Here is a 72,089-nt window from a genome sequence, read left to right as displayed (position 1 = left end):
TATACAACTTGTTCAAACCTTTGTCTTATTATTTGAGTTATACAACGTCCAACATGCTTTACTTGTAAATTATGTGATTCAACTATTTATTTGTTAATGGACTAATTCGTGAGTATAAGTTCGACAAGGACCCACAGTTGTGGACCACGAGGGGTGGCTAACACCTTCCCCTCAAGGTCATTTCGAGCCCTTACCCTAATCTCTGGTAACACAAAACAATCCAAGAGTTAATCGATATAGGTGCCCTAATGCACCATAACCCGTGAGGTGGCGACTCTTCAAATACCCAATTCCCAAAAAGGAAAGGAGTTATTACCCCCCATGAATGTCGCCGGACTTTTCTCCCCGCGGAGGGGAAAAAGGGGGCGCGACGATATGACGACTCTACTGGGGATACCTATAGGATCTTACCATAACAAACTTATCTTTTTACAAATTAGTCCAAGCATGCTTTATCCCGTACCCTTCTCCCTTATTTGAATTTAAATGTCCATTTTTAAGCGCTTATGGTTCTTTATCTCTGAAACTAACTTGTCTCTTTGTTTTCTTTTCCCTGCAACTGTCTTTCAATTATTTAAATATTGTATTTATTTTCCTTCCTACATGCAAATACTTTACTACATGTTATTAATTGTTGCATAAATCATGCTCCGTATTATATTCCACTTAGGCGTATAAAATCCTATAGCAACGTTTTAATGAGTGGTTGCGTTCTTCCTATTTACTACCCTTAAATTCGGAAAGGCTTATTTGCGGTAAAACTAGTCTATCAGTGGTGTAGTCGATGGTTCCGTGCCTTCCCCCTCGAGTTGTCCGCTTGAGGGTACCAGTCTAAAACCCCATAGAAACCTTACTCTGGTTAAAATTGTGCATGCATCATGGTCAAACCTAGTTGGATCAGTTATGTTGTCCACATAATGACCCTTTAAGATAAGCCTTATCCAAATTCTATCGGGTTTTCCATAATCCCAATGGACACAACCACGTTCTATGCATTAATTTGGAGAAATAAATGCCGATATATTGATCATAAATGTATAAATAGTTGAGTCCGGTGAGGTTAAGGTTTAACCCTTTTATTTTGCAGAAAATGAGGCACGAGATCCCTAGATTCGGCATGGTTAGCAACATCCCACCATTGCTGCTAGATTGGTGGGAGGACCTTTCCTCAAGTGACAAGAAACATGTGAGAAAGTACCTGGGTAACCTGCCTTCCTTACTAGATATTGAGCCAAACAACAAGTTGATCGAAGTTGCCACTTTATTCTGGGATAGTGAAAGGGCTGTGTTTTGTTTCAACAACATAGAAATGACACTGCTTCTAGAGGAAATTGGAGGGCTTGCGGGATTGACTTGGGATAGTCCCGGGCTATTGGTACCAGAAAACCGTATGGGTAGGGGATTTTTGAAGATGATGGGGCTGAAGAAGAATGTCGACCAAGTGTGCTTAAAAGAATCTTATATACCTTTCGAATACCTGTACGAGAGGTATGGCCATAGCAATTCTTTTCGTACCTACCATGATGAGATCTCCCTCATTTCTCTGGGTCACATCCACCGCATAGTATTTGTATTCATTGTGTGCTTTCTAGGCCTGATAGTGTTCCCAATGAAAAAGAGAAGAATCCACACTAGGTTGGCCATGGTCGCCAAGACTCTAATGGAAGGGATTAATGGACAGACATACACTATAGTCCCCATGATCATAGCCAACATCTACATGGCTTAGGAGCGCTGTCAAAGAGAGGTCAAGCATTTTGAGGGTTGTAACTTGTTGCTGCAGTTGTGGTTGTTGCAGCATTTCCAAAAGGGTCGCTATCGCCAAGAATTTCCACGAAGGGCTTGGAACGACCATATTGCCTTCCATCACCCTAAGCAGATGACGTACATTCCAGACAGATTTGCTCAGCCGGAAAGTGCCAAAGAATGGGTAGAGTTCTTCGACAATCTGATCGAGGAACAGGTGCAGTGGATGTTTAAATGGTTCCCAACAGATGAGTTTATTATCATGTCTAGGGATGCTCCGCACTTGGTGTTGATTGGGTTGAGAGGGATATACCCATATGTCCCTATGCGAGTTATGAGGCAAGCAGGCAGAAAACAGGTTGTACCAAGGGTTGTCAACATGAGTCATTTCAGAGCAGACTTCCAAGATGATGATGTCCCTTACAAGTGCTAAGCTCACCATATGTGGCATTGCAAAATCATTATGGAGAAGAACACTATTGAGCCAAGCAGGTACCATGCAGGGTGCGAGCCTCTCTACGCAGCATGATTGGAGGACAATCTGACACCAGGGGCCAGTCGAGGGAACAAAATCATAGATGAGGAAGCTGACGCTCAAGTCAAATACAACAGGTTGCGCAAGAGGGTCCACGACTATGAGAATGAGCACCGGGAAATACATGAGAGGAATGTGAGGTTGATCGAGGAGTGGAAAGAGATGACAATCACTTTTAACAGGAAACTAAAATATCTGGAGTGAGGAATAGTCAAGCTGGAAGGCAAAGTCATAAAGAGGATTGAAAATTTCTAGAACGCTGAAGGAGGACATTTGGCCAGAGCCTACTTGCTGTTGGGGCTGCGCAAGCTGGGGGATCTATATGATGGAGTCTGGAAGATCGAATCTAGGGAAGGTCCTTCTGGGACCAAATAGGCTAGATTTATTTGCTTTTTCCTAAAAATATAATAAGGCCAAGTGCCAGTAGTGACTTATTTTATTATTATCTTAGTGTCATTTGGGGATTCGTCTATTTTTATATTATGGAATAAAGTATTTATTGGCATTTAAAGTTCTCCAAATCTATTTGGCACTAGGCCTACCTCGGGCACGATGAGGTTCCCAAATTAGGACACGAATTTACATTTCCGCAATATCTGTTTAAATACTGCAAGCATTTCCGAATCCCCACTGACTTGTTACCTTTTTTGTTTTTTGCTTATTTTTATTGTTATTCCTATCCCCTTAGGTTGGTTCACTCATACTGGCCTCATCAGCGTATCACACTAGATCTAGAGGCCCTCCACCTCCTCATCCTCCAAGAAACACAAAATGCAGAGGAAAAACAAAGATGGACGACTTAAGTGGAATTCGAAAAGAAAATGTTGAGAATGTAGAGACTTCAGATGGCCATAGTACTCCGGCCCCAAATGATCTAGTCTTGAGACTGGAATAAAAGATACTGGAATTGCAAGGAGAACTTGAGCAGGTTCGCAACTTGGCAAACTTGTCACTCACACTCAATGTCCCCGATATCCACTAAAAACACAAAGAACCCGACACCTCCTCAGAACACACAAAACCAACAGCCACAAAATCCTACCGCACCAAATCAATACGCGACTCTACCCTAAAATATCAATCCATTGCCAATACCAACTCCACCGCAACATCATCATCAACCAAGTTAGTACCCACCAACCACCACTTACCACACTCCCCAAAATACAGTACCACTCATTCCCGATCCCCAAAACTCCACCAATGACCATCACTATACCCAAGTTCCTGGCACCCATCAAAGCAACCTTATATATGTGGAAACTATACCTCATTCTACCCAACCAATCTCTTGTGCATCGGAATCCTACGAGAAGGACCTGCTCATTAAAAACATGGCAGAAGAATTCAAGAAGTTAACAAGCTGAGTTCAAGGTGTTGAGGGCGACCGAGGAATAAAAGGTTTGAACTATGAAGATCTGTGCATACAGCCGGATGTCGAACTGCCAGAGGGGTACAAACCTCCCAAGTTCGAAATGTTCGATGGTACAGGTGATTCCAGGGTTCATCTAAGGACCTATTGTGACAAGCTTCTCGGGGTCGGGAAAGATGAAAAGATCAGGATGAAGCTCTTTATAAGGAGCCTTACTGGGGACGCTTTGTCTTGGTATATCAGCCAAAATCCCAATAAATGGTCTAATTGGGTAAGCATGGCATCGAATTTTATGGACCAATTCAGGTTTAACACAGAGAATGCACCGGATGTCTTCTACATTCAGAATCTTAAGAATAAACCTACTGAGACTTTCCGTGAATATGCTACTCATTGGAGGTCGGAAGCGGCCAAGGTCAGACCCTCTTTGGATGAAGAACAGATGAATAAATTCTTCGTCAGGGCACATGATCCATAATATTATGAAAGGTTGATGGTTATCGAAAATCATAAATTCTCTGACATCATCAAACTCGGAGAAAGAATCGAAGAAGGAATCAAGAGCGTGATGGTAACAAACTTCGAGGCCCTGCAAGCCACAAATAAGGCACTACAATCAGGTAGCATATCGAAGAAGAGAGATGTTGGGGCGGTAATGGTGGCCCAGGGCCCGAAATCTCCACTTACATATCAAACACCTCCACCCACATATCAAACATCTCCACCCATATACCAAGAATCACCGCCTACATATCAACATTCATCTCCCAGATATTCCTAACCAGCCACTGTTCATCACACCTATAACTCCCAACCATCCCACTTCCAATCACCACCAGCTCACCAAAATTATCCAAGACCAAGACCCAACTTCGACCGCAAGCTGCCCAGACAATACACCGCCATTACTGAGCCCATCAACCAATTGTATGAAAGGTTGAAAGCCACAGATTACGTCACCCCTGTTCCCGCTGTGGCATTAGAAAATCCATCCCAATGGGTCAATCCGAACAAAACTTGTGAGTACTATTCCGGTATGAAAGGGCACACCATTGCTGATTGCTGAACATTAAAGGATAAGATCCAGACGCTAATTGACAACAAGGTCATACAAGCAAAGGAAGCCACACCTAATGTCCGCAATAATCCCCTCCCTGATCACAGAAGTGATGGTGTACATGTGATAGTGATGAATGAAGAATGGGACCCTTAGGGGTCAATTGGGCTTATTCGAGAAGGTGATGACTTTAAAGTTGCCATCACACTTACTCCTATTGTGGTATAGACTCAGTCATCAATCGAGGTTGAGGTAACTGCATCAGTTCCATTCGAGGTAGAGGTGGATCCGCCCACAACCACCTCCGCTCCATTTGAAGTAGAGGTGGTCACACCTTTTACTGTGATAGTATCAACCACACCCCCATTTAACTCAAAAGCAATACCCTGGGACTATGTTGCCAAGGCTCGACAGAAAGGGAAGACCAAGGTAGAGGAATCTGATGCTGCACAAGGAATGACTAGAACTGGAAGAGTCTATACACCGGAACATTTGGGAGGATCAAGTAAGGATGCCACTACTAGGCAGCCTATCATTGAGACCGGGCCAGATGATATGTGGAAGAAAGTACAGGCAAAGGAGTATTCTGTTGTTGACCATCTGAACATAGTCCCAACTCAGATATCTATCCTGTCATTATTTCAGAGTTCAGAGGCACACAAGAATGCTCTGATGAAAGTACTGAGTGAGACTTATGTACCCAAAAACATCACTGGTGGAGAAATGGCCAACATGGTTGGGCAAGTACTGGAGAGCCATAAGATTATCTTCCACAAAGATGAGCTATGCCCGAGGGTTTGAATCACAATCGAGCATTGCATATTACGGTGCAATTTGAAGACAAGTTCATTGACAGGATCCTGGTTGATGGAGGTTCAAGCCTAAATATTTGTCCATTGGACACTCTGAAGGGGTTGGACAAAGGTTTCTATGAGATACGAGTAGGAAACATGAATGTGAAGGCTTTCGATGGGTCCTAGAGGGCCACAATCGGGGAAATCAACCTTTGCTTGTAGATGGGGCCAACTTGGTTCGACGTTGAATTTTAGGTGCTTGACATACCAACCTCATATAATCTTCTGTTGGGCCGACCATGGATCCATGCTGCTGGAGCCATGCCTTACACACTATATCAAGCCATGAAATTCGAATGGAACCATCAGGAGGTGATCATCCACAGAGATGGGAGCAACCCCATCTACACTAGTCAAACTATCCCGACCATTGGACATAGAAGAAGGCTAGGAGGGGAAACCTATCATCACATCGAACGGGTCAATGTCATCAAGAAGGATAAATGGTGGAGTAACAAAATAGAAAGCATACTAGCATGGTCTGGATATGAACCAGACAAAGGATTGGGAAAGAACCTCTAAGGTATCACCAAACCAATACAGCTGAAAAATCATGGTACCACATTTGGGCTCGGATACCAGTATACATGGCAAGAGTACAATGATTGGTCGCCTCCGTAGCACGGACCGTATTACCCTCTTGAGCAACCAGTGCCATGTTTGGAACAAGCTTTTCATCAGGCTGACACAATATAGGAAACTGCAGAGGAAGAAGCACTAGTTGGGTTGAAGAATTTGTTCTTGGAGGATGAGGATATGGATTGTTTTGCCATAATTAAGGAGGAGGAAAAAGAAGGCCTCACTATTCAGACTGTGGTGAAGGGTGCAGTTCTTAGGAACTGCACCACCACACCATCTTGAACCCGCCGACTCCCTGGGTAGCTTGGCAGAATTTACTTCTATAGCCTTTCTAGGTATTTAAGATTTCCTATAGTTTCATTTTAAGCTTTACTTGTTTCAAAATAAATGCTCGATTCATCGAGTTGTGCTTTGTCTGGACAATTTTTCAAGTTTTAATCAAATGCATTTGCTCTTTATTATTCGCTACTATCTTTACACTTTTTCTTTCCAAAATGTTATTATTACTTTTTCTGATGATCCAGTGTCTGTGACATGTAATGAGGCAACGCAACATGAGAATAGTGATTTAGAGTAAGAAGATGAGATACCCGAGGAAATCGTCAAGAAGGTTAAAATTTTTGAAAACAAGCTTATGTCCATTCTAGACGAGACCGAAGCAGTAAATTTGGGAGACGTCGAGACCATCAAGGAGACTCGCATCAGCATTCATTTGTTACCGGTAGAGAAGGAAGAGTACATTCATTTCCTAAAAGAATATGAGGATATTTTCGCATGGTCATATGATGATATAACCAGTTTGAGCACTTCCAGAGTAGCTCACAAGTTGCCTACTAATCCCATGTGTCCGCCGGTCAAGCAAAAACTCTGAAAGTTCAAACCAGACATGAGTTTAAAAATCAAGGAGGAAGTTACCAAGCAGATCAAAGCCAAAGTTCTTAGGGTGGTTGAGTACCCAACCTGATTAGCTAACAATGTGCCAGTTCCGAAGAAGTATGGGAAGGTCAGAGTATGTGTTGACTACCAGGATTTAAACAGAGGAAGTCCCAAGGATAACTTCCTACCGCCGAATATACATATCCTAATCGATAACTGCGCCAAGCATGAACTCTAATCCTTTGTCGATTGCTTCGCGGGTTATCACTAGATTTGGATGGATGAAGAAGATGCAGAGAAGATGACTTTTATCATACCAAGGGGTGTATATTGTTACAAGATGATACCATTCGGTTTGAAGAACGCTGAGGCCACTTACATGAAAGCCATGACAACTATCTTCCATGACATGATCCACAAGGAAATAGAGGTGTATGTGGACGACGTCATTATCAAATCCAAGAGGGTCACCGATCACATAGCAGACCTGAGGAAGTTCTTTGACAGACTAAGGAGGTACAATTTGAAATTGAACCCGCAAAGTGCGCATTCGGGGTTCCCACAGGAAAGTTACTGGGATTCATCGTCAGTCGTCGAGGGATCGAGCTAGATCCATCTAAAGTCAAGGCTATTTAGGAGTTACCACCACCTAAGAGCAAAAAGGATGTGATGAGCTTTCTAGGACGTCTCAACTATATTAGTTGCTTCATAGCACAGTCCACAATCATATGTGAACCCATCTTCAAGATGCTATGAAAGGATGCCGAAACAAGTTGGACAGAGGATTGTCAGAAAGCTTTTGACAAAATCAAGGAATATCTATCTATACAACCAGTTCTGGTCCCGCCAGAGTCAGGGCGACCTTTGCTACTTTATCTATCGGTATTAGATGTAGCCTTCGAATGTGTTTTGGGACAACATGAAAAGACAGGAAGAAAGGAGCAAGCCATATATTACTTGAGTAAGAAGTTCACACCTTATAAAACACGGTATTCTCTGCTTGAACACACTTGCTGCGCTTTGACCTGGACAACTCAAAAATTGAGGCACTACTTCTGCGCCTACACTACATATCTCATATCTAGGATGGATCCTCTGAAGTACATATTTCAGAAACCCATGCCTACTGGGAAGTTGGCTAAATGGCAGATACTATTAGGTAAGTTCGATATCATCTATATAACTCAAAAGGCGGTTAAGGAACAAGCATTGGCAGATCACCTTGCTGAAAACCCGGTGGGAGGAACGTACGAACCTTTGAAGACATATTATCCTGATGAAGGAGTGTCGTTCATGGGGGAAGACATTACCGAAACATATGATGGTTGGAGGATGTTCTTCGATGGAGCCGCAAATTTTAAAGGAGTGAGAATCAAAGCAGTTTTGGTATCAGAAACGGGTCAACATTATCCGATAGCTGCCAAACTTAGATTTCCTTGCACCAACAACATGACAGAATATGAAGCCTGCATACTAGGGCTCAACATGGCAGTCGACATGAACATTCAGGAGTTGTCGGTGATCGGTGATTTAGATTTGCTTGTGCACCGGGTACAAGGAGAGTGGGCCACCAAGAATTCCAAGATATTGTCGTATCTGCACCATGTGCAGGAATTGAGAAAGAGGTTTACAAAGATAGAATTCCGATATGTGCCCAAAATTTAGAATGAGTTTGCCGACGCCTTGGCCACTTTGTCATCCATGATACAACATCCAGATAAGAACTACATTGATCCCATTCCGGTGAGGATCCATAATCAGCCGGCATATTGTGCTCGTGTCGAGAAAAAAGCAGATGGAAAGACTTGGTTCCATGACATCAAAGAATACTTATCAAAAGGAGAATACCTGGATCATACAAATCACACTCAGAAACGCACGTTCCGGAGATTGTCAAATCACTTCTTCCACAGCGGAGGGAACTTGTATAGAAGAACTCCTTATTTGGGTTTATTAAGATGTGTTGGCGCAAGGGAAGCTTCTAAGCTACTTGAGGATGTGCATGCAGGGACCTGTGGTCCACACATGAATGGTTTCATCTTGGCTAAGAAGATACTCATGGCAGATTACTTTTGGATGACCATGGAGACGGATTGCATTCAGTATGTCCGCAAATGCTTTCAATGTCAAGTACATGCCGACTTGATAAAAGTACCGCCAAACGAGATCAATGCAACAAGCTCACCTTAGCCATTCGCTGCTTGGGGAATGGATGTCATTGGTCCGATCGATCCTACTGCTTCAAACGGACACAGGTTTATTCTGGTAGCCATTTATTACTTCACAAAATAGGTAGAAGCTGCATCTTACAAAGTTGTGACCAAGAAAGTCATCACAGACTTTATCAAGGATCGAATTGTTTGCCGAGTCGGTGTTCCCGAATCCATTGTCACAGATAATGCCACCAATATGAACAGTGATCTGATGAAAGCTATGTGTGAAACTTTCAAAATCAAGCACAAGAATTCCACAGCCTACAAACCTCAGATGAATGGAGTCGTAGAAGTCGCCAACAAAAACATTAAGAAGATACAAAGGAAAATGGTAGAGAACCACAAACAGTGGCATGAGAAGTTACCCTTCGCTTTGTTGGGATACCATACCACAGTTCGCACATCAACAGGGACAACTCCCTACATGTTGGTTTATGGTACCGAGGCAGTCATCCCAACTGAGGTGGAGATACCATCTTTAAGAGTCATACAGGAAGCTGAACTCAATGATGCAGAGTGGATAAGGAGTCGCTATGAACAATTGGCCCTTATCGATGGAAAGAGGATGAACTTTGTGTATCACGGCTAACTTTATCAGAACAGAATATCCAAAGCTTTCAACAAAAGGGTCAAACCAAGACAGTTCGCACCAAGACAACTGGTATTGAAAAAGATCTTCCCACATCAAGATGAAGCCAAAGGGAAATTCTCTCCCAACTAGCAAGGTCCATACATGGTTCACAGGGTACTGATAGGAGGAGCACTCATACTTGCAGAAATGGACGGAGAAGTCTGACCAAAATCAATCAATTCAGACACGGTGAAGAGATACTATGCTTAGATTATTTAAATTTCCTCATCTGATGTAATTGAACTACGCTTAACCTGATTCCCGTTTAAGAGGGGATACGTAGGCAGCCTTATGGGTTCGGTCATATCATAATAAAACTTTTATTTCCCCCAAGATCAAAAACTAGGGCAGAATTTTGAGGAGGGTCCTCAAAAATTCTGGAGCAAGTCCAGCCAACGCCAACATGTGCCAGAAGGTTAGTAATCAACTAATAAACTGAGGCAGAATTTTGAGAAGGATTCTCAAAATTCCGAAGAAGGCAACAAGATCCACTATCCCCAAATGGTCACAAGATCATTTACCAAACTGGGGCAGAATTTCCAATATGAGATAGCTGCAATGCCTTTGAGATGTGTTACAGTCACTAGTTCATCCAAATTACTTGATATATCAATACGTTTCTAAAACAGCTCTATTTTTATTAATAATTGCATATTTTCGATAACTCTATTTTCATAACAGTCAGGTGTCACCCAAGGGAACTCGAAAGGCTCTTAGAACGGAGCAAAGCAAGGCCGGCAGACGAAGCACGTACCAACCTCCCCTCACAATACTTACAATTTTTCTTTGAATGCAGGCACATTTGACGTAACGATAGCATTCTCAAAACCTGTATACACAAAGATAATTCACTATCAATCGGGCCATCAGACATCGAATACATCTCCAGCTAAGACATACATTACTCTTATTTGTTGCTCGCTTTTTGCATGGGCTAATCCTTGCCTCCTTATTTGCATGAGTCTAATCCTTGACTTCATACCTGCATGAGGCTAATCCCTGCCTCCCTATTTGCACGAGGCTAATCCCTGAGTCCATACTTGCATGAGGCTAATCCTTGCCTCCCTATTTGCAAGAGTTTAATCTCTGACTCCATACTTGCATGAGGCTAATCCCTTCCTCCCTACTTGCATGAGTCTAATCCTTGTTTCCATATCTGCATGAGGCTAATCCTTGCCTCCCCATACTTACATGAGGCTAATCCATGCCTCCTTATTTGCACGAGTCTAATCCTTGACTCCATATCTCCATGAGTCTAATCCTTGACTCCATACCCGCATGAGGCTAATCCCTGCCTCCCTACTTCCATGAGTCTAATCCTTGACTCCATACTTGCATGGGGCTAATCCTTGCCTCCCCATACTTGCATGAGTCTAATCCTTGACTCTATACCTGCATAAGGCTAATCCCTGCCTCCCTACTTCCATGAGGCTAATCCTTGACTCCATACTTATATAAGCCTAATCCTTGCCTCTCCATACTTGCATGAGCCTAATCTTTGCCTCCCTACTTGCATGAGTCTAATCCCTGACTCCCAACTTGCATGAGGCTAATCCTTGCCTCCATACCTGCATGAGGCTAATCCTTGCCTCCACATTCGCATGGGACCAAACACTGTCCCCATTTTGCGCAGATATTGCTTTATTTTACTATCTATTTGTTTTCCAATCGGGCTAAGCTCTGCCCTCCATTTCACAAGACTAAGCCTTGTCTTGTTAACATCATATTATTGCATATCATGGGCTGAAATATTGTCAATCTATCCGAAGGCGTCATAGTCTAAAGGCGTCATCCTCATAGCTGGAAGACACCATGCCATGGCCTGAGGATCTCTCAAACTTGCATATCATTATTCAAAGGCATCATGGTTCGAAGGCACCATCTTCATGAACCGAGAACATCATTTCACGGCCTATGAATCCCTTACCGAACAATTCATGCCCCAGGATGTCATGGTATGAGGACGTCATCTTTAACCGTCCGAAGACAACCTTCATGGTCCAAAGGGAATTTACATCATGTTTAATTTTTTGCAAATACATGTTTGTAGCATCTTTTATATGCAGGTAACCAGCAAGCAACCGCTATGTTAGCAGGAATGATCTCGCTCCAGTTCCCCCCAACCATCCCGAGCTTTAACCGCTCGCCGTAGCCGCTTCCGTATCGTGTGTTCGTTCTTGTAGTAATTTCATCGGCATATTCCGCAAATGAATCCAGAACTATACATGGCCTGATTCCTGTAAAACCAGGGATATGTAGGTAACTCGAAGACCAAAGTGCAGTCTGTGTCCTTCAAAACATCCCGCCCGATCAAAATTGGCTATCATTTCTTTACCCGAAAACTCTTTCATCCTCATCGTGTAAAAAGGGGCAGCTGTTGATACCCAATTTTTTCCTATATTTTTATATGCATAAATACCTTCAAAATAGCATATATATGCATATATAAGCATGCACAAGGTTGTTATAATTTTCCCATAATTTTAAAGATTATAAATTGATTTATTTCCTTCCCTTTTACTCAAAAAATCTCCAATAATTATCCATCAAATTATTTTTGTGGTGATTTAGTCATTTAATTTCTATATTTATGCCAAAATATGGTTAAAATATTTTTATGCACTTTTATAATTGCATTTTGTATTTTTAAAGCTAAATTGCATATAATTACAATATTAGCCTTGTTAATGTATAATTACATTTATATGCATAAACATGATCTTCTATATTTTTAAAATATTAAATATTTATTTTAAATTATTTTAGTACACAAAATTATTTTCTAGAAAGTATTTGTTATTTATTATAAATTATATGGGATTAAATTGACTATTTAAAACATAGCCAGATTGCATTTCAATTGTAGCCCCAATTTTAACCCAACCCCAGCCCAATTTCTAATCAAATTACCCGACCCAGGCCCTAATTACCCCTACTCGACCCAAAACCTATCAAATCCTGGCTGTTGATCTAAAAGATCAACGTCCCCCATTTGTTCTTGCCTTTTTTTATTCCGAACAACCCCCAACCCTAAAACATTTTCCAAATCCGCCGCTTCTGTATTCTCTCATCTCCTCTCCTCTCTCACTAACTCAATCAAACCCTAGCCCCTTTAATCGCCGACCTCTCTTCTCCGGTCTTCCCCGGTGATCTCCCATCAACTTCTAAGCCTCCAATGGCTCCCGTAATGCCATACTTGCCTTCTCTAAGGTCTTCAAGGGCCCAGGGCCATTCCGACTTGCGTCTAGGGTTCGTCACTTGTCTATTCTTGGCTACTTCTATGTGATTTCGAACAAAATCATGTTGTATTTGTTACGATCCTTGGGATTCTAGACAGGTTCTTTCATCTCTATATGGATTTCTTCTAAAACCCTAATTTCTTCCTATATCTCTTAGATCTGTATAGATTTATAACGATTCGAGTTTGTTTCTTTAATGTTTTACACTGTCCTTGGAACTTTTTTACGAGAATTGTTGATTCCAAGTGCTTTTCGTCTTCTTCTAAAATTAGGGTTTTCGGAACTTCTTCTAAAACTTAATTAAACTAATTTTTTATGTTTAAACTTCTATTTCTTGCATATTTCGGCTGATTCTGTGAGTTTACTATCTCTTCAACTCGCCTATGTTGAAAGCCCTAATTTTTCTAGGTTTCTTCGTTTGATTTTGTGACTGGCCTGTTCTTGTTTGAGTTTCTGTGACTACCTCGCTTCAAATGTGTTTCTACTGAGTTTCTTATGCCTAACCTACATCAGCTCTATGTGTTTGTGTTTGTCTTGACTGGTCAAGACTTGCCTCTTTGCTTGCTATGTTTGGTTACTCCTATCTCACTCTATTTATATGCTGAAACATTGACTCATGACTCTCTCCTTGATTAACTCTGAGCTCCTTGTTTCTTGGCTTGATTTGAAAAACTTCCCTTAGACTTTTGATTCTCCTGTTTTAACTTGTTTATTTTCTTATTCATGGGAACCTAGGTTACTCTCCTTAAATCAGTAATTTCGAATCCTTGATTCCATGATTTACTATATGCTGATTTTCGATTATTTTCATATTCTGCAATTTTATTTTGCTTTCTTACCTTATTTGGTTAACCGAGTATTTTACTGATTCTTCATTAACTGTTTCCTTAATTGAACCCCTATGTACTTACCCCCTAATTGTCTATTTTGTACCTTATGCTCTACTTGATTTCTTTCCTTAATCATTTTTGCCTATTACCGTTGGTTGATTACCCCTTAAGTAAAGGAGTACTTGCATTGATTTGATTCTGATTAGTATTTAGTTCCATAATTACTATGATACTATAATTCTTGCCTTATTTTTATGTAATTTCGAACTACTATATATACACACTCTCTCATTAACACAAACACATGAACATCAGTTCAAAAACTCTCTCTTTCACACTAAAAAGCTTTCTGCTCTCTTTTGTTTCACTTACTACTGTCTAAAGTCAGCCGGCTGTAAGCCAAGGCTGACTACTGAGTTCTCTTTCACTTTGTATTTACTACCCCCTTTACTGGTATGTTTTAATTTTAATTCAAGTCCCAAAAACAATATACTTCTCCTATTACTTAAATTTGTCATGTTTCTAATATGCTTTTACCTATGGTTTTGTTGTTCAACCTCCAATTAGCATGTCTACTTCATTGTCTTCTTTACTGCATGCTATATACCCCTTAGGATCCTCTCCTAGTATGTCTTAATGTGTCTATGTTTCCCTGATCCCTGGCATGCCCCCTTCCTGTGTAAAGTAATTGGCTCTCCTAAGCTTATTGATTTTGTATTAACTATACAACAACAATAACAACAACAACAACAACCCAGTATAATCCCACATGTGGGGTCTGGGGAGGGTAATATGTACACAGACCTTACCCCTACCCCGAGGGGCAGGGAGGCTGTTTTCCAGAGCCCCTCGGCTCAAGACAGCAAAAAGAGACGAAAAATTAGTACAATTAATAAACTCATACTTAAATAACACAAAATAACATAAAATACATAAAATAACATAAAATAACAAAATAACAACAATGTAAGAATTATAGGAAATACGGGAAGGATGGAAGGTATGCTAATATCCAACAGATAAATCCTTGCATCAGTAGCTGATCAGTGGCATCCTAAGATTAATTCCTAACTGGCTAGTCTTACTCTAGTGCGCTGTAGGAATATCCACAACTTCCCCTTATCCTACAACTTTAATGGTCGACCTCCACAATTCCCTGTTAAGGGTCATGTCCTCAGTAATCCTAAGACGCGACATATCCTGCTTGATCACCTCTCCCCAATACTTCTTAGGTCTCCATCTGCCTCTCCTCGTGCCCACCACAGCCAGTCGCTCACACCTTCTCACCGGTGCATTAGTGCTCTTCCTCTGAATGTGCCCGAACCATCTGAGTCTTGCTTCCCGCATCTTGTCCTCCATGGGGGCCACGCCCACCTTCTCTCGAATATGTCCATTCCTAATCTTATCCATACTTGTATGCCCGCACATCCACCTCAACATCTTCATCTCTGCTACTTTCATCTTCTGGATGTGTGAGTTCTTAACCGGCCAACACTCGGTCCCATACAACATGGTAGGCCTAACCACTGCTCTATAAAACTTACCTTCTAGTAACGGTGACACTTTCTTGTCACACAGGACTCCCGTCGCTAACCTCCACTTCATCCACCCCACACTTATATGGTGTGTGACATCCTCGTCAATCTCCCCGGTCCCCTGAATAACTGACCCAAGGTACTTGAAACTACCCCACTTAACTCTGTATTAACTATACAGTTCATGATATACTTTAAAAAGCCTTGACCCCCCTTTTAAGGGCCCCTCTAGTTCTGTACCTATGTGTATCTATGTTTACTATGCGCCCTATGCTTACCCCAAATCCTTATTACCCCCTAAGAGGATGTGTGCACCTGTCTGACTTCATGTATTGAAGTGCTGATGAACTTCTTATAGTTCTGTATTTGGTTTGGTTGATTGTTGATCACTAACCCTTTTTTTAAAATTGTATTATTCAATAACTCCCTATGTGTTTTACAAAACCATTTCAAATAAACCTCCTTTTAATACTGTTTTCCTACTGAAACCTTTTAAACTGTGTCAAGAACTCTCATTCTACTCCTAAGTCATTAGGTTCTGCCCCCTCCAGTGTGTGTACTGCATTGGGATCCTCCCGAGAACCCTCTGAACTCTGGCACACTGAGGCTGGCCCTTTCACACTGCACTTACTCAATTTGGTTACCAAGTCTAGGTGTAAGCACTGCCCGGAATCCTTGAGATCCTTAGAAAACTTTGATGCACCTAGACAATGATATTATCTATGAAATTGACATTTGAGGCCATTGGAGGTTTTTGGGAAATCACTTGGGCCTGCTTCAGGCTCCCTATACTATATCTTCTTCTTTTTTCTTTTTATCTATTTATGTAATTCATTCAGATGGTCTGTAATAATTTGTAAACAAATATTGGGGTAACTAGTGAAAAGGGTAGGTAGTTACATATTTGTGGGGGAATACGGGTTGAAACCATGCCTATATGACTTTATATTTTTGCTATGTTTGCCTTACCATGTTAGAAATCATGCCTATAGGTCTCAAGTGGTTCCAATAATAGAAATCATGTTTATAGATCTTAAAATCAACTTCACAAGTAGATACCATGCCTATAGGATATGGTCCAGTTCAACTTCTGTTATAACAAGAGTTTATATGTGTCTTTTCATTCGTCATCATGCCTGCAAGTTTCTAAAATCAGTTTTAAACAACTAGATATCATGCCTATAGGGAACAACACCAGAAATTCTGCCTATAGATTTAAACCAGTTCACTTCGAAACTAGTTTAATTAATGGTTTATTTGCCTTAAAACGAGTTCTTTCAGAAACTGCCTTAATCTATCATTAGACAGCATGCCTATAAGGATTCAAGAGTCTGTTTTAAAAACCTGCCTTGTTTTACTATATAAAACGTAGTTATCAGTATTCCGCGTATAGGCAAGCCAATAAGGCGTTTTCATAATCTTGCAATTCTGAAACTATTTCTGTCACTTAATGTTATTCTGATTTAACAAGCTTAATAAATCAGTAAGCAAACTGATAGGGTCCTTACTTCTGAGTTTATAAAATAAACTGCCTATCTTCTGTGTCTTGATATTCACTTAGACATCATGTCTTAGGATACTGTTTAACAAAAGGCTCTAATTTGTGTTTGAGTTGTGCTGCTTATGTGCATTATTTGTGGAGGTAAACTTGAGCCTTTAATTGTTCTTTCTTGCCTTATGTGCTAAGGTCCTAATTGTTCTTGCATGTCGCCTTAGTATTTTCTCCTTTAAACCTTAGAGGTCTGTCTAGAACCTCCTATAGGTAGAAGTCCTAAATCCCTCCAGGACCACTAAGAAGGGACGAGTAATAGATACAATAGAGATCACTGACCAACACTCGCTTTAATGACCACTAAGGGGGTGGGAAGGGTAGATATGAGATATGATGACTATGCACTAATGTCACGTGTAGCCCCTCATTGAGAAATGTTTACCGGACATTTGTGTGGGGTGATATCGTAGGCTAACCAACCTAGGACCTCCCCCCCTTCCCAAATTCCTTGTGTTTTAAACTTTTCTTTATGTATACAACTTGTTCAAACCTTTGTCTCATTGTTTGAGTTATACAACGTCCAACGTGCTTTACTTGTAAATTATTTGATTCAACTATTTATTTGTTAACGGACTAATTCGTGAGTATAAGTTCGGTCGGGACCCACAGTTGTGGACCATGAGGGGTGCCTAACACTTTCCCCTCAAGGTCATTTCGAGCCCTTACCCTAATCTCTGGTAACACAAACCAATCCAAGAGTTAGTCGCTCTAGGTTCCTTAACGCACCATAACCCGTTAGGTGGCGACTCTTCAAATACCCAATTCCCAAAAAGGAAAGGAGTTATTACCCCCTATGAATGTCGAAACCCGGACTTCTCTCCCCGCAGAGGAAAAAAAGGAGCGCGACATTATTGACTAAGAACAAAAAGGAAAGAAGAACAACTTATAAAAAATACTGTGTCGTGGCAAGCTAATGCCTTGAAAGTGATTTCGGTCCGACTGGGTGCAAATCGTTAAGATCGATCGCTCCCCAAGGTTCCACAATACTCCCACACACGTGCACTCGTGGCTGGAAGTTTGGAGTTTGCAAAAAAGAATTGCCGAGGGAAAATAGGAAGAAGAATAGTCTTTTGAGATGATGAAAGAAATTAAAATGTTGTCGGAAAAAATGATGATTAGCAAGATGAATTATTGGTTAAGAATTGAGTGAATATGATGGTTAATGATCATTTTATTTATAGGCAATTAGGGAAGTTGCATGTATGACAAGTGTGGAGAGTCTTTTAACACTTGTCCAAATATATTAGTCTATTTGACAAGTGTAACTAGTCTTCCATGCATGAAGACACATAGTAGATTTGCATAGCGACTTCTCAAAGCCATTCAACACTTGGCTTTAAGGCTTCATGCAAGAAGCCACTTGGAAATAGATTGAAAAATAAAAAGACACATGGCTATTGATTGTAAATGGATTTTCAAAAAGAAAATTTTGACTTTGCATTATAAAAAATACCAACAATCCCCCACTAATGCAAAGACAAAAATAGAACAATTCTGGGCAAAAGAAGGAACATGCACTTAAGTGTCAATATCTTTCGATTTGAATTGACACGTAGTGAAATGAGGCAACAACTAACATCCACAAAGTGAAGTACTCTTGAACTGAATGGACATTAGTTGAGACACCCACAACACATATTATATCCTTAATTTTATGCAAACTCCGTAATAATAACAAAGTACTTTTATGGTCATGCACATACCTTGGCTCTCATGAGTGCTCTACAAAGACATCCCAAGTCTTTCATAAAAGGCGACCGCACCTTTACACTCAAGTAGGTGATTCCATCAAGTCTATCTACACATAGACTACCTTAAGGCTATGAAATCATTAAGAGCAAAATAAGCTCAACCTTATAAAGCACTACCACCACGCCATAGGGATAGAAAATATAGTGCATATTGAGGTCTCATATGGCTTCGTTTGACCACAAAAAGGTATCCACCATACTTCCTCAATCCATGAGCTTTATCCCCATCCCCCTCGATGTTTCAAGGATAACTCTCCTTGCCAAACCCTTGGTTAAAGGATCCGTTAAATTTCTTTCAGATCTTACATATTCCAAGGAAATAACACCATATTTCAACAACTATTTGATCGCGCCATGACTAACGTGGATATGTCTTCTTTTTTCATTGTACACATTATTTTTGGCAATTCCAATTGCCGCCTGTGAGTCACAATGTAGAGAAACTGGTGAAACTTGTCTTCCCCACAAAGGCACATCTGCCAATAATTTCTCAACCACTCGACTTCTTGCCTTGCCAACTCAAGAGCAATGAATTCAGACTCCATAGTAGATCGTGCTATACAAGTCTGTTTTGAAGACTTCCATGAAATAACACCTGCATCCAAAGTAAATATATAGCCACTAGTGGAGCTAACTTCATCATTGTCAGTAACCCAGTTTGCATCACAAAATCCTTCTAAAACAGTAGAAAATTTATTAAAATGCAAACACCAATCCATAGTACCTCTCAAATATCTTAACAAACGATGAAGAGCATTCCAGTGTTCACTACTAGGGTTGTGAGTATATCTACTCAATCTACTAATAACATAAGCAATATCAGGTCGTGTATAATTCATAAGAAATATTACACTACCGATTATCTTAGCATATTCAGTTTGAAAAATTACTACATTCCTTATTCCTTTTCAAGTGTATGCTAGGATCATAAGGAGTTCTCACAGGTGCTACATCAAAACAATTAAACCTTTTCAACATTTTCTCAATATAATGAGACTGAGACAATGAAAAACCATTTGAAGTTCTTTTGATTTTAACCCCTAAAATCACATATGCTTTTCCAAGATCTTTCATTTCAAATTTAGAAGACAAAAAATTCTTAGTCTCATTAACGACATTCACATTAGGGCCAAAGATTAACATGTCATCCACATACAAACATATAATAACACAATCTGATCCTATCATCTTGGAATAAACACAAGTATCAGATGCATTAACAACAAAACCATTAACCATTAATGTGTTATTAAACTTTTCGTACCATTGCTTAGGTGTCTGCTTTAGACCATACAAAGACTTTCTCAATTTGCATACTTTATTCTCCTGCCCTTGAATCACAAATCCCTCAGGTTGAGACATATTGATCTCTTCCTTTAAATTACCATTTAGGAAAGCCGTTTTAACATCCATTTGATGTATCACTAAATTATGAATAGCAGCTAAAGCAACAAGAGTTCTAATAGTCGCTATCTTAGTCATAGGAGAATAAGTGTCAAAGTAATCAATGTCTTTCTTTTGGTTAAAACCCCTAATAACAAGTCTAGCCTTATATTTCTTAATTATACCATCAGGTCTTAATTTCTTCTTAAATAACCACTTGCTACTTATGGGTTTACAACCTTTAGGTAAATCAGATAAGTCCCAAGTGTGATTAGAAACTATAGAGTCTAATTTATTTTTAATGGTCTCTTTCCAAAAACTAGCATCTATTGACCTCATCACTTCACTGTATGTCTTAGGGTGTTCTTCTATTAAATAGATTGACACTAATTTATCACTCAACACATCAAGATCAATATTTTCAGTCAAGAAAGTAGTAATAAAGTCATGACCAAAGCTAGCTTCAATTCTACGCCTCTTACTTCTTCTAAGTTCATTTTCATGCTCATTAGCAGTAACACTAGAAGAAGGCACAATATAAGAATTAACAGGCATAGATGTAGAAGCATTACTAGGCACAACACTAGGCACATTATTTTTTAATGGAAAAACATGCTAAAAAAATTCTGCATCTCTAGATTCACAAATAGAACTATCATTCAAAGACATAAATCTATATGCAGCATTGTTTTGAGCATAACCAATGAAAGTAGCATCAAAAATCTTGGGTCCAACAGTTACTTGTTTAAAATCAGGTAGACCAACCTTAGCCAAACACCCCCACACTTTCAAAATTTCAAGTTAGGGGCAGACACTTTTCGTAACTCATACGGGGTTTTATCTAACATTTTATGAGGGACTTTATTAAGAACATAACATGCAGATAAAACAGATCCCCCCTCCCCCCCCATATTATCAGATAAACCCGAACTCAAAAGTATAGAATTCATCATTTCCTTGAGGGTTCTATTTTCCGTTCGGCTACACCATTTTGTTGGTGAGTATATGGAGCACTAACCTCATGTATAATACCATTTTTCTCACAAAAGGCTTCTAGAGTATTAGTACTATATTCACCACCCATGTCAGACCTAAGCCTTTTGATTTTTCTGTCTAATTGATTCTCTACTTTTGCCTTGTATTTCAAAAACATGCTTTCAGCCTCATCTTTTGACTTAAGAAGATATACCTTAGTGAATCTAGAAAAATAATCTACAAAGGTGATGTAGTATTTCTTTCCACCCTTACTAATAATATTCTTGAAATCTGCTAAGTCTGAATGTACTAGTTCAAGCAATTCTGTTTTTTCTACTAGTTAGATTCTTAAAAGGCTTTTTGGTATGTTTTGCTTCTACACAAACAGGACACTTAAAAAAATTATCAACATTAATTGCAGGAATTAATTCCATTTTTCTAAGTCGTTTAATAGAAGCAATATTAACATGACCTAGTCTACCATGCCACAAATCAATAGACTCAGCAATATAAGCAGAATTAAAAATACTAGAATTATTAGTAATCTCTTGAGCGATGTTCAGTACAAATAAACCCCCACTAAGGTAACCCTTCCCAACAAAGTCTCCTCCACGAAAAATAACAATTTTATCAGATTCAAAAACAAGTTTAAGACCTGCTTTATTGAGAAGCGCACCAAAAACTAAGTTTCTACGAAGGGAGGGTACATACAGAACATTGTTAAAGGCTAAGGTTTTTTCAGAAGTTAATTTAAGGAGAATTTTTCCTTTACCAATAACTTCAGCTGTAGTGGAGTTACCCATGTAGACACACTCGCCATCAGCAGATTCCTCAAAGTCGTGAAACAGCTCCTTGTTGGCGCAAAGATGCCTTGAAGCGCCTGTGTCCAATATCCAGTCAGTTTTGTTAGTCACCATGTTCGCCTCAACAAACACAACAGCAATGACAACACCCCCTAGTAAGGTTTGTCATACCTTTTTTTTTTCCCCGCAACCTTATTACGTGGTTGAGTTAGAAGAGTTTTTCCAATTGAAGTGACATTTTGAAAAGGGATTATTTATTATTTAGAGTCGCCACTTGGAATTGAGTTTTGGTGTTCCAAGTCATCTTTTATTGAATCCCTTATTAAAAGGAAGATTTGACACCTAATTCATGGTCTACGAAAACAAAAGACTGAATAAGGAATTCTGTTGACAGAGGGGAAGGTGTAAGGCATCCCTCTAGTCCCGTGGTTCTAGCACGGTCGCTTTATTGACTAATGTAAGGCTTAAATCAATTTTTAACTATTCTTGTATTTTATTGATTATGACTTATTTATTTCCGCTTAATTAATTATTATATTTTATTAATTGTTTGAACCCAGATGTGATATGCACACGAGGCATTTCTTTAAAATTAGATGTTAAACCAAGGTACAGAATGTACACATGATTAAAACATAATTATTTTGAATTTAAAGACATCGAGACGCGGGAATGCGCACATGATCCTTTTTGTTACTTAAGCATATCAATCCAAGATTTGGGTATGAATATATGGGCTAATATTTAAAGTACATCTAAAAATTTTCGAGCGTATTCAGATATTTCAATTATTATTTATCTTTTTGATCCGAGACATTTAGTTATACATTTTTTTTACTTACTACAAGGAGTCTTCAATTAGTTCCTAACTCATTTTTGTTCCCTCACAATTTCTTTTACCACTCTTTTTATTTCTTATAAAAGATTTGGAGTTAACTAGAAACTCGTATCCTTTGCTTTTAATTATTTTCTATTAATAGGCCTTGAAAATAAAAGGAAATTTAAATGAACCGACATCCTATGGGAAAAGAACTGTACTCAACAAAGTTATTTCCACCCCTAAATGAATATGAACTATTAACCATTCCTACACACAATACAAAAATTTATATATGCTACTAGATTCACATAGAAGGAATATGGCAACTTGTTTTTTTAAAACGTAAAGGAATTCCTAAAACTAGAAACATGATTAATTAAACCTTCAGAACACAATTTAGTTAGTAACGGAATGCTTATCAGATTTGAACTTAATTGTGATTAATTATCATTTGCCATTTGACAGAAAAGCTTTTTATTTTTATTTTTTTTAATTTATACTAAACAAAACTAAATCTGACTCATACGAAGACTAGAACATATTACTTCCTACTTCTTTCCAATAGTGAAAATCTTCATAATTATTAACATATTCCAAAATTAGACAATTAACTAAAATAAATTACTTAATGCCTCAGTTTCATGAAAACTAAAACATCGTCCATGATTCTTAGTCAATTGGTGATTTCTTAAAGACAAAGTCACAAATGAATAGAAATATAATAAAACATGGTGATAAAAGGTGCCATCAATCTAAGTGGACTTACTGAGATAAAATAATTACATATTCAAAATACAGTATCCAAAAAGTCTCGACCAAAGACACAATATCCACGTATTAAAAAATTCAAGTATAACTTAAGACAACCAACATAAAATTAATCCATCTTTAATATATTATTCAAGCTTCATTTCAAAATATCAAAGTGGGACTTAAAGAACATAGACGAACCTTCGAATTCCTTGTGAATATATGCAGAACACGTATTATACGAACCCCGAACAACAAACGGAACTTCAAAACTCAACCAAATAGTATTTTTGAGTCTTTCCTTAGTTACTGCCCTTTTTTTTTTTTTTTTTTTTTTTTTACATTGCTTTTTTCTTCCTCTTTTAAAAGATCTCCCCCCTTTCTCTTGTTGTCTTCTCTTAAATAGCCCGATCCCCCCCTTTCTCTTGTTGAGGGGTTAGGATTTGTGGGGAAGGACGTGGTGTAATGGGGAAGTTGGGAAACGAAAACAGATACAATCTGTTTTCATTAGTTTTATTGTTTCTTTTTTAACATTTTACTTAATTAAAATAAATAAATAAAGGTTAAATACACACACACACACACACACACACACACATATATATATATATATATATATGTATAACGGAATTAACATATATTTGATTTTTTTCTTTGTTTAAATAGAAATTTGTGGTAAATTATTTTTAATTAGTTTTTTTTATGAGCAAGATGAAAGTTTTAAAATATTAAGATTAGACCTAAAACACTACAATAAAGTGGAGATATGACGACATTTAATAAATGTCGTATTAAGCTGTTTAAATGTCACAAATTTATTTACCGACATTTAATTTACATTTGCATCAAATGTCGTTAATTTCAATGTCGGTAATTTTCCGACATTTAGGTAAATATCGGTAAGAAATTATAACATTTACTTTACGACATTTAGGTAAATATCAGTAAGAAATTATGACACTTATTTTATAACATTTAGGTAAATATCGATAAGAAATTTACGACACTTACTTTGCAACATTTATGTAAATGTCAATAAGAAATTTATGACATTTAATTGATGATATTTAGGTAAATATCGGTAAGAATGTTACGACATTTAGTTTACAACATATAGGAAATATCACTTAAAATTTTCGACAATTAGATTAATGTTACTATAAAAATACGACATTTACGTATGATCTTTACAAAATGTCGTATTGAAATTTCCGACATTTTGGTAAATGCCACTAAGAAAATTCACAACATATACAAAATGTCGTTTTCACTTTATGTGAATGTCACTAAAAGTTTAGTGACATATCTTTTACAACATAGCAAAATATCGCATTAAATGTTTGATACTTAAAGTAATATCGGTATCATATTTTTTAGAATGTAAATAATAATGCTCTGTTTAGTTTCATCATAAACACATTTATATTTACAAATATCAACTTATATAACAAACATGAAATAAATTTAAAGCAAATATCTTTTAGCACAGTAACCAAAGAACAAAGTAGCAATGTAAAACGTACTTAGTACAATATAAATAATGTCAAATCAAATGATTTGTTCTCATGTAAAACTCAAATCTAACTAAATCATAAAAGACAGTAATTTCAATGTGTAAGTACTTTAAGATCACTCCTAATTTGAATTAATTTTCCTCAACTTCTAGACTAAATCCTATAAAACCAACTCTCCACAGTCAAGCTTTTCACTGCCAGTAATTAACATCACTTCCTTCAAGAATGTTGCACAAGAGGTCACAAGAAAAAAAAAGAATTATCCCTTTATAATAAAGTGAATTCTTTCCTCCTATAAAATAATTGGAATACCAAAAATAATAACATATTCATGTCCTAAAGAGAAACAAATTGATATTGAATGTAATATTAGCAACTGAAGAGAGAAAGAAACAGACAACATAAATCAAAAAATCCAAGAAAGTGAACACAACCGCCCAAACCGAACAACAACTAAAATATTGTAGTAATATCATAATGGAGTTGATGATATTTTTTTGGTTGTGGGGGGATGTGAGAGGAAGGGAGAAAATATAACTCCATCCGATGAAGGTTCTTCAAGATTTAAATAAATATAAATACGATCAGGCCTAAAAGGCTAAATACAAGTAAGCACACATAAAGCTACCTGCCCAAGAAAGATTGAAACAAAATCTAAATGAGATAGCTCACTTAGGAGAATCTATTTACCTCTACGATAATAATGAATTTTTTGCAACAAATGCTATATCAATAGTCAATAATGCACTTTCATATCAGAGTTCAGCACCGATTCTATACTAGAAAAATGGTGTTCAATACAAACCCACAATTTCACCCTTTACCAAGAAAAATAATAATGCTCATTTATTCTCAATTCATCTTACACTTAAGAAAATTATTCCCAACTCTTTTATTTTTTATTTTTCTTTGAGACTGAGGCAGAAACAGGGTGGGAGAGGGGAGGGTTAATGTCACGATCCGGATTTTCCACCCTCGGGAGTCGTGATGGCGCCTACTAATGTGAGCTAGGCAAGCCAATTCTTAACTGCTACTTCATTAACAAATTACTTTTTTGGCAATTATCAGTAATATCATGAAAACAACGAAATTAAATAAATATGCGGAAGACGTAAATTAAAGAAACTGAACAATAATGCAGAAATCAACATATGTCTCTACCCAAGAACTGGTGTCACATTACTCGCGAACTTCTAAGAGTACTAAATACAACCGTTTGAAAGAAAAATATAAACTGTTTGTCTCGGAAACATGAGATAACAGACTGAAATAAAAGATAGAGGAGATGCCGGGCCTGCGGACGCCTGCAAGGCTACCTCGGTGTCTCACTGGACTGAAGGCTGGCTCCCGTGCTACTACTGCTATCCAAGACCTGGATCTGTGCAAAAGAGCACAGAGTGTAATATCAGCACAACCGACCCCATGTGCTGGTAAATGTCCAGCCTAACCTCGGCAAAGTAGTGACGAGGCTAGGACCAGACTCCAAATAAACCTGTGCAGTTCATATATATATATATATATATAACCAGTCAATTATATAAATAGGGAAAAGATACAGGAATAACCAGTCAATGCGGGTAGGGCAAACATGCTATGGGGGTGAATATAGTTCCGAATAGAAAGACATCAAGTAAGGAAGGAAACAACATAACTAGAATATCAACAAGGAAGCAGAAATCAACAATTTGCATGGCATCACCCTTCGTGCTTTTACTCTCGTTCTCACCAAAATAATACACGGCATCACCCTTCGTGCTTTACGCTCTTCCTCACCCAAACAACAATCACAAGGCAAATAGGGTAAGGAAATCTAATACCTCGAAATAATCAAATAACAACAGGTAATGAAAGAAACAACATAACTCGGATATCAATAAGAAAATCAGAAATCAACAAATGCACGACATCACCCTTCGTGCTTTTACTCTCTTTCCTCACCATATAATCAATAAATCGACACGAAATGGTACATCGTGCGGCACAGCATCACCCCTCGTGCTTTACACTATTTCCTCACCATATAATCAATAAATACCGGTACGTAATGGTACATCGTACGGCACGACATCACCCTTCGTGCTTTACACTCTTTCCTCACAATAGCAAACAATGCACGGCATCACCCTTCGTGCTTTATCGCTCTTCCTCACCCAAACAACAACCACAAACAAGGGGAAAGGGATTAAACATAATAATAATAATAGAAATCCAGGCAAGGGAATACAATTAAACAGCTAAGTCCCGGCAAGGGAACAATATCAATAAATCTCAACATCCCGGCAAGGGAGATAATCAACAAAGCAACAAGCATCCCGGCAAGGGAACAATTTAATAACTTTTTCTTTTTCTTTCACTTCTTACTTTATAACTCACTTTACCACTTGAGACAATGCTCCAAAGGGTTTCATTTATCTCATATACTTTCAAAATTCGTATTACCACTCGAGCCAATGCTTCTCGAAGTTCAAAGATCACAATTTCTTTCACATGCTTTCTACAACATATAGAAATCATCATTTAGGCATGAAAGATACAACAAGATCAGAATATCCTCAATATAAAGACTCACAGTCATGCTAGACACCAACGTATAGATACTCGTCACCATGCCTATACGTCGTACTCGACAATTAGCCATAGCAAATAAGACTCAACTCCTAATCCCTCAAGCTAAGGTTAGACCAAACACTTACCTCGAAGCTTTGAACACCACACAAGCCTCAATTATAACTTTACCCCTCGATTCCACCACCAATCCGCTCAAATCTAGTCACAAGTTACTCAATTACATCAATAAGTGCTAAATGAATAAACCCCAATGAATGCAAATGAGTTTTCCCAAAGTTTTACCCAAAAAGTCAAAAATTACCCCCGGGACCACGTGGTCGAAACCCGAGGTTCGGACCAAAATCCGATTACCCATTTCCCCACGAATCCAAATGTACAATTTGTTTTGAAATCGGACCTCAAATTGAGGTCCAAATCCCCAATTTTGGAAAAATCTAGGTTCTACCCAAAACACCAAATTTTCCCCACGAAAATCTTTGATTTTAAGTTGAAACCATGTTAAAAGATGTTAATGATTGAAGAAAACTAGTTAAAATGACTTACAATTGATTTGGAGAAAAGGTTGTTTGAAAAATCGCCTCTTATATTTTTAGGGTTTTGAAAAGTGAAAAATAACTAAAAATCCCGTCTATTTATACCCCTCTCAGACCCTCACCGCGGACCGCATAAAAAGGACAGCGGCCGCGGAGCTCCACCGCGGATTGCATTAAACGAACTGTGGCCGCACATGCCTCCCTGAAGACCTGCAGTTCAGCACCCTGTGCGGACCGCACAAAGGCGACTGCGGCCGCACAGCCTCAACCGCGCCCCGCACAAAGGCGACCGCAGCCGCGCTGGCCCCTCCGCGGTCGCACGTGATTTCTTGCGGACCACACTAAAGGGTTCAGGGACCTGCAACTTCCTGAACCTGCAACTTTTACAAGGCTAAAACCATTCCGAAACACTCCCGAGCCCTCGAGGCTCCTAACCAAGAACATGCACTAACTCAACAACATCATACGAACTTATCCGTGCGATCAAATCGCCAAACTAACCTCAAAAACAATGAATCAAACCTCAAAATCAAGAGTTTTTCCAAAAACTTCATCAAGTTCAAATTTAAGATTTCAAGTCCGAAACACGTCAAACAACGTACAATTTTAACCAAATTTTACAGAAACCTCTTAAATCACATATAAGACCTGTACCGGGCACCAGAACCAACATACGGGACCGATACCAACACGTTCTAATCAATTTTCATTTCAATTTTCCTTGACAATTTCAGAAAAAACAATTTTACTCGAAAATTCATTTCTCGGGCTTGGGACCTCGGAATTCGATTCCGGGCATACGCCCAAGTCCCATATTTTCCTATGGACCCTCCGGGACTGTCAAATCACGGGTCCGGGTCCGTTTACCCAAAATGTTGACTGAAGTCAAATTTATTCATTTAACATCAAAACTTAGTATTTTTCACAAAATTTCATATTTAAGCTTTCCGGCTACGCGCCCGGACTGTGCACGCAAATAGAAGTGACTCTAAATGAGGTTTTCAAGACCTCGAAAGCACATAATAGGTAAGAAAATAGGTGATGACCCTTTGGGTCGTCACATTCTCCACCTCTAAAACAACCGTTTGTCCTCGAACGGACAGAAGAAGGAAGTACCTGAGTCGGGGAATAAATGAGGATAACGGCTCCGCATATCGGACTCAGACTCCTAGGTCGATGCCTCAGGAGGCTGACCTCTCCACTGAACACGAACAGAAGGAAAACTCTTGGATCTCAACTACCGAACTTGCCGGTCTAGAATAGCTACCGGCTCCTCCTCATAGGACAAGTCCTTGTCCAACTGGACAGTGCTGAAATCTAACATGTGGGATGGATCGCCGTGATACCTCCGAAGCATGGACACATGAAAAACTGGATGCACGGCTGATAAGCTCAGCGACAACGCAAGTCTCTAAGCCACCTCTCCCACTCGATCAAGAATCTCAAACGGACCAATGAACCTAGGGCTAAGCTTGCCCTTCTTCCCAAATCCCATCACGCCCTTCATAGGCGACACTCGGAGAAATGCCCGCTCACCAACCATAAAAGTCACATCTCGAACATAGCGATCTGCATAGCTCTTTTGCCTGGACTGGTCTATACGCAGTCTATCCTGAATGATCTTGACCTTGTCCAAGGCCTCCTGAACCAGATCCGTACCCAACAACCGAGCCTCTCTCGGTTCAAACCATCCAACCGGAGATCGACACTGCCTACCATATAAAGCCTCATAAGGAGCCATCTGGATACTCAACTAGTAACTGTTGTTATAGGCAAACTCCGCTAAAGGCAAAAACTGATCCCACAAACCTCCAAAGTCAATGACACAAGCTCAGAGCATATCTTCTAATATCTAAATAGTCCGCTCGGACTGCCCGTACGTTTGAGGATGAAATGTTGTACTCAACTCAACCTGGGTGCCTAACTCTCGCTGAACTACTCTCTAGAAATGAGAGGTAAACTGCATATCTCGGTCCAAAATGATAGATACTGGCACACCATGAAGGCGAACAATCTCCCGGATATAGATTGAGGCTAACCTCTCGGATGAATAGGAGACTGCCACAGGAATAAAATGCGCTGATTTGGTCAGCCTATCAGTAATGACCCAAACTGTGTTGAACTTCTTCCGAGTCAACGGAAGTCCAGTAACGAAGTCCATAGTGATCCGCTCCCACTTCCACTCGGGAAGCTCAATCCTCTGAAATAAACCATCAGGCCTCTGATGCTCATACTTAACCTGCTGACAATTCAAACACCGAGCCACATAGGCAACGTTATCCTTCTTCATTATACGCCACCAATAGTGCTGCCTCAGATCCTGATACATCTTCGCGGTGCCCGGGTGAATAGAATACCGGGAACTATGGGCCTCCGCTAAGATCAACTCTCGAATCCCATCAACATTGGGCACACAAACTCTCCCCTGCAATCTCAAAACACCATCATCATCTAAGGTCACCTACTTGGCACCTTCATGCTGCACCGTGTCTCTAAGGACACACAAATGGGGATCATCAAACTGCCGATCACGGATACGCTCCAATAACGAAGAACGAGCGACCGTGCAAAGCTAATACCCGACTAGGCTCAGAAATATCCAACCTTACGAATCGATTGGCTAAGGCCTGAACATCCAAAGCAAGTGGCCTCTCACCGACTGGGATATAAGCAAGACTGCCCATACTGGCCGACTTTCTACTCAAAGCATCGGCCACTACATTGGCCTTTCCCGGGTGATATAAGATAGTGATGTCATAATCCTTCAACAACTCCAACCACCTCCTCTGCCTCAAATTCAACTCCTTTTGCTTGAACAAATACTGAAGACTCTTGTGATCAGTGAACACCTCACATGCCATGCCATAGAGATAATGCCTCCAGATCTTCAATGCGTGAACAATGGCTGGCAACTCCAAATGATGAACCAGATAGTTCTTCTCATGAATCTTTAACTGCCTCGAAGCATAGGCAATGACCTTGTCATCCTGCATCAACATTGCACCAAGCCCAATACAGGAAGCATCACAATAGACTGTGTAAGGCCCGGAACCCGTGGGCAATACCGGTGTCGTAGTCAGAGCTGTCTTAAGCCTCTGAAAGCACGCCTCACACTCGTTCGACCATCTGAACTGGGCATCCTTCTGGGTCAAGCTGGTCATCGGGGCTGCGATAGATGAGAACCCCTCCAGAAACCGATGATAGTAGCTTGCCAATCCCAAGAAACTCCGAATATCTATAGCTGATGCTGGTCTAGGCCAGTTCTTAATTACTTCAATCTTCTTCGGGTCAATCTGAATACCCTCTACTGATATGACATGACCCAGGAATGCAACTGAACTCAACCAGAACTTGCACTTCGAGAACTTAGCATATAACTGACTATCCCTCAAGGTCTGAAGAACCACTCTAAGATGCTGCTCGTGCTCCTTCCGGCTGTGGGAATATATCAAAATATCATCAATGAAGACTATCATGAACGAGTTCAAATAAGGCCTGAACACTCGGTTCATCAAATCCATAAAGGCTGCTGGGGCATTGGTCAACCCAAATGACATAACCAAGAACTCATAATGCCCGTACCGAGTGCGGAATGCTGTCTTAGGGACATCGGATGCCCTAATCCTCAACTGATGGTAGCCAGATCTCAAGTCAATATTTGAAAATACCTTGGCACCCTGAAGCTGATCGAACAAATCATCAATCCTCGGCAGTGGATACTTATTCTTAATTGTAACCTTGTTCAATTGCCGGTAATCAATGCACATTCTCATTGAGCCATCCTTCTTCTTTACAAACTGAACCGGCGCACCGCAAGGCGATACGCTGGGTCTAATGAAACCCTTCTCAAGCAAGTCTTGCAACTGCTCTTTCAACTCTGGCGGAGCCATGCAATATGGCAGAATAGAAATGGGCTGAGTGCCCGGAGACAAATCGATGCAAAAATCAATATCCCTATCGGGTGGCATCCCTGGCAAGTCTGATGGGAAAACCTCAGGAAACTCACGAACCACGGGCACAAAATCAATAGAGGAAATCTCATAACTAGAATCACGAACATAAGCCAAGTAGGCCAAACACCCCTTCTCGACCATATGTCGAGCCTTCACATACGAAATAACACTGCGGGTAGTATGACCAGGAGTCCCTCTCCACTCTAAATGGGGCAAATTCGGTAAGGCTAAAGTCACAGTCTTGGCATGACAATCCAAGATCGCATGATACGGGGAGAACCAATCCATCCCTAATATAACGTTGAAATCCACCATATCTAAGAGCAGCAAATCAACATGGGTCTCAAGTCCCCTAAACACCACAACACAGGAACGATGAACCTGATCAACCACTATAGAATCACCCACTGGTGTAGATACATATACAGGAATACTCAAGGCCTCACTAGGCGTAACCAGATAGGGTGCAAAATAGGTCGACACATATGAATACGTAGATCCAGGGTCAAATAGCACTGAAGCATCTCTATCACAGACCAAAATAGTACCTGTAATAACAGCATCGGATGACTCAGCCTCTGGCCTGGCTGGCAAAGCATAACATCGGGGTTGGACCCCACCTCCCTGAATCACATCCCTGGGACAATCGGCTACTAGCTGACCCCTACCTCTGGCGGTCTAAGCTCCACCTCTATGTCCTCTACCCCTGCCTCTAGCTGGCTGGGCAAGCTGTGGAGCAACCGGTGCCTGAATCATAAGACGAGGACCCTGCAGCTGAGAACTACCTGAAGTTCGAGGGCAAAACCTGGCAATGTGACCCATATCACCACAAGTGTAACAAGTCCTCGGCTGCTGAGATTGCTGACCCTGTCGCCCTGAATGACCACCTCGGAAACTCTGAAGCGGCGGTGCACTGATGGGAGCTGGTGGTGCACTGAAGGACTGCTGATCCAAATAATGCGTCTGAGAACCATGACCACCTGAGATACCATGTGATACCTGGAGAGCTGACTGAAAGGGCCTAGAAGGATGGCCTCTACCATATGAATCTCTACCTCCAAACGAGGTACCACTGAATCTTCCTGAATGACGGGGCCTCTTATCCGACCCATGACCACCTCCCTGTGACAGAACCATCTCAACTCTGCGGGCCACATTGGCCGCCTCCTGAAATGTGATCTCGCACCCGGCCTCCTTGGCTATCTGAAGACGAATCGGCAGAATAAGACCATCAATAAACCTTCTCACCCTCTCTCTCTCTTGGTGGGAAGTATGATGAGAGCATGGCGAGCTAAATCGATGAACCTGGTCTCATACTGGGTAACAGTCATGGAACCTTGCTGGAGGCGCTCAAACTGCCTGCGAAGAGCCTCCCTCTGAGTGACTAGCAGAAACTTCTCCAAAAACAACTCTGCAAACTGGTCCCAAGTCAAAGACGACAACCCTACTGGTCTGGCTAAGCAATAGTCCATCCACCAAGTGTTGGCGGATCCAGATAGACGAAAGGTGGCAAAATCAACTCCATTAGTCTCAACAATACCCATGTTCCGAAGAACCTCGTGGCAGCTATATAAGAAATCCTGGGGATCCTCTGAAGAAGCATCGCTGAATGTGGTAGTGAATAGCTTGGTGAATCGATCCAATATCCACAGAGTATCGGCGGACATAGCCGCACCATCGCCGGTCTGAGATGCTGTACCCGGCTAAACTGCCACTGCTGGCTGAACCACCGGAACCTGAACCTGGGGAGCTACCTGCTCCAGAGTACGTGTAGTGGGAGTCTGAACCCCTCCTCCAGCCTGAGAAGTGGCTGGTGCTACTGGAAGCAAACCCGCTCGAGAGACGCTCTCTATGAAGCCTACCAATCAGACCAAAGCATCCTGAAGCATTGGAGTGGCTATGAAACCATCTGGGACCTAAGCTGGGCCCACCGGAGCTGCTGGAGCTGGAACCTCCTCATCATAGTCAACATGAGGCTCCACCTCTAGAACTACTGCTCGGGGCTGAGCTCTGCCCCTGCCTCGGCCTCTGGCACGGCCTCGCCCTCGCCCTATGCCCCTAATAGGAGCTGCTACTAGGGGCTCAGGCTGCTGTGTGGTTGATGAGGAAGCGCGTGTCCTCGCCATCTGCGAAAGAACGGAGTAGAAATTCAATCAGTATTGGGAAAACAGAACCGCACGACAAGAAAGAACAGATGCGAAGTTTTCCTAACTCAGTAGCCTCTGCAGGATAAATACAGACGTCTCTATTCTGATCCCTCAGACTCTACCGAGATTGTCCGTGAGCTGTGAGACCTAAGTAACCTAGTGCTCTGATACCAACTTGTCACGATCCGGATTTTCCACCCTCAGGAGTCGTGATGGCGCCTACTAATGTGAGCTAGGCAAGCCAATTCTTAACTGCTACTTCATTAACAAATTACTTTTTTTGGCAATTATCAGTAATATCATGAAAACAACGAAATTAAATAAATATGCGGAAGACATAAATTAAAGAAACTGAACAATAATGCGGAAATCAACATGTGCCTCTACCCAAGAACTGGTGTCACATTACTTACGAACTTCTAAGAGTACTAAATACAACCGTTTGAAAGAAAAATATAAACTGTTTGTCTCGGAAACATGAGATAACAGACTGAAATAAAAGATAGAGGAGATGCCGGGCCTGCGGACGCCTGCAAGGCTACCTCGGTGTCTCACTGGACTGAAGGCTGGCTCCCGTGCTACTACTGCTATCCAAGACCTGGATCTGTGCAAAAGAGCACAGAGTGTAATATCAGCACAACCGACCCCATGTGCTGGTAAATGTCCAGCCTAACCTCGGCAAAGTAGTGACGAGGCTAGGACCAGACTCCAAATAAACCTGTGCAGTTCATATATATATATATATATATAACCAGTCAATTATATAACCTCGGGATTTCTATTATATATATAACCAGTGCTATATATATATATAGCGGGAAAATATACAGGAATAACCAGTCAATGCGGGTAGGGGAAACATGCTATGGGGGTGAATATAGTTCCAAATAGAAAGGCATCAAGTAAGGAAGGAAACAACATAACTAGAATATCAACAAGGAAGCAGAAATCAACAATTTGCACGGCATCACCCTTCGTGCTTTTACTCTCTTTCCTCACCATATAATCAATAAATCGACACGAAATGGTACATCGTGCGGCACAACATCACCCTTCGTGATTTACACTCTTTCCTCACCATATAATCAATAAATATCGGTACGGAATGGTACATCATACGGCACGACATCACCCTTCGTGCTTTAAACTCTTTCCTCACAATAACAAACAATGCACGGCATCACCCTTCGTGCTTTATCTCTCTTCCTCACCCAAACAACAACCACAAACAAGGGGCAAGGGATTAAACATAATAATAATAATAGAAATCCCGGCAAGGGAACAATATCAATAAATCTCAATATCCCGGCAAGGGAGATAATCAACAAAGCAACAAGCATCCCGACAAGGGAACAATTTAATAACCTTTTCTCTTTCTTTCACTTCTTACTTTATAACTCACTTTACCACTTGAGCCAATGCTCCAAAGGGTTTCATTTATCTCATATACTTTCAAAATTCGTATTCCCACTCGAGCCAATGCTTCTCGAAGTTCAAAGATCACAATTTCTTTCACATGCTTTCTACAACATATAGAAATCATCATTTAGGCGTAAAAGATACAACAAGATCAGAATATCCGCAATATAAAGACTCACGGTCATGCTAGACACCAGTGTATAGATACTCGTCACCATGCCTATACGTCGTACTCGACAATTAGCACGTAGCAAATAAGACTCAACTCCTAATCCCTCAAGCTAAGGTTAGACCAAACACTTACCTCGAAGCTTTGAACACCACTCAAGCCTCAATTATAGCTTTACCTCCTTGATTCCACCACTAATCCGCTCGAATCTAGTCACAAGTTACTTAATTACATCAATAAGTGCTAAATTAATCAACCCCGATGAATGCAAATGAGTTTTCCCAAAGTTTTACCCAAAAAGTCAAAAATCACCCCCGGGCCCACACGGTCGAAACCCGAGGTTCGGACCAAAACCCGATTACCCATTTTCCTACGAATCCAAATGTATAATTTGTTTTGAAATCGGACCTCAAATTGTGGTCTAAATCCTCAATTTTAGAAAAATCTAGGTTTTACCCAAAACACCCAATTTCCCCCACGAAAATCTTTGATTTTAAGTTGAAACCATGTTAAAAGATGTTAATGATTGAAGAAAACTAGTTAAAAATGAATTACAATTGATTTGGAGAAGAAAGGTTGTTTGAAAAATCGCCTCTTATATTTTTAGGGTTTTGAAAAGTGAAAAATAACTAAAAATCCCGTCTATTTATACCCCTCTCAGACCCTCACCGCGGACCGCATAAAAATGACCGCGGCTGCGGAGCTCTTCGCGGATCGCATTAAATGAATTGCGGCCGCACATGCCTCCCTGAAGACCTGCAGTTCAGCACCCTGTGCGGACCGCACAAAGGCGACTGCGGCCGCACAGCCTCCACCGCGCCCCGCACAAAGGCGACCGCAGCCGCGTTGGCCCCTCTGCGACCGCACACAATTTCTCATGGACCGCACTAAAGGGTTCAGGGACCTGCAACTTCCTGAACCCGCAACTTTTACAAGGTTAAAACCATTCCGAAACACTCCCGAGCCCTCGGGGCTCCTAACCAAACACATGCACTAACTCAACAACATCATACGAACTTATCCGTGTGATCAAATCGCCAAGCTAACCTCAAAAACAATGAATCAAACCTCAAAATCAAGAGTTTTTCCAAAAACTTCATCAAGTTCAAATTTAAGATTTCAAGTCCGAAACACGTCAAACGACGTTCAATTTTAACCAAACTTTACAGAAACCTCTTAAATCACATATAAGACCTGTACCGGGCGCCAGAACCAAAATACGGGCCCGATACCAACACGTTCTAATCAATTTTCATTTCAATTTTCCTTGATAATTTCAGAAAAATAATTTTACTCGAAAATTCATTTCTCGGGCTTGGGACCTCGGAATTCGATTCCGGGCATACGCCCAAGTCCCATATTTTCCTATGGACCCTCCGGGACCGTCAAATCACGAGTCCGGGTCAGTTTACCCAAAATATTGATCGAAGTCAAATTTATTCATTTTAACATCAAAACTTAGCATTTTTCATAAAATTTAATATTTAAGCTTTCCGGCTACGCGCCCGGACTGCGCACGTAGATCGAAGCGACTCTAAATGAGGTTTTCAAGGCCTCGAAAGTACATAATGGGTAAGAAAACAGGTGATGACCCTTTGGGTCGTCACAGTTAAATTCTAAAATATTAGTTTCCATAAATAGTATATTGAGATGAAAACTAATGAATGTTATATAAGTTTTGCAAACTATAACATGAAGGGTTTCTCCCTTTGAAAAGGAGGAACAAGAACCTTGTAATTTTTTCAAACTTACCCGCTTCTTTTTCTTTGTGCCAACTTCACTAACTCCAGTCTTCTTGATTATGTTAACTTGAGAAGAAATATTAGATTGGTTACTCTGTAGTTTACAAAATTTACAACTTAGAAAATTGTGAATACAAGATATATAAAAACAGGACAAAAGTCATATAATAATTTTTATTTCCTAATATGATGGCGTTTCAATCATAGATCTTTATTTCCCTCATCTAGGTAAGAGTCTTCAACTTACTCTTTCTTCCAGGTTCTACAAAAGGCTAAATATCTTGTGTAGGAGGGTAAAATCATGCTTGATGGGAATCTTATCAATTAACAAAAAGAAAAAAAGAAGCTAACTTCTTCACAGCTACAACAAGAATACCACTATCATTGTCAAACACAAGTTTAAAAAATGGAACTTCATCCTTAAGTGTAAGCTGCAGAAGAGCCTTAAGAGTTGCGATGCTTTTTCATAAGAATATGCATCAAAGATGAGAAAGCTTTTCAACCTTTTCATGGAAGATGATATCAGGAAGTATGTCAACACCTACCGCCAAAATTTCACTACCAAAAACTGGAAAAGGCGAGGAAAGATCTTAAGATTTAGTTGCTTGTGAAACCCTTGACTCTGCAAAGAAAGAGGGCAACAATTGATGACAAGAAACACATGCCCCTATGATCCCCCTTGATAACAGAAATTAGTGTAACTGACGAAGTGATCTTGGCGATCTGTACAATTACTTTTTGGATAAGAAGAAGAATACTGGCTGATAAAGCATGAAGATCTCTTCTTTTAATTTGATATTGGACTGGACAATATAGTAAGACTCAGTTTAATTCCAGATTACAATAACTAGGACAAAAATACAGATTATTTCTCAGCAACTCTCCACACAGACTCCTCAATTGTGATTCATCAGTTCGATATACTTCAATATTCAATCAACCCAATAGTACTTATTGCTAAAAAAATCATTCTAACTATTGTTTGTAGAACACTAAAAACTAAATTTCAACCATTACTATTGCTCATTGGCTCAGCTGCTGATTTATTATTGTACACTTTGTGAATCTTGATCAACTCTTCACAAAAAGTTTCACTCTCAATTAGAAATACTCATAATCGTTTTTACTAGAAAATAGCCTCTATACTTTAAAATGCTATTTTGAAGCTTTACGTAACTGAAGCAAAAATTGACATAGTTAAAACTATACTCTTCAAAGTATGCAGAAAAATATATAGTTTAAATGAGTTTACGAACTCACCATCTTTGTGTGAAAGAGTGAAACAGGTGATAGTGATTGTTGGTGATCGTCCATTGAGTTATCAGAAACCTATCACAAAAGAGGAAGATTATTACAATTAAAAGAAAACTAAATTACAAGATTATCTTAAATACAATAAATATTTGCTACAGAGCACAATATTTTTTACCTGCTCATCACCACATAATTTTCTATTTGAGCCAATAGTAATACCCAAAGATTCTAGATATGCCTTTATACTCAGCTTTACTTTATCGTCTATTTTTGCATCTATATCCTTTGTGGCTTCTAACATTTTTCTCCCAGTGCTTTTATTTCTTCTTTTGCTTCAAATAACTTTTTCTCTGTCTTTTCTATTTCTTCTTTTGCTTCAGCCAATTTTTCTTCCATCGCAATTCTCATAGCGGAGGTAGCTTTTTCAACTTCTATCTCAACCCTTCTTTCAAAATCTCTTTGCTCAGCTTGGGATCGCTTATATGCAGGGCCATAAACAAAACTTGGAGCTGCTCATTTTCCTAATGTTCGAACATTTCCATGAGTGTCTGGTCCCATAACCTGTGCATACACATCATTGGGAGCACTTCCAGGGACATTTAACTCAGGATACACCTTAGCAAGTTCATCCATTTCTTTCTTTTGGAAAGAAAAAGCAAAACAATGAAAAGTTAATAAAATTTTATATTGGAAAAAAAGTAGTTTATATTCATAAAGAATGTGAATTTACCATAGTTTTATCAGCTATCTCATTAATTGGTTGTTTACTCTTTCTCGTATGTGTTTCTATGAATACTTCGATACGACTTGATTTTACACCATTCTTCTTTGTCATCTGTTTAAATAATAAAAAATTTACAACAATTATATTCAAGAAAATAAGTATTGATATATAAATTGTAGAAAGCTTATAGTAAATATGGCATACATCATCGATACTTTGAGAATGACTTTTTCTTCCTGATGTGTGTGGCATACTCAACTTCCTTCGACTTTCTTTGTTCCTCTCGCTATTTTCCTAGAAAAGTTACACGTAATTTTATATATTATAGATAATCTATGGCCAAATATCAGACCAAAGAATAAAACTTTTAAAAGAAAAAAGAGAAAAGGTAAGAAGAATTACAGAGGAAAAATATAAAAATATTTAGAGGAAAAAGTATGATCCGCATACGAAATGCGCTAATAGCATGTGCTAAGGGCAAGAGAAGAAGATGCTTGATGCTCGGAGAATACCTTTGCTTCATTAGAGCTCCAATAATGAACTAATGCACGCCACTGGTCTTCTTCTACCTTGTCTGGACATTTAGCTAAGCGCTCGATATCGTTGTTGTATGGCTCATAACCAATCATTTTTGCTTCATGCTTCCATTCTTTCCATTTACATCCAACCGATATCATCAACATACGTCTCATATCCTCAGTTACATCAGTATTTTCCTGCAAACATTAATATATAACACATGTATAAAAGCATAAAATCAATAAACATCTTAGTATATAACCTTTTTCTTTAATTTTCTAAGCACCTTAATATGAGCCAATATCCTATTCTTGTATAGTTTAGGCACAAACCTCCAATCTTTATGATTTAAAGGAGCTAAAATGCCATTTCTTGCTATGACTCCAAGTTTTGAACTCAATCTAGCTGCATCAGGTCCAATAGCTTGACTAAGATTATTCAACACAACATGTAAAATGACACCATCTTTTTCCCATCCTGAGTGCATCATAGTAGGACCCCTAGGTCGCTTAGATTGCTCTTCATTAGCACTAGAGTCTGCAATGACCAAATATAAAAAAAGAGAGTCATCCATAACTAGTAAGTAGCAACTTCATTGTACTGCAGACTAGTTGCATTAGGAGGAAGGCAGACTTAAAAAGAAAGTACAACTTGTTATTCATCTTGGAGCGTTGCACCATAGAGACTGTTAAAGCACCTCCTTTGATAATAATTAGGGAGCACTCGCCTTTGGTTATGCTCTATCAAAAATTACATCAGAAAATCGCACTCTAGATCTTTTTGCTCCAAAAGAAATTTAGGAAAAGAACACAATTGACTAATTGCATACTTAAGTACCAAAGTTAATTTCAAGAAACAATTAACAATTTGCTGTTGAAAACTAGCCAAAACACTAAACAACAGTGAAACATTCAATTTCTTTTTTCTTAATAAGAAATGAACTACAGAAAAGTCTTTACAATTAGAATCTTCACCAAATTAACATCTCTTTCTTATTTCTTTTTTCCTTTTTTGGTTAAAAAAAGTAATTGTACATGACACTCTTAAATAACATTTAATTAATCTTGTACAAATTACATTGTAGTATATCCATAGTGTAAAGTACAACACTTCAATTATTAACAACCAGAAATAGTGGAGCGCAACACACAGAATAAGCGTGTTATACACTCAGTTATACAGAATAAGTACCTAGGAAATTTTCTGTTTCATGTGAATCATTTCTTGATTTACCAGATCGGATAGCTTGTCCTTCATTTTGTGGCCAGTTTTGAGGTGGTTAAGGCATCGCCGCACCGCCCATTTGTTCTTCTTGTTGCTCCAAAAAATCAGGCAGAAGCATTTCTTGACTAGAATTTCTTTCTCTTTTTCTTGCCATCACAACAAAGTTGCTAAAAAACCATAGTTCCTGCAAAATTGAAAAATATTTTCTACTATCCAGACGTATAAAATAATATCAAACTAGCAGGCCAAATAAAAAGACATATACGCATGTGAGATTTAAACAACTAAAAAGCATAATAAGAATTCCCAAACTCGATGATCTATGTTTAATAACAATCTTTACTAAAATAATAAAAGTAACTAAGATATGTCGTCTTCTTCATCATATGTTTCAATACTTTCCAAAGTAAGTGAGTCAATTTCTATTCCCGGCACACCTTCTCTAACTCATTTAATATCCTCTTCATTTTCAAACCAATCTAATAATCAGTATCTAAAATATATTTTGTATAAAGTGACATAACTGTATAGACCGCAAAAACTTTTACTTGATAAAAATTAATATTAATATATTTATTAAAACCAGCAAAATGGGGTACTCCTCACAAAGATTAACACCAAACTTTCTCTCTCTCTCACACAAAAAAAATAATACAAGATCCAATTTTTTCAACCAAAGCAGACAACAAAAAGAATAACCAATATGTACTATACAATAATCAACCCTTTAATAACCAAGAAACCAATAATTTAATTGAACTCTAAGCATAATCTACCATTAAATAATGAAAATCTTATATCCAACTTTATAAATGTACTAAACAACAAATGTCCAGAAACACACTGTTTGACCACCAAAAAAAATCAAAATCAATCTACCAATCAATATCTAAAAGAGAAAATTGTTAACCCAAATCCGAACAATTAAGAAAAAGAAAGAAATCTACTAACCCAAATCCGAACAACCAAGAAAAAGAAAGATATTTGTTAACTAAATTGGGTACCTTGAATTTGTAGAAAACAAGCTTTGTGGATCTCAGCAGCAAAAGCCTCAGCGATTTTCGTCTCCAAGTATCTATTAAGGTACAGTGGAATGCAAAATATTAGGTTTTTTTGTAGAATTCTAACTAAGGAAGGAAAACTATATTTTTTAGAATTGGGAGGAGGGAAGCAAAATTCTTGCCGCCAGAATCTTTTCCTTCTAAATCTCCCATACTTTTCATACATAGCTCCTTTTGAGTCTTGGGGAAGAGGGAGCAGACTTGAGAAATTTTGGCAAACTCAATTTGAGATTTTGTCCCAAAATTGATTTTGAGAAAACTGAGGGGATGAGTCCTGTTGTACCAAGGCTTACGACTTAATTAACTTTCTCAATTGTGGTCAATAAATGTTGGTTCCTTGCTTTCATATATATTTTTGTTTTTTTAAATATTTCATTTTTAATCCAAAATCTAACAAGTAGTAGTAATAATAATATATATTTTGACTAAACATTGATATTTTAATTAAAAGTTTTAAATTGGCAAAATTTATTAAAAGGCGAGGCTTATGACGTGGGCATTTCACTGAATATCGGGGGAGGCATAAGCCTCATGAAACTTTAAATCTTTTAGTTCAAGAAATCAAAAAATTTGCCGATTTAAAAATTTTAATTAAAATTTTTAAATATTTTAGTTCAAGAAATCAAAAACAAATTATATAACATAAAAATATAGAAAGTATATTAAAAGTTTAAGAAAATTAAAGGATTAAGGAAACTCATAAAAAATCAAAATATCTAACATGTTTTACAAGTATAAACAATGCAATAACGTTAAAATTATTATCAAACTACATATTTGATTACTTCCCTAAAAGACTAGAAGTTATAAATTATTATCAAACTACACATTTAATTAAAAGTAATAATCAACAAACTTTATCAATATTATAATTCAAAATATTACTCCTTCATAAATAAATACAAGGTATTAAAGTCTCTTTTGGTAGAAATAAATCTAAGAACTACAAATCAATAGCGAGTGAGGATATACAGTTCGACTATCTATATATTCAGAGAAAATGTTCAAATAATATTAACCCTCACGATGTTCTCACTTAGTAAATATACAATACTATGACCCGTTATTTGAGTTAAGATCATTCATTTGTTAATGTATTTTGAGGGTCAACACTATTAATCAGAAAATTTAACAGATGATTTAACTAGTACTTATTGAGCGAGCCCGAGCACCGAGCAATAGACGTGTAGGGTGCATAATCTTATGTTTGGGGTGCATGTAAGCCTCACAAATTAAGCCCTACACTTTAGCTGCCTCAAGACTTTGTGCAAATGACTCGCCCAGGAGCTAGTCTTGGACGAGCCTTTTAAATTATTATGCAACAAGCTAAGAAACGAAATCGTCTATATTGTAGGTAATTATCACAATATTTTAACAAATTAAATATTAAATATAAAGGGCGTGATATTTTTTTTAAGACAAAGAATGATTTAAAATTTAGAAACTATAGAGAAATTTCCAATCGTAGATGTTAATGCGTAATTACCGATAAATAATATGACATTTAAAGTAAGGTCACATTTTTTTGTCATTTGTATCAAAAGTTTTTACAACATTTGTTAAAGTGTCGTATTTTTACTACAGTTTGGACCAAATGTCATTGTTTTTATGATATTTTATACCAAATGTCATCCTTTTTACGATATTTTGTATCAAATGTCTAATTTTTACGATATTTTGTAGCAAATGTCGTACTTTTTACGACATTTCTTAAAAAATGTCATTATGTTGACGATATTTTGTATCAACTGCCATTGTTTTAATGATATTTCACATTAAATGTCATTTTTACGATATTTAATATCAAATGTCATTGTTTCTATGACAATTAATATTAAATATCGTAGTTTTTACGATATTTTGTCATAAATGTCAAAAAAGGAAATTTTATGACATTTATTTCAATAGTTACTAAATAAATGTCGTTGTATCCTCAATTTCCTGTAGTGAAAGAAATATTTACACTAAACTAGTTTGGGTGTGGTAAAAAATTAGTTGTTCACAAGGTTAGCTTGGACTGGAGTTTTTCCTCCAATCTTTGAGCTTTGTCCTTGTCTCTGGTTGCACTGAAAAGCCTTGTGACCAATTTTGCCGCAGACATAGCAAGGTCCTTTAGACTTTTGAATATGACCCTCCGGCTGATTAAAGTAATTCTGCTTCTTCACTTGTCCTTTCTTTTGGCCTTTCTTCTATTTTTCTTTAAACCTGTCTTTCACAAAAGTACTAGAAGATTCCACAAGGTTAGCTTTAGAAGAATTAAGAGAGAGAGAGAGAGAGAGAGAGAGAGAGAGAGAGAGAGAGAGAGAGAGAGAGAGAGAGAGAGAGAGAGAGAGAGAGAGAGAGAGAGAGAGAAATTTAGTCTTATCTTTAAGCCATTATGTCTCCTTATATTTGAGACGGTTTGCTTCCTCAGTCCTCATATGACTGATCATTTCTTGAAGAATTAAGTTTTTCTTCTTGTGCTTCAGTTGATTCCTGTAATCACTCCAGGAAGGTGGAAACTTTTCAAGCAGAACATTAGCCTGAAGAATCTCACACATCTCCATGCCCTCATTCAAAACATCAGCAGTCAAGTTCTCATACTCGTGAACCTGTTCCATGATTGGCTTAGTATCAACCATCTGAAACTTGATCCACTTTTCAACGATATACTTCTTTTTTCCCGCGTCATCAGCACCATATTTCTTCTCCAAACTGTCCCATATGACTTTAGCAGATTTATAATTTATAAACAAATCAAAGAGAGGGTTAGTCATATGAGTAAGCAGATGCCCTCTCACTGTTTTATTATCCTTTTCACATTTCTTCTTAGTAGCATCATCAACAACAATAATATTGATAGAATTAGAATTATCAGTAATAATATCAGCAGGAGGATCGTTAAACAAAATATAATCAACTTCTATTGTTCAAAAAAAATTAAAAGTTTCTGGGACCAACGCTTATAATTTTTTCCATCTAAAGGCTCAAGCTTTGATAGATCAGGAAGTGTTTTGTTCAAAGTGGTGGCCATTAGTCAATATGATATATGAATTCGCTTTCAAATTGTAAGAAAAATAAGTAGATAATATTGACTAAGAACAAGAAGAAAAGAAGAACAACTTATAAAAAATATTGTGTCGTGACAAGCCACTGCCTTGAAAGCAATTTCAGCCCGACTGAGTGCAAATTGTTAAGACCGGTCGCTCCCCAAGGTTCCACAGTACCTCCAAACACATGCACTCGTGGCTGGAAGTTTCGAATTTGCACAAAATAGTTGCCCAGAAAGAAGAGAAGATGAAATTTTTTTCTGTAGTTGTTACAGAATTTAAAATATTGTAGGAAGAAAGTGATGATTAGGAAGATGAATTATTGGTTAAGAATTGAGTGAATATGATCGTTAATAATCATCTTATTTATATGCAATTAGGGAAGTTGCATGTATGACAAGTGTGGAGAGTCTTTTAACACTTGTCCAAATATATTAGTCCATTTGACAAGTGTACCTAGTCTTCCATGCATGAAGACACATGGTAGATTTGCATAGCCACTTGTCAAAGCCATTTAACACTTGGCTTTAAGGCTTTATGCAAGAAGCCACTCGGAAATAGATTGAAAAATAAAAAGACCCATAACTATTGATTGTAAATAGATTTTCGAAGAAATTTTTGACTTTGCATTATAAATAATACCAACACATACTTCATCTTATTTTCTCCAGTAAAAACAAGATGCATGGAGTTTTATCTAAGACAACCTGAGTGCAAATAAAGTATTAATTAATTACTCCTGTATCAAAAGACTTAAACTTGTATAAAGAATTTTTTACATCATAAGATCAATAATTACAAGTCATTTAAATGAAAACTACATGTAACAGCAATACTTTATTAGGAAAGAGAAGAGAACGAGCAGCTAACAAGGATAATCACAAGCACAAAAAGGGCCAACAAAACCAACATTTTCAATGCATTGTCCGCCACTAGAGTCTCCAAATTTGTTCTTGCAAAAAGGCAAGCATTCTGGTTCAACTTTGCCTTGGTCGCATAGTATTTCTGGGTGTATTTGGTAGCATGTTTGTGCCAATATTGCCCATGGTATCATCGTTCCAACTGCATCAAGAAAAAGAAAAAAAAAATCAGTATAAAACCAATAGTTACTTAATCTTCTCTTTAGGGCAAATTATCACCATGAAACTAAAGACTGGTTGTATTAATTTGTGGATCCAAGACAAAAAATAGTAAGATTTGACTCTTAGATTTTGATATGATTTTCTTCATATTTGTATTTAAGAAGAAAAGGAAAAAGCGAGGAAAGAAAGAAATATAAAAACAAAACTATTTTGGACACTAAGGAGACTTAACAGGAACAAGAGGGATCAACTGAAGAAGATCAAACACAAAAAATCATATGTTGGATGTGTGTAAATTACCTAGAAAGAAAGCAGCGCCGAGAAGGAAGCAAGTCGAAGTATTTGCCATGTTTTTTTTTTTTTTCTGAAAAAAAGGGAAGAAGTTAAAGACAAATCTCCAAGGAGTTGTTTCTATTGTTTGGTCACACTATATAATTTGGTTGAGTTTGAAGCTACTCAAATTAAGGACTTCATTATTATAGGTTCTAAATATGAATTTCAATTATTGAACCGAATCAAATTAAATCCTAATAGATTGATGGTTAGACTTTTGATTATCGCGATTACCAGGAAAATGTTCTTTAATTATCAACCACGCAAACTGTTTTTTCGTCGGATTTTGCAAATAAACAACTGTTTGACCACTAATGACAGTGACTTAATTGATTTTTGCCGACATCTGTTTGATTTAACAAATAAAACAGCTGTATTAACACTAATGGTTGTAGCTTCATTTTTTGCCGACGTTGGACCCCTTTGCTTAGTATTCGAAACTTTGTCTTCTTCATAACGTGGCAAATCTAGTTTGGATTGAATTTTCTGGAAGTCGGTCAGAACTTTATAAATAGACTAATTCTTTTCTTATCTAGTATACTTCACTAGTACGAAATTAGAGACAATTAAACGAACAAAACAAGATAGTATGCAAAACTGAAGTTAATGCGCAAAAGTAAACTGTCCCTTCTTTTTTTTCCATCTAATTATGAAATTTGTCAAACTTAATTTGTTGATCACTCTTATATGCTTGCTAAAGTTTATGGATTGAATGCCAACAAGAAACCCTAGTTGAAAGGAAGAAGAGAGACGAGGAGAAGAGAAGAAGGAAATTAATGAAACAGTAACATTTTTCATTCTGCTCTGATGAGTTGTACAGTAGGGTATATATACAAATGAGTTAACTTCTAATTAACCACTCTCCTACATGATTAACTTCTAACAACCTATCTAACAAACTTAATTATTCCAGTCATGTATAAATAGACTAAACTACCCTTCATGCTTAAGTCACTCCTCTTTCCTCAACACGCCCCCTCAAGCTAGGTGATACAAAAACATTAAGAACACCTAGCTTGGACATCAAGTACTCATGTTGCACTTTAGTTAAGCCTTTTGTTAAAACATCTACAAGTTGTTCCTTTGTGGCAACATACTCTAGCCCTTTTTGTATCTTTTACTTTATAAAGTGACAATCAATCTCAATGTGTTTGGTACGTTCATGAAATACTGGATTTGCAGCTATCTGAATTGCTGCCTTGCTGTCAGTGTGAATGGTCACAGGAAGAGCAACTGGCACTCCAATATCTTTAAACAATCCAGGTATCCAAACTACTCCTGCCATAGTCGATGCAATGCTTCTGTATTCTGATTCTGCAGAACTCCTAGAGATAGTTCTCTACTTCTTAGACTTCCAGGACACTAGTGATTCACTATACATAATGAAGAATTCAGTTACAGATTTTCTAGTGAGAGGACAGGTTGCCCAATCAACATCATAATAGGCTGTGACTATGTTCTTCTTCTCAGTAGACAACAGTATGCCTTGTCCAGGATGATTCTTCACATATCTTACTACTCTTTGTGCAACCTCCATATAAGATTTTTTGGGTTTCTGCATGAACTAACTTAGTGTATGTACACTGAAGACTGTGTCTGGTCTTGTGACAGTCAGATAAAGCAGTTTGCCTAGTAGTCTTTAATACTTGCTAGGATCAGGTAACAACTCATCAACTGTTGTGTTGTGGATACCTATATGTTCATCATAGTCCTTAGTGGTTAGTTTAGTGTTGGCTTCAATAGGTGTAACAGCTGGTTTTGCAGCTCCCAGTCCAAGCTCAGAGATTAGTTCCAGGGTATACTTCCTTTGGTGCATTAGAATGCCTTGTTGTGACCTAGAAACTCAATGCCAATAAAGTATTTCAGTTCACCTAGGTCTTTCATTTTAAAGGCTTGTTGCAGATTGACCTTGACTTCTTATAATAGCATCAGATCAGGTCCTGTGAAGAGCATGTCATCTACATACACCAGGATAACTATAGTATGTTTGCTTGTTCTTTTTATGAACAATGAGTGGTCATGCTGACTCTGCATGAACCCAAACTTCAGTAGTGCTCCAGAGAGTTTGTCATTCAACTATTTTGGTGCTTGTTTAAGTCCATATAAGGATTTCAGAAGTCTGCATGCTGGTCTGCTCTCCCCGTGACTTTGAAATCCTTGTGGCAGAGTCATATAGATCTCATCATGTAAATCCCCTTGTAGAAAAGCATTGTACACATCCATTTGATGGATATGCCAATGTTCAGAAGCAGAAACAACTAGAATTGTCCAAACAGTAACCATTTTGACTACAGGACTGAAAGTTTCCTGGTAGCCAATGCCCTCTTGTTGGCTATAATCTGTGACCACAAGTCTAGCTTTGAACCTCTCCACCTCCTTTGTGGCTTTGTACTTTACTTTATATATCTATTTACAGCCAATTGGTACTTTGTCAGTAGGCAAAGATACCACATCCTAAGTATGAATAGATTCTAAGGCAGTAATCTCAGCTTGCATTGCCTCAATCCACCTGGGATTCTTGACTGCTTCTTCAAATATAGTAGGTTTTACTATTGAAGAAAAAGCAGCTAGATAGCATTGATACTTGGGAGATACACTATCATAGGAGATGTAGTTAGCAATAGCGTAAGGAACAAATATGTGATTGGGACCTGTCACAAAATCCTTCAACCATATAGAAGCCTGCTTGGTCCTTAGAGATCTTCTCAGGCCAACAATGTGTTGATCAACAGAAGGCAGTAAGGTTGACACTCCTTCAGTGGGACTAGATAGCTGCTTTGGTGCCTCCTGGCTTGAGTCATCACCTGCAGGTCTTAGATTGGTAGATGTAGAAGGAGAAGATGCATGTTCTATATTGTGAGGCTCATGTGAAGTAGGTATATAATCTGTACCATAAGTAGAAGGATCAGAGGACAAGAACATAGGTGGAGATGAATAAGACTCCTTAAAAAGGAAAAATATCCTCCCTGTAGGAGACATCCCTATTGATGAAGAAACAGTTAGTAGCAAGATCCAGTAACACATAAACCTTTTGAATATCAGAAAAACCCATAAGAATAGTAGTAGGTTTGGCCTTGGGAAGGAGCTTATCTGTCTCTTGAACTTGCTTGGCATAACATAAGCAACCAAGAACTCTCAGATGCTCCAATGTAGGTTCCTGTCCATATAGCAGCTCAAAGGGAGATAAACCATTGATAACAAAAGTTGGCATTCTATTGATAATATGGATAGCTGCAACAATACGGTGACCCCAATATTTAATAGGAATATGTGCTTGAAACCTCAAGGCCCTAGTTACCTCCAGAATATGTCTGTGTTTCCTCTCAACAATTCCATTTTGCTGAGGGGTATATGCACAAGTCTTCTGGTGAATAATACCATATTTTTTAAATTGGGCATGACCGATAAAATTAACAAACTCAGATCCATTATCAGACCTGACTGCCTTTAGAACTTTGTCGAATTGAGTTTGAACAAAAATAACAAACTGAGTAAGAACTACACAAATATCAGACTTTAGTTTCAAGAGAAACAACCAAGTCATTCTGGTGAAGTCATCAACCATTGTTAGAAAATATCTATGACCATCAAATGTTGCATATTTATAGGGACCCCAAACATCAACATGAATGAGATCAAAAGAAACAATACTTTTAATACAGCTATTAGAAAAGGGCAGTCTGGTTTGCTTAGCACATGGACATACAATACATTTATTTATGATGTTAGTAATATTTGCTAGTTTGGAAGGAAACAACTTCTTAAAAACTATGCTAGACACATGTCCTAATCTTTTGTTCCACAAACTAACATCAATAGTAGGGTTCCTCCTGTGTGACTTTATTCCAGCTGCAGCCAATGAGATTGCAGTAAGCTTTTTGGAGCCATGCCTCTGTAGGAAATACAGGCCATCTTTCTCCTTACCAATATCCCTCACCCTGCCACTGAAGAGATCCTGAAATACACAGAAACCAGGATAAAAGGAAACAAAACATCTTAAGTCTCTTGTCACTTTGGAAACTAACAACAAGTTGAATTTGAACTGAGGCACATAGAAAACTTCTTTAATGACATTGTTGTATGAAATATGACTATCTCCAATGTGCGTGACTTGAGTGACAACTACACTAGGTAGTAGAACTTTTCTGGGATTAGTGGGAGCAGTTAGGGAGGTTTTGGTTAACAGATTAATATCTGAAACCATATGGTTTGTGGCTCCTGTGTCAATGATCCATTCTTGTGAGCTAGGTGATGATGCCAAAAGAGCAATGGTAGTACCTGCTATATTTGCCTACGAAGTAGAGGATGAAGTGCCATTGTGACTGTTGTTCAGGATCTGCATGATTTGCTCATACTGTTCTTTGGTGAACGGAAAAACGCCTCCTTGAGCTGATGGCTTGGCATTTACAACACCTTGAGTTTGTGAAGCAGCAGGTCCAGCCTGAACCTGAGCACTAGAGCTCCCTTGTACCTGATAGTTTTCAGTACACTGACTCATAGTATGATGATGACTATAGTTTGCAGGCAGTGACTGTAATGGTACATACTGAGAGGCACTTTCAGCATATAGAGGCATAGAGTAACCAGGTTCTACCATTACATTGTGTGTACTAGCTCCCCCTTTCTTCTTGAACTTATAATCAATGAGATAGCCTATGATTTTATAACAATTCTCCTAACTATGACCTTTCATTTTGTAGAAATCACACTAAACATTATAGTTCTTTCTAAACTTTGGGTTAGTTAGACTTAGCATTGTAGAGTGCTGTTGAGTCATAGGTATTTGCATTCACAATAGGAGGAGGACTTAACACAACAGTTGATGGAGATATAGCCCGTTGACTCTCGTCACTCATAAGCATAGCATAAGCTTGATTCACTATTGGTAAAGGCTTCATCATAAGGATTTGACTACGAGCTTGTGAATATGAGTCATTTAAGACTATTAAAAACTGATATACTTTTTATTTTTGTAGATGCATAATAAACTCCTTTGTTTTGGCACAATCACACCCAAGTGTAGGTATTACAGACTCAGATTCATCCTAAAGATCTTTAAGTTTTAAGTAATAGACATAAATAGAGGAGGTACCTTGACACAAAGTGGTTGTTTCCTTGTGTAAATTGTAGTAACGAGTATCGTTTAACTTATCAAATCTCTCCTGCAGATCCAGCCACACTATTTGTGCACTAGTGGCATAGGCTATACCACTAATTAGTGAAGGAGCAACTGAGTTCATCAACCACAACATTACGATAGCATTACACCTTCCCCACTGATACCAATACTTGTTGCGAAACCTCTCCTTTGGCCACCTGCCATCTACAATTCCTAGCTTATTGCAACCTAGTAAGGCAATCCACATCTATCGATACTATAAGGTGTAGTTATCAGTTCCAGTTAACTGAAATAAAATCAAGGAAATTCCGCTAGTATCACCAGGGGAAAGATACATGGGATGAGTCACAGCTACTGTAACACCTTCCTTGAATTCATCATCCGATGAAGCGTGCGATGCATTCTCAGCTGTGATAGTTGCATTTTCAACATCAACCGCCATTGTTGAGTTATTCAAAGCTTTAGATCTCAGAAATTGAGATCACAATTGACTCAAAAATAAAGAATAACAGTTGAACGTAGAGCAGAGAAGAGAATTTGGATCGATTTTGAGCTTTGATTTGGAGCTCAAAGCTCTGATACCATGATAAAGTTTATGGATTGAAAGCAGTAAGAAATCCTAGTTGAAAGGGAGAAGAGAGACGAGGAGAAGAGAAAAAGGAAATGAATGAAACATTAACATTTTTCATTTTGCTCTGATGAGCTGTACAATAGGATATATATACAAATGAGTTTACTTCTAACTAACCACTCTCCTACATGATTAACTTCTAACAACCTATCTAACAAACTTTAATAATCCATCCATGTATAAATAGACCAAAATATCCTTCATGCTTAAGTCACTCTTCTTTCCTCAACAAACCTGTCTTGGCAAAGAAATAGCCTTAGTGAAGAAATTTTCATGCTTCTCCACAGCTCCAACATTTTGGATTGTCCATTGAAATATATTGGATAGTGAAATTTTTGATGACTTTTTAACCGTTAAGGTGGCATATACACTATCATTCCCAAATCTCACTTGTGAAATTATACTGAATTTGTTATTTTTTGTTGTTCTAGTACTTTCTTACCTCTCCCACAAGCAGCTCACTTCTTTAACTACAAGTAGGAAACTTGAGAAAATGAAGAAGGCGCCCTATTTTATTCCTCACCCGGTGTCCGGTACCCGCATTGGGACCCGACTAAATCCGTATTTGCATCGAAAAGTTCTATATTGGGGGATAAAACGCTCTTTAACAAAGACGACTCCATACCCAGGGCTCGAACCTAAGACCTCTGGTTAAGGATGAATGCGTACTTATCATTCCACCACAATCCTTTGGTAAGGCGCCCAAAAACTTAAGTATACCTTTGCTTTGACCAAAGAACAAAATAATAAAAAAGGTGAAAATAAGTTCAACCAAACTAACCAGAATGACTCATGCATAAGAACTATGGACTTGTCTCGGGCGCATTTCATTCGAAACATAGAAAAAGCCCACTTGTTCCTCAATACTCCATTTTGGCTAAAGTATTCGCGATCTGATTAGCCTCTCTGTAGCAATGTTGAAGAACGCATCTTGTCACGATCCAAAATTTACTAAGGGTCGTGATGACGCCGGACACCACTATCAGGCAAGCCAACCATAATTTACTAGCAATTTCTCATTTTAATTATTTTGAAATTATTTCCTTTAAACAAATAAAAAATAAACTCCGCTGGATAAACGAGGATGTCTTTACAAAATTTAACTACTGAAAAATTCCATGATCATCCCAGAACCCGGTGTCACAAGTATATGAGCAATTTCTAGGAAATAATATAGTACAACAACCGTCCGGAATACAATATTGGACAGAAAGTAAATACAGTAATTTGAAAGAGACTCTTCTGGATGCGGGTTGTCTCGGGGAGTGCAGATCACCTAGCTAAGTCTCTGTATAACCCATGATGCTATGCCCACTAGGCCACTAGAGATGCATGTTCATGTGCAACAAAAATACACAGCAAGTGCAGTATGAGTACGAAAACAATGTGTACCCAATGATTATCCCGTCTAATCTCGAAGAAGTAGAGGCGAGAGGTAAACAACTTTTCAAATAATAAAAATTTCGAAAGATTTACTTTTCATTATCTTTATCAATTTATCTCTCGCCAAGAAAGGCAATTATCAATATTTAAAATTCTTACACAAGCAATACAAGCATGCGCATATCATGCCGAAGTCGTACGGCCCGATTCAACAGAAATGTAAAATGTGCACTACCGAGGGTCGTACGGCCCGAACCATAGATGCATATATTACCCCGCTCGCGAATCATACTTGCGACACAGTCAAATTTAAATAAACAACCTTGCTCGCGAATCATTCATGCGACGCATGTACACATAGAAATACATGCTCAAACAGCCAATTAAGAATTTATCGAGGAACGCTTATCCAAATAAAAGCCAATTCTCTTTTAATGATTCAAGAAAAATGAAGTTTAATCTTTTGAGAAACTCATTTAACAATTCAATAGGATTTAAGCAATTCAACTGTCAATAAGATTACAATTATTCCAAGTATAGCATGCTTTTGGGTCCTAGACTGCCCGAACTTAAACATAATAGTAGCTACGCACGGACTCTCGTCACATCGTGCGTACGTATCCCCTGCAAATAGAAGCACATAACCAATTATTTCACCTATGGGGACAATTTTCTCTTACAAGGTTAGAAAGGAGACTCACCTCGCTCCGAAATTTCCATAACCGGCTTCCAAGCCCTTCCACCGACTCCAATTGATGCACAACACCCCAAAACTATTTAAACAATGGGCAAACCAATAAAAATTCACTTTAATACTTGTAACAATTCAAATTATATAAGTTCCCAACTCCGCTCGAAAAGTTAACCAAAATGCCCTCGGGCCCACGTTCCCGGATTCCGAAATTTCTCGAAGATAAATTCTACCCATAGCTTTACTAACTCAAATATACAATTTGCTCTAATTTTCATGCTCAAATTCAAGGTAAAAGTCCAAAATTCCAAATTTTAGGTCTTCCCCAAAAATTCCAAATTTATACTAATTTTCCATGTTTAAATCCAAGTAAGATCATATATTTAACTCAAAACTAGGAAGAAATTACTTACCTAATGTTGCTTGGTGAAAATCCCTCCTTGAGCTCTCCAAAATCGTCCAAGCCAAATGAAAGAAATGGGCCAAAACTCGTGTTTAAAACAATCTGCCCAGGCTTCATCGAGTTGTACCTTGCGTTGTGTAGGTTGTACATCCTATTAAAATTTTGCCCTGCTGTACATCTTTTGCTAAAACGCCCATGCCTCTTTGTGGAAATATCTAAATGACAAAAAGTTTAAAGATTTAGAAACTACACTCGAAGATCTTTCATTTGATAGGTTGCACACCATATAACTCTTTATATATTCCGAGATATGAGCTTCTAAAGTCGACTCCATGCATCAAAAAATTCTGCAGAAACTACTCCATCAGCCATCTTCAATCGATCATAACTTTCTGATAAAATCATGAATGGTTTAATTTTCTGGAAACTAGAATGCAAGGGCAACAACTTTTATGTTTTGCAACTTTTCAGATTCCTTATAAATTTCGAGATATAAGCTTCCAAATTTAGCTCCGCGATTGCACTAGTTGCTGTCAAAACAGCTTTCTGCAGAAATTTTCAGCAACTTTTTGGTCCGAAATTCATTCCGTTAACCTTTCGAAATCCACCCGAGGCCCTCGGGACCTTAACCAATTATACCAACATGTCCCAAAATATGATACGAACTTGTTCGAGGCCTCAAATCACATCAAACAACGTCGAAATCATGAATTATACTCCAATCCAAACTTTATGAACTTTGAAATTTCAAACTTCTACATTAGATGCCGAAAACCGTCAAATCACGTCCGATTGACCTCAAATTTTGCACACAAGTCATATTCGACATTACGGACCTGCGCCAATATTCAGAATTGGAATCCGACCCCGATATCAAAAAGTCAAACTCTCGGTCAAACTTCTCAAAAACCTTCAAATTTCTATCTTTAGCCAAATGACTTCAAAACGACCTACGGACCTCCAAATTCACTTCCGATCGTGCTCCCAATACCAGAATCACCATACGGAGTTATTCCCAGACTCGAAATCCCAAATAGACATTGATAACACTGAAATGCACTTCAACCCAAACTTATGAGATTCTTCCAAAATGCTAACTTCCACAATAGGCGCCGAAACGTTCCCGGGTCTTCCAAAACCCAGTCCGGACATACGCTCGAGTTCGAAATCATCATACGAACCTGTTGGAACCTTCGAATCCCGATTCCGAGGTTGTTTACTCAAAAATTCAATCTTAGTCCATTCTTTCAACTTAAAGCTTCCGAAATGAGGATTTTCTTTCCAAATCAACTCCGAACTTCCCGAAATTCAATTCCGATGATGCGTACAAGTCATAATACCTGAAGTGAAGTTGTTCATGGCCTCAAACCACCGAAGAACGCGCTAAAGCTCAAAACGACCGATCGGGTCGTTACACATCTTGTCCATTTGAAGCTGGTAGAATTAATTGAATTGCAGTGATTAATTAAATATTCAATAAAGTTAATCAGTTACTCTAGCTTTACTCTGACATGCATCAAGAAATATTTTTCTGTATATGAAGCAAGTGTTCGTTAAAAGAGAATTAAGGAACAGTTAGGTTCATTTACTTCCACTTAATGAAGTTGTAACTCTCCATTATTTAGCTTTCACTTTATACTTATAAATCAGCCATGCTGCGAAAAGTTTTCAAAATCGTTAAATGCTTACTTAATGATTCTCGTGAACGTAGTATTTCACCACTACTTTATCAATTATTACACAACCATCACCACCAACTACCTCTATCATCAGCCTCGCTGAACAATCATCATTGTTAGGCACCATTGTCGTTTGGAAGAAGGTATTAGAAAAAATAATACAAACATTAGCTTTATGCATTATTAATACTTTGTTTGGTACATTTTTTAACATGTGTATATCATATTTGGTATTATCCTATGCATAAGTAATGCATAGAAAACCATAGCATTAGTAATACCAAGGCTATTAATACATGCATTAGTATGGTTAAAGACAAAATTATCCTTTAAGTCCTTTAAAGTTAGAGAATATGAAGGACATTTTTGTAAACAACTATTTTTAAAAAAAATGGAATGCATTATAATTTTAATACACCATACCAAACAATAGATAAAAAATAATATCTGCATAAATAGTGCTTGCATTACTAATCATACATTACTAATATACTTTATTCCGCACTATTCTTATACACCCTATCAAACGGCCCCTAAATGTTATACTCATCATCGCATAGTCTTTAAATTCATCTAGAAATAGTATATCAAATAACAATATTTATTTTTCTTGATGTTCAACATAACCAATGACGCCAAAGCCTGTGATTTGTTGTTCTCTTTCTCTTTTTTACTTCAATTCGTTATTTTTTATTTTTTTTCTCAAGTTTCTTTTCTCTCAATTTCGGAGAAGATCTTAAAAATTTAATATACTGTGAAATGTTTCTCAAGAATGGATTTCAGATTTAAGGTTGAATATATTTTTTCTGTTTTTGCAATTTAATATATCTCAAAATCTCATTTGGGTCAATCTTTTTCCCCACCGAATCTGATTACGTATTTTGATCTTATCTTATCCCATCACTTAGATTGACTTGGTCAAAGTAGTAGTCAATTTCGAGTCAATATTGTAATTTTTCACAATTTGAGAGTGAAAAATAAAATGGAAAAAATGTGAAATATAAATGTTGAGATTATTTAGCACTCATTATATTGGAAAAGAAGTTAGAAAGCAATTACCATATATATAGTAACACATACATCCTTATCTTTGAAAGGTTTAATTGAAAACTTTGTTGATTTCATCGAATAGTGGATATTTTTGGCGGAATATATTGTTATTTTTATTTATTTAAAAATTAAAATGTTAGTATAAAATAGTACATTAGTATCACGTTATGATTATGTGAGTGTCACATATACGTGTTAAACAATTCACTTCCCACATTTAGATACGTCGATCAAGGAAAGGAACAGTATATTTATATCAACTATAGATAAAGTGAATGTTCTTATCTAAGTAAATTATAATTGAAACAAATTGAAGTGAGAAAAACAAAAGGAGAATGGAGATCAATCTGAAAATTTTCTATATTTTCAATTTTATGAACTTTTAAAAAGATAAGAAACATCATTGGTCGTCACTCATTCAAAATTTTCAAGTTACTCTTTCATTAAAAAGTTATAAACCTTTCTTTTTTTTTTTGAAATGTGAGTACACGAGAACTCCTAAATATATAATGAAATAACTTGCTAAGATAATGAAATAAATTACTTACTTAATTACTATTAATCACTTCCTTTAAATAGGTGTTAAAATTTAGATTTTGAAATGCAAGGAATTGACCAAAATTAAGTCATATTATACAGTCGTTTAGAGAAATTAACTCCCAAGTTGTACAGTTAAAATATTAACTCGTTAATGAACAGTGGAATGTTCGATGTCCATTTGAAATTATTATTTTTAATGTGAGAAAAATACAAATTAACATAAAGTTTGGATTCGACAGGGTCAAAAAATTTCACATAAAGCTCTTTCATATAAAAAACTTTCCGCGATGTTAATTTTCATATGAAGTTTCAAAAATAAGTTATAAATGCCTATCCTCAATAATATAAATTGTTTATAGTCTAAATTAATAAGGTCGAGAGAAAAAATTCATCCATTTAGGTAGAACTTACGATTTTAAGAAATATAAACTAGAAAATACGTAAAAATTCCATACATACATATTTCTGTCCTGCCAAAAAAAAAAAAAAAAAAAAAAAAAAAAAAAGCATAAGTTATTTGTAAATAATGCTAGAAAAAAAAAGTAAATAAATGAAATATCTTATTTTAACTTTCATTAAAAAATAAGTGAAAAATTAAAAAACATTTTGGATCATGTGATAATCTATACCTATATCTATATTTATATTATTATAAAAGCATGAATAAAATATTGAATTACAAAAATAATCTTTTAATATTAAGCATAATAACTCATAATAAAAGGACATAATCGGAATTCTAGACATTAGCATTGTAATCCTATTAGTTTTAGGACATAATACTACACATTAGGAATTCTATATGATCACTTTTAAGAATCCCATTAGTATAATTATTTTTGGAAATAAATATTAACCGTGTAATCCTAGCATGTAAACTTAATACCTTTAGGAATACGATAGATTTCCTATTAGTATAATTACTTCGGGATATGGACATATTTTTAGTCATGTAATCCTATTACTTTTAGGATATACTTTTTAAAAAATTTCTATTACTAATTCAATTTGAAAATGTATTATATTATCCAAATCCCTTTAGAATATATATATATATATATATATATATATATATATATATATATATATATATATATATATATATATATATATATATATATATATAAGTTATATGCTTAATATCAAAAGACTAATTTTGTAAACTAATATTTTATTCATGCTTTTATAATAATATAAATATAAATTATTATCAAAGTACGAATACAATATCGATACACCAAAATAACCCTAAAATATTAAATAAAAGAACTCATAAGAAAAGGACATAATTGTAATAAACTTATTTCTTTGGACTAAAATAACTTCTACGTTAATATTTTTAATATTTAATATTTTAAAATTTATACAATCTTGTATATGAATTCTTATTAAAAATATATAAAGACATTTAATAAAATCAATTTCATAAGAATTCTCCGTATTGGTAATACATTACCAACACTCTATAATATTCAATACCAAGAAAAAATAAAAGTAATGTTAAACGGACTGCATAAAGCATTAAAATTGAGAGAGAAAAATTTTCATGATAATATATTATTATATTATATTTAAACTACCTTCCTACTCAAATAATAGTTTTTTTTCATGTAATATAGAAAAATATACCCATTTATTAAAAACAATTAAGAATATTTTTAAGAATATAAATGTGTGAGAAAGAAAAAGAGAAAGAAAAAAGTTGGTAAGAGTCAATGTCACTAATGATTTTGCAAACATAAAGATTTAAAAGTAAAATGCGAGATTGATCCTTTTACTCTTTGAAAATAAAATTTATGGTGAATAAAATTATAACTATGGTTAAATATTCAAACATGAGATGAACTAATATTAAAAATATGAATAACCAAAAAATAAATTATTTTTATGTTAAAACCAAATAATTAAATCTTTCAATTAATTATCTAGCAAGAGAATCTAATTAAATTATTTTTAAAATTTATCATATGAGTAAAATTATTTTCATGTTAAAAAAACAAACTTAGGGTAATAAATTTACTTCATAAAAGAGTGTTAGAGATTAAAAAAAAAATAGATCACAAAGTAAAAAGGATTAGTATAATATTAAGAAGGTCATACAAGTGTTTGAGGAAGCACAATCAAAGCTAAATCTTGAGCAAGAATAAGCTTTGAAGACTATATTATAAAAAGTTGACTCTGGCATAGCAGGATTATCCTTTTTAGATGCCTCCGACAGAATCGAAATAATATTCCTATATCATGCATTACTTGAAAATGCTAGATTAAGATGCATGATATTGTTAGCACCACAAATATATCAAAGCAGAGCAATAGTGCTAAATTTATAAGGAAAGCAAAAGTGATAATATGGGATCAAGCATTTTTTGCTAAGCGTCAATGAGTTTTAGAGATATATTTGATATCAATGAACCGTTTGGGGAAAAGTAATAGTTTGGAAGGTGATTTCTGTCAAGTACGATCAATAGTCCAAAATTGACGAAAGCAGAAACTATAAAAGCTAGCTTACCAAAGTTATACTTATGGCCTCAAATAAAAAATATTCAAATGACAAGAAATATAAAAGTAAGAACAAATTCAGCATTCAGTAACTTCTTGTTTCGTGTTGGAAACAAAGAACAACATCCAATAAAAGATAATTTGGTTCCTCTAGAATACTTGATTATCAACCCCAATGGTAATAGTAGTGCATTTAATAAGAAAAATATTTACATCATTACATTAAAACATAATTCGTGCAAATTAGAGGATAGAAATTAAAGAGATATCTTAGCTAGCAGAAATGAATATGTTGATCAACTAAATAAACAAGTTGATTGCTAAGTTTTATGGTAAGAACGAAATATTTTTCAGTTTTGACTTAGCAGAAGATGATATCAATAATTACTACCAAAAAGAATACTTAAATACTTTAATACCAAATGGCCTTCTGCCGTACATGTTTGTTGTCAAGTTCATTATATTAGTGTCACTATATATATAATAAACTAAGTTAAAATTAATCTTACATTGCATATGGGTTGATCCTGAAGAAAAAATATGCCTGCCATGCTACTGAAAACTTAGATCCGCTGAATAACTTATGTAACAATACACATATGGTATATAGAAGTTTTCGCAATAAAATTATACATGCACAACTTATAATACTGATCAATGTGCTTCTAAGTATGTGTTTATTCCCGAATTCAACTTTCGTCTTCCGAAACTAAAAAATATCCTTTTAAATTTGTGTAAAAATAATTTTCAGTATGGTTATGTTTTGTAACTATAATAAATAAAGCACAAGGACAAACATCCTAAATATTGGACTATATATACAACGATATGTTTCTTATAAGAAATATATGCTGCACTTTCACGAGAGATATCCTACGTTGCTCGGACATGGGTGCGGGTGTCCGACACGGGTGCGAATCTAGAGGTCGGATCCTTCGAGTTGTAAATTCTAAGATTCGGGGATATAGATCCTAGTACGGATACGGGTGGGGGGTCCGGCTAAAAATAATTCAAAAAAATAAAAATATAAAAATATCTCTAAATTATGAGAAATATTGTGGAATACTTAGCTTGCAAAGTGTGAATTTCTTTATTCTCAAGTTGTAGATAAGTAAAGTATTGATTTCCTAGATAAGGTATGCTATTTTCTTTAGATTTACCCTAGTTTTAGTTTTGATTTCGGGAATCAAATTGTATCTTGTCTCGAATTTTTCTGTTTGATGAGGTCAAAGTATCCAAAATTGTTTGACTAGTTCTGATATACAGATCCCATACACACACCCATACTAGTGTTGTGCCGACATGAGTACGGCACCTAAACTACCATGTCGGAGCAACTTAAGAGATATCAATATCGACAACAAGAGTTCTGCTTATGGCTGAGCAACTGAAACATTAGAAGGAAACATATACCAAAAAAAAATTATCTATAAAGAAGTGTTCGGTAAAATACCATCACATTAGATATCTTTAAACCATAATACTTAATTATCTACTTAACATGACTAAATTGATCATTTGTGTAAGTTCTGATGATGTCCTTTCATTTTGAATTCACGTATTATACTAATATAATAATATTTTTTGGCATTTAGATGACTGTTATGTTATTATATATAAATTTTTTCTCATTAATTAAATTTTGTTGTTCCTTTATACCAATAAATTTTTAAATCATCATGTATCATTATTAACGTGCAAAACACATTTATAGATACTAGTATTTGAAATATGATCTCTTGATCAATGAGTTATCCTCAAAGAAACATAGCAATTCATGTTGTGGTATACGCTTACAAACACGAAGCATTTGAAATGGCCAAAACGAATAATTTTTTTTTGTTGTTTCCTTATTATTTTTTTTTAAAATCTTGGTGGGTATTCAGCTCGTCACATTAAACTAGTTGGTTAAAATACATTCTTTTGCTCCCTTTGTACAAGAAATATGTTATATAACTGTATTTCCCTCAAAATAAGAAGTAAAATTGTACATTTAGCATGACACGTCTTTTTCTATCAATAGAGGGAGCAAAAAAGTATTGATATGTCCTTTTTGTTTCTGGTCGGGAGAAGGCGGATTAAAGAAAAAACTCTTACACTGCCTAGTGTTGATTTAACAACGTGCGTCTAGTGGTCAGTTTTGTCATCTCAAAGAATAAGCGGATTTTAACCTCAGTACATTTCTTCTAGTCAGAGAAGAGTTCAGTTGCGAACGTTAAATTTGTAAGATTCGTAAAATCCAAAATTGAATATAAATTAGTTGAAAGTCAAAGAAAATCCAATGAAGATTATATTGCTTTATCAGATAATCAGATGTACAATGACCAAAATTGAATTTAGTTAGTAAATAGTAAATTATGGTCTTAAAATATTATTCCTTATTAAAAAGGGAAGACAGAAAGCAAAACCCTATAAATACTTGCCGTTTTTTGCCTTTGTTCTCACTTCCAACACTAATTCTTCCCATTCCCCATTAAATTCTTCCTTTTACAGACCCGATTTTTTCTCCCTTTAAACCCTAGCTGGCTTCTTTTTTTCCTTTTCTAAAAACCCTAAACTATAATGTCATTCAAACGATCTCGAGTTAGCCGCTCTGATAGCTTCGACCATCCCAATTACCCTAGCAGTTCATCTACTCAAAATCCAAACAAGTTTTTCAAGCCATCTTTTGCTGTTTCATCTCCTGTTAAGGCATCTGTTGGTGTTGGTATGAAGCTGTGTCAGCAGAGTCTTGGCAATTTTCTCAAGGAGTGCTTCTTTTGCAAGTCGAGTATTCAGTCAGATAAAAGCATCTTCATGTACAGGTATTCAAATCTCTCTATCTATATATATATATATATAGTGTGTGCGTGTGTTCTTTGTGAATTTTCTTATATGTGATTGGATTGACTACCAACTTGCCTGAATCATCTGTTTGTTTGTGTACAGTGACGGATCCAGAATTTAAATTCTCTGAATTGAATGTATGCGTTTTCAAATATAAATCTTACATCTGTTTTTGTACTTGTACAGTTCTATGTACTGGCATTCCCCTACCTAGGCTATCTATATGTTTTTTGTGTGGATTTTTTTTTTAATATCATTCGAGTTGATTGGATTGATCAGGAGTAATTTTTTTTATCAGCGTTTCTAACATGCTTCGCTGTTTTCGAACATCATTTGTACTTCTGCAGCTTGACTAGTATGTACTCCTTTCGTTACTGTGAAACTGACATATCTTCCAATTTTTTTCAAATAAACTGACTACTACATATTTAGAAATTACATAAATAGTGTTATAACTCATATTAGTTAATAATTCAAAATAATTTTAAAAAGATTACGCTCAAGAAAAATGTATATTTTTTTACTCTCCAAACAGTAATAGTGCCAAGGAAAAAAGAGGAATATAGTGCCACATAAAGTGGTACTGAGTGAGCATATATTTTGTTTTCTCAACCTGTTATGAGTCTACCTGTGATTTAGTTTTTCAATCTAACATTAGTGATTTCTGGTAGTCCCACAGTATTGTTACTATATGTGTGCTTTGAAATATAAATCTTATTTTAGTTGTACATATTTTTCTCACACGCATATAGGATTCGAGCTGAAATATAAATAATCTTACATGGACTTTACGTTTTCTCAAAGATTGAGCTTTAATTTAATACTTAATTTTCAATCACTCTATTGAAAACACAGGTCTCTTGCATTCTGCAAAGAAGAATGCCGTGCAATTCAGATGCATTTTGATGAAGAATTAGTGAAGCAATCGAAGTTATCAAACAAAAAGGTGCAGCATTAATAGATCGAGTATTTTGCAGATGAAGTCTGATAATTGAATCGTCCTAGAAACTATATACCAATCTAGGTGTCTGGCTGTCAATTTTTGGTGATAAGCTTTGCACTTGGGGTCTTGTATAATGAATATGTATTTTCTTTTGTATTCTGAAGTAGTATACTAGATCATGAATTGTACCATATATACATTTGAACAATATTGTGTTATGAGACTCATGTTAATTATTTTACAGTTTGTTCAGTCATTCTCTTTGAAAATGCTTACTCCCTCCGTTTCAATTTATATGAACCCATTTGACTGGGCACGAAGTTTAAGAAAAAAAAGAAAACTTTTGAACTTGTGGTGTAAAATGAAGCACCTATATTTTGTGTGGCTATAAATCATTGCATAAAGGTAAATTGTTTCCAAATATGGAAAAATGTCATTCTTTTTGGCATGGACTAAAAAAGAAATAGGTTCACATAAATTGAAACGGAGAAAATATCTTCTTATGTCTCTTTTTGGATTTGCCTATCTCGAAAATAAAAAAGGTAGATTTTGCACCTAGTACTTTAAGTATATTACTACCCTTTGGTATGGAAAAATTAATGCGTATTTTCACATTAATTTATCACTTAACCATATAAATTAATATCGAACGGCATGTGAAAAACTGGACATTTTATATTTGAAGAAAAAAAGGGGACAGAATCTATTTCAGATATATAAGTCTAGATTCATTGAACATAATAATGCAAAGATATTGTAATATGTTCTATCTTTCATTGTATTAAAGTTACTTAAGTTATTAGATGTAATTAGAGGTGGTAAAATGGTTAAAAAAATAGTTAATCACCCATATTATTCATTAAAAAATGGATTGGATAATGAACCATTTAAAAACGGGTCAAATATGGATAGAGAACCATATTATCCACTTAGAAAATGGTTAACCAATGAATAACTAATGTGTTTAACTTTTACATTATAAAGCCTCAAATTGGAGTTCCTCAAAGTTTGGAAAACAAAAAATTCTCTCATAAGTGATCATATTTAAGAAGCCATGGATAATATGGATATCAATATTATTCGCCGGATAAACCCATTTTTATCCGTCTAAAATACGGGTCGGATTGGATAATTTATCCCTTTTTAAAATTATCCGTTTTGACCCGCTCATATCCGACCTGACCCGCCCGTTTGCCACCCCTAAATATAACAAATTATAAGTAGTCTGAATTAGGGAGCGCATTACTTCCTTTTCGGAATACCAAAAAGAAAAGAGCATTCTAAATACTCCTAATGCATAGTTTAATAACTAAGTGTATAAGATGTCAACAACAATTTCATGGTGACGGAGCATATAAGATCCGCTTGCCCAATCAATCTGAGTACTTACCTAATTTTGCTAGTTTTTTTGTATTTATACGATCGTAAATACTAAGTATAGAATATTTATATTTGACTGTAGAATAAACTTACCTTGATATAGGAGTAGTACAGTTAGTTAACTTATTATACATTCATAAACCTCATATATAAAGATTTAGATTTTTCAAAATACTCCTTTCCTTGGTGGTGTATCCTTTGAAATAACGAATGTAATGAGCGCCACGTACGAGGGGCATAGCCACACTATGCTAAGGGTGGTCAAGCGAACACCTTTCGTCCGAAAAATATACTGTATATATAAGTCAAATACTACTGATTATATATATTCTATTTTGAACACCTTTAACATATAGTTGAATGATGCAACTCACCGGTTCAGGGTGTTCAAAGTGATGTTGTATTGGAAAAAAACTGAGTTTATATTTAAAGATGATATGGCATGACACGTGGATTAATTAAATGGTCAAAGCGCAGCAATTGACTAAGAGGCACGGATGGAAACAGCCACGAGAAGAAGAATTCAAATAGGCACGAGACGACGTATAGATACGAGTCTCGTACCAATTTAAGTTATTTACAGCCAACGGATAGAAGACATTGAAAGCAAAGATCTGGTGACAAAAAGGAGTCCAAATTCATTATTAAATACTTGATACGTTACGAAATTGGTATTTAATAGGAATGATTGTATAACGGCTTATTTAATATCATTTATTACTCATGATTATATCATTAAAGCTGAGGCTTCATTCCTTTACCTAGAATTATCTATAAAAGGAAGAAGTATCATCATTTGTAAGGACACGGAATACTATTGAGAATTTATTGAAATACACATCTATTTGCTTCTTTACCATCGTTCTCAAAAGTATTTTATTTTTGTCTCCTGATTATCAGTAACCCGAATTTCTTTTTAGCTTTAACCAAAGACTCAGATTTTTGGTTAAACAAATTAGTTCCATTACCGGGAATCTGATAATCTTTCCTTTTAAGCTATATCTTATCTATTGTCGTCACCATGTCAAACAACAACGCCGACAACAACAGTAATAACACATTGGGAAACCATGAGAATCAAATACATCAAAATCAAGATAACGTGGTTCCCTCTCCTTTAAATTCACCACGTCAATCTCGTGAAGGCACTCCTGTTATTGAATCCCGTGCTGATCAACAAGAGCAATCTGAACATTTTGAAGGAGTTACAACTGAAGCTTTGCAAAAGCTAATTGATGCACAGGTCGGCAAAGCTCTTCAGGCACTTGTTAGTCGATTGCCTGCTGCGCCACCTACACCAACTCCTAATAATAATACATTGGAGAACCCCCGTTCTGGTCTTGATAATTCTGGAAACGGAGCAACCCCCAGTGAACCACAAGAAGGGGGACCAGGTAATTTAAATAATTCATATTTGCAAAATTTAGTACTAACCTTGCAGAAACAGCTGAAGGAACAAAATGAGCGTATTGAACAAATCCCTGGAGTTCCGCCTGTAATAAAAGGAGTAGACATGGACAAATACTCACAACAACCATGGAAGCCTAGTGCTGCTCCCCTTCCAATTCCGAAAAAGTTCAAAATGCCTGACATCCCGAAATATGATGGTACTACAGACCCACGTGACCACGTGACTGCATTTACAACCGGCGTGAAAGGCAACGACTTGACCAAACAAGAAATTGAATCAGTATTGGTCAAGAAATTTGGAGAAACACTCACCAAGGGTGCATTAACCTGGTATTCTCTTTTATCTGAAAATTCTATTAATTCTTTTGCTGAGCTTGCAGATTCTTTTATTAAAGCACATTCGGGAGCACAAAAGGTTGAGAAAAGGATGGAAGATATTTTCAAAATCAAACAAGGGGATTCGGAGTTGCTTAGAAACTTCGTTGATAGATTCCAACGTGAAAGAATGACTCTACCTCGTGTGCCTGACAATTGGGCTGCTATAGCTTTTGCAAGTAATTTAAATGACAAAAGTTCTGAAGCCACGAGACGACTCAAAGAAAGTCTTCGAGAATTTCCTGCAACCACATGGAATGATGTTTACAACAGGTATAACACGAAGCTGCGAATCGAAGAAGATACCGTACCTAAGCTCCATCATGAAGAAAGGGGCGGTACCCGAAGGTCAGAAACCGAAAAAAGATCAGGTAAAAATAGGTACGATCCATATATGGTACCCGCAGGAAAGGACCCACGGTCGAAACAAGATAGCCAGCAATACGATCAAAAGTCAAGGAACCGGGATTCTGGCTCTTCTTCAAAGTTCAGGAATGATCGGAACAGACAAACTCGTAGCTCGTAGATCGGAACAGGAGTTTAAAGGCACGATTCAGTGGATATAATTTTAATGTCTCTACCTCCGAGCTCGTAGCTGTTTTAAGAAGCATGAGAGATAAGGTACGGTGGCCAAAAGAGATGCGGTCAAATCCAAGTAGACGCAATCCGGATCATTGGTGCGAATTTCACAACGATCACGGGCACAAAACTTCAGAATGCAGATTCCTGCAGAGTGAAGTGGATCATTTATTGAAGCAAGGATACCTCACTGAGTTATTTAGTAAGAAAGGAAAACAAGCTTATATGAAAAACAGACAAGAGCCACCACAACCTCCTTCACCCAAGAGGACAGTGAATATCATAAGCGGGGGAGAAGATATTCATGGCGTAACCTACACAGCTTCCAACAAGGTTTCTAAGGTAACGATTACACACGAGAAACGGGTGCGGCAGGTCCTTGAAAATGAAAGCATTTCATTCGATGACGCAGATACCGAAGGAGTGACAACTCCACATAATGATGCACTGGTAATATCTTTACTTGTACATGATACTAATGTAAAACGAGTTTTGATTGATCCAGGGTGTTCTGTAAATATTATATTACTAAGAGTACTGCGGGAAATGCAAGCTGAAGACAAAATGTTACCTAAGGCGCACACCTTGTCAGGCTTCGACAATTCAAGTGTAGTAACAAAATGTGAGGTAATACTAACAACTTTTGCTATGGGTGTTGTGAAGGAAACTAAATTTCAGGTAGTTGATATGGAAATGGCTTACAATATGATCATGGGAAGACCATGGATACACGATATGGATGCTGTCCCATCAACCCTGCATCAGGTTATTAAATTCCCATCACCACGGGGAATTTGTCAAATTCGTGGGGATCAGCAGATGGCTAGAAGTGTCAACGCTGTAACAAGTACGAGCGCCGTAAATAAAGCAAAATAGCAATTACAAGAAACAGTTGAAGGTAAAAAAGATCAAACTTCAACTGAACAAGAGAAAACAGATTTGGACTCAAGGCCTGACACAATTCAAGAACCTGAAGAGAATGAAAGCATCAAAACGACGATTGAAGAGCTTGAGGCAGTGATGTTATTTGATCAATGGCCTGAACGGAAGGTCTATATCGGGGCTAATTTAAACACGAACATGCGAGGTATGATAATCGAATTTTTAAAAGCTAACTTAGACTGCTTTGCTTGGTCCCACGCTGATATGACAGGGATACCACCAAATGTGATGACTCACAAACTCAATGAGGACCCTTCTTTCACACCAATAAAGCAAAAGAAACGGAAACAAGGTGCTTTCAAGAACCAGGTGATTCAGGATGAAGTCCAAAAATTATTAAAAATCGGATCAATCCGTGAGGTAAAATATCCTACTTGGTTAGCTAACACGGTGGTTGTACCCAAGAAAAATGGTAAGTGGCGTGTTTGTGTAGATTATACTGATTTAAATAAAGCCTGTCCAAAAGATTCCTTCCCCTTACCGCATATAGACCAACTAATTGATGCAACCGCAGGTCATGAACTTTTAAGTTTTTTAGATGCATACTCAGGATATAATCAAATTAAAATGGATCCTGGTGATGAAGAAAAAACTTCTTTCATCACAGATAGGGGGATTTATTGTTATAAAGTAATGCCCTTTGGTCTCAAAAATGCTGGGGCAACCTATCAAAGGTTGGTCACCAAAATGTTCCAAGAACATTTAGAGAAAACAATGGAGGTATATATAGACGATATGCTCGTCAAAACCCAGCAATCTCATGATCATATTTCTCATCTATCTATTACTTTTGAAATTTTGCGAAAATTTAATATGAAACTCAACCCAGAAAAATGTGCATTTGGAGTTGCATCAGGTAAGTTTTTGGGTTTTCTTGTTTCTAACCGTGGTATTGAAGTGAATCCTTCTCAGATCAAAGCAATAGAAGAAATCCCGGATATCCTGACTAATAAAAAGGAAGTACAACGATTAACGGGATGAATTGCAGCTTTGGGGAGATTTATTTCCAAATCCTCAGAAAAGTGTTTTAAGTTTTTCTCTGCACTTAAAAAGCAAGATCATTTTGAATGGAATAAAGATTGTCAACAAGCCCTTAGAAATTTGAAAGCTTATTTGTCAAAACCACCGTTGTTGGCAAAACCGAAGGTAGGGGAAAAACTTCTCATTTATCTGGCCGTATCTGAAGTCGTAGTAAGTGCTGTTTTAGTCCGCGAGACCAAGGTAAACAATCTCCTATTTATTACGTAAGTAAGTCCTTATTGGAAGCTGAGACACGATACCCACAGCTAGAAAAATTAGCATTAGCTTTGATCATGGCATCTAGAAAGTTAAGACCTTATTTTCAATGTCATCCCATTGTTGTAGTTACTGCTTTTCCGCTTCGAAATATTTTGCATAAACACGAACTTTCAGGAAGATTAGCAAAATGGGCTATAGAACTAAGTGAATATGAAGTTATTTATCAATCCAGGACCGCTATAAAGTCTCAAGTACTAGCTGATTTCGTGGCTGATTTTAGCCAGGGGATGCATTTAGAAGCAGAAAAAGAATTATTAGTTTTTAATGGTGCGAACCCGGGGACTTGGGTTTTATACACTGACGGTTTATCTAATGTAAAAGGGGCAGGCTTAGGAATAGTCCTCGTACCACCTGCGGGTGAGACCATTAGACAGGCTATAAAATGTCATTCTATAACTAACAATGAAGCAGAGTATGAGGCTGTAATTGTAGGTTTAGAATTGGCACGAGAACTCGGCATAACACAGATTATAATCAAGAGTGATTCTCAACTCGTGGTTAATCAGATGCTGGGGACTTATACAGCCAGAGAGTCACGAATGCAAGAATACCTCGCAAAGGTACGGGAGTTAATAAAGCAATTCCAAACTTGGAAAGTAGTGCAGATCCCAAGAGATGAGAATGTAGAGGCAGATGCTTTAGCAAACCTTGCATCCGCAGCAGACGTGGCAAACAATACAGATGCTTCAGTCATACATCTATTTCATTCCGTTCTTGAACCTGATAAAAACGAGGTAAATTTTAATCATCTAACATGGGATTGGAGAAATGAAATTGTTGCCTTTTTACAACACGGAACCGTGCCTAATGACAAAGGAAAGGCTTACGCGCTTCGCAAAAAAGCTACACGATATTGTTTATATCAAGGTAATCTTTATCGAAAGATGTTCGGCGGACCACTAGCAAGGTGTCTCGGTCCCTCTCAAACCGAATATGTCATGAGGGAAGTACATGAAGGACATTGTGGGAATCACGCAGGAGGACGGTCACTGGTAAGAACATTAATTTGCACAGGATATTATTGGCCTAAGATGGAAGAAGAGGCAACCAGTTTCGTGTCCAAATGTGATAAATGTCAAAGGTACGACAATAATATGCACAGACCAGCTGAGTTACTACATCCTGTTTTAGCCTTGGCCCTTTATGAAATGAGGAATGGATATCGTAGGTCCACTTCCACAAGCAAAAGGTCAGGTAAAATTCCTACTTGTACTTACAGATTATTTCACTAAATGGGTAGAAGCAGGGGCATTTAAACAGGTACGAGAAAAAGAAGTTAAAGACTTCATATGGCGAAATATAATATGCCGCTTTGGAGTACTAAAGGAGATCGTGTGTGACAATGGACCACAATTCATTGGAGCACAAGTTACAGAATTTCTTCAAAGTTGGCAGATCAAAAGAATAACGTCTACGCCATATCATCCAGTGGGGAATGGACAAGCAGAATCAACTAACAAAGTTATTATCAATAACTTGAAAAAGAGGTTACAAGATTCAAAAGGTAATTGGCCTGAGGTGTTACCTGGAGTACTATGGGCTTATCGTACAACGACCAAAACAGGCAC

General features: G+C 37.1%; 3 protein-coding genes and 1 long non-coding RNA gene across 6 annotated transcripts; 1 reads left to right on the top strand and 3 right to left on the bottom strand.

Annotated features, from left to right (window-relative positions):
* Positions 1 to 34,608: 34,608 nt before the first annotated feature.
* Positions 34,609 to 42,873, bottom strand: LOC107828187 (uncharacterized). 3 transcript variants are annotated; one of them, XM_075219146.1, is made up of 10 exons: positions 42,272 to 42,873; positions 41,235 to 41,451; positions 40,376 to 40,580; positions 40,037 to 40,240; positions 39,729 to 39,818; positions 39,531 to 39,635; positions 38,976 to 39,439; positions 38,807 to 38,875; positions 37,557 to 37,640; positions 34,609 to 34,820 (listed from the first exon to the last, which is right to left on the bottom strand). In XM_075219146.1, the coding sequence occupies exons 7-10, from the start codon at positions 39,099 to 39,101 to the stop codon at positions 34,755 to 34,757; spliced, it is 345 nt and encodes a 114-aa protein (XP_075075247.1). In that variant the 5' UTR covers positions 39,102 to 39,439; positions 39,531 to 39,635; positions 39,729 to 39,818; positions 40,037 to 40,240; positions 40,376 to 40,580; positions 41,235 to 41,451; positions 42,272 to 42,873; the 3' UTR covers positions 34,609 to 34,754. The 3 variants fall into 2 exon arrangements, 1 of the variants encoding a protein (XP_075075247.1); XR_012693910.1 differs by lacking the exon at positions 37,557 to 37,640.
* A 1,830-nt stretch (positions 42,874 to 44,703) lies between these two features.
* On the bottom strand, positions 44,704 to 45,341 carry LOC142163019 (uncharacterized). Its single transcript, XM_075220267.1, has 2 exons — positions 45,269 to 45,341; positions 44,704 to 45,227 (listed from the first exon to the last, which is right to left on the bottom strand). The coding sequence occupies exons 1-2, from the start codon at positions 45,339 to 45,341 to the stop codon at positions 44,704 to 44,706; spliced, it is 597 nt and encodes a 198-aa protein (XP_075076368.1).
* Positions 45,342 to 46,099: 758 nt separating this feature from the next.
* LOC142162662 (uncharacterized) lies at positions 46,100 to 46,887 on the bottom strand. The gene is made up of 2 exons (XR_012693908.1): positions 46,740 to 46,887; positions 46,100 to 46,419 (listed from the first exon to the last, which is right to left on the bottom strand). It is a non-coding gene; the product is annotated as an uncharacterized LOC142162662 (long non-coding RNA).
* A 16,346-nt stretch (positions 46,888 to 63,233) lies between these two features.
* On the top strand, positions 63,234 to 64,656 carry LOC142163549 (uncharacterized). The gene is made up of 2 exons (XM_075220849.1): positions 63,234 to 63,571; positions 64,449 to 64,656. Exons 1-2 carry the CDS (start codon positions 63,330 to 63,332, stop codon positions 64,549 to 64,551), a joined length of 345 nt encoding a protein of 114 aa, XP_075076950.1. The 5' UTR covers positions 63,234 to 63,329; the 3' UTR covers positions 64,552 to 64,656.
* The last annotated feature ends 7,433 nt before the right edge of the window (positions 64,657 to 72,089 follow it).

This window comes from Nicotiana tabacum, chromosome 8 (genome assembly GCF_000715075.1).
Source record: "Nicotiana tabacum cultivar K326 chromosome 8, ASM71507v2, whole genome shotgun sequence".
NCBI classification, from domain to species: Eukaryota; Viridiplantae; Streptophyta; class Magnoliopsida; order Solanales; family Solanaceae; genus Nicotiana; species Nicotiana tabacum.
This window is presented reverse-complemented; position numbering and strand designations above follow the sequence as displayed.

Bases quoted from the DNA above. Each gene is read 5' to 3' on its own strand.
- LOC142163019 (XM_075220267.1), bottom strand. From the start codon at position 45,341: ATGGCCACCACTTTGAACAAAACACTTCCTGATCTATCAAAGCTTGAG. The intron at 45,228-45,268 runs GTTGGTCCCAGA...GAACAATAGAAG, and splicing joins AGATGGAAAAAATTATAAGC to TTGATTATATTTTGTTTAAC.
- LOC107828187 (XM_075219146.1), bottom strand. From the start codon at position 39,101: ATGTTAGAAGCCACAAAGGATATAGATGCAAAAATAGACGATAAAGTA. The intron at 37,641-38,806 runs GTGAGTTCGTAA...TGTAAACTACAG, and splicing joins CACTCTTTCACACAAAGATG to AGTAACCAATCTAATATTTC. The intron at 34,821-37,556 runs GTAAGTTTGAAA...TCTTTTGCACAG, and splicing joins GCACAAAGAAAAAGAAGCGG to ATCCAGGTCTTGGATAGCAG.
- LOC142163549 (XM_075220849.1), top strand. From the start codon at position 63,330: ATGTCATTCAAACGATCTCGAGTTAGCCGCTCTGATAGCTTCGACCAT. The intron at 63,572-64,448 runs GTATTCAAATCT...TTGAAAACACAG, and splicing joins AAAAGCATCTTCATGTACAG to GTCTCTTGCATTCTGCAAAG.